Source organism: Sinohyriopsis cumingii, chromosome 5 (genome assembly GCF_028554795.1).
Source record: "Sinohyriopsis cumingii isolate HCF-2022 chromosome 5, ASM2855479v2, whole genome shotgun sequence".
NCBI classification, from domain to species: domain Eukaryota; kingdom Metazoa; phylum Mollusca; class Bivalvia; order Unionida; family Unionidae; genus Sinohyriopsis; species Sinohyriopsis cumingii.
In genome coordinates this window covers 14,161,240-14,223,313 of record NC_142965.1, presented here as the reverse complement: position 1 = coordinate 14,223,313, position 62,074 = coordinate 14,161,240, and the positions used below count along the sequence as shown (strand labels likewise).

The 62,074-nt window shown below is 36.2% G+C and overlaps 2 protein-coding genes across 2 annotated transcripts in view; both read right to left on the bottom strand.

Annotated features, from left to right (window-relative positions):
- Positions 1–10,317, bottom strand: part of LOC149798666 (uncharacterized) — a 29,777-nt gene extending 19,460 nt beyond the window's left edge. The window contains exon 1 of the mRNA XM_089956960.1: positions 10,196–10,317. The gene's annotated coding sequence lies outside the window, so the exon portion shown is untranslated. The remainder of the gene's footprint in view (positions 1–10,195) is intronic.
- Positions 10,318–25,376: 15,059 nt separating this feature from the next.
- LOC149798665 (uncharacterized) lies at positions 25,377–43,157 on the bottom strand. Its single transcript, XM_089957509.1, has 3 exons — positions 43,110–43,157; positions 33,573–33,655; positions 25,377–30,354 (listed from the first exon to the last, which is right to left on the bottom strand). Exon 3 carries the CDS (start codon positions 30,345–30,347, stop codon positions 27,849–27,851), a length of 2,499 nt encoding a protein of 832 aa, XP_089813635.1. The 5' UTR covers positions 30,348–30,354; positions 33,573–33,655; positions 43,110–43,157; the 3' UTR covers positions 25,377–27,848.
- Between the last annotated feature and the right edge of the window lie 18,917 nt (positions 43,158–62,074).

The following is a 62,074-nucleotide window of genomic DNA, read 5'->3' as shown; positions in this document are numbered from 1 at the left end:
ACCGTACGCGAGCACACACACACACACACACACATATACACACAGAGGGAAGAGGAAAAAACAAACCCCAAATATACTATCAACACAGAAGGGAGATAATACAAACCCCAAATAAACTATCCACACAAACGTACGCGAACGCATACAAACCCCAAATATACTATTCACACAACGTCGCTAACGCATACAAACCCCAAATATGCTATCCACACTCGGGAGGAAGAAGAAAAAATCAACCAAATATACGATCTACACAACGTACGCGAACAAACACACACACACACACATACACACACACAGAGGGAAGAGTCAAAAACAAACCCCAAATATACTATCAACACAGAAGGGAGATAATACAAACCCCAAATAAACTATCCACACAAACGTACGCGAACGCATACAAACCCCAAATATACTATTCACACAACGTCGCTAACGCATACAAACCCCAAATATGCTATCCACACTCGGGAGGAAGAAGAAAAAAACAACCAAATATACGATCTACACAACGTACGCGAACAAACACACACACACACACATACACACACACAGAGGGAAGAGGCAAAAACAAACCCCAAATATACTATCAACACAGAAGGGAGATAATACAAACCCCAAATAAACTATCCACACAAACGTACGCGAACGCATACAAACCCGAAATATACTATCAACACAGAGTGAAGAAGAAAAAGTTTTTTGAAAGCACCTAAGCCCTCACCTGCAATGACCAACTCTGCCAAACACCTACACCCCACTCCCCACTCCCAACACTACAAAACCCATTTAACCCGTTATTTTATGGCATCAGTGTGTGATTTAGGAAACATCAAGACACAAAATGATGGATGAATAGACTGACTATTGTTTACCGACTTGCATGCCTAAAGAGCGTACGTGAAGGAAAACATCCTTCCATTTCAATTCTAACTAAAACATGATCCAGAGGGATAGAGAGAGGTGAAAGAGCACAATTTCATAAAGTGTGAGTAAAAACAAAACACGCCATCCTTATTATACAATGTCAAGACCACGAGACACCTACGTTTTCTTTCTGGTCTATTCTCTTTTAGAAGGTAGTATGAAATTTCACATCAGGGCCAACGCATCGGCTCACATTGTCAATTTTTCCATTTCCATGTCTTTACTGGCACAAGTTCTTCATCATCTTCAATTTCTTCTTCTTCTGAATCCCTCTTCTCTTTTTCGTCTTGTTTTTGTTTCTTCTCTTTTCTCGTAGGGCACTGAATTCCAGTGTCCTTTCTCCTGACAACGATATTAGGTATCTTGACTTTTGTCTCTCTTTCTTAGACGAAGCAGGTATTCTGGAGACAAATACCCATTTACCTTTGCAGATATAGCAAACTTCATTAGCACTTACACACTTTCGTATGACTCTCATCAAATCAACGATCAAAAGAGTAAGTTTTGTTGCCACTTTCGCATGTGAATTATGCTTTCGTATGACTTTTAGCAAATATTTGACCAGCAGGTCGATCTGTGCTGACTCTTCCATCTTCTTGATCGTTTGAGAGCGGAATGAATACTCTGACGCTAAGACACTCTCCTTATATACAGGGACCTGCTGCGTATGAAACCTAGTCAAATGTAATTTTGCAATAAGATGAAACGATTTCATTGAGGAAGTAAAAAGCAATGATGTACCGTATCGCCTCACACAAAACCTGAAGTGTTAGTTCAAATCCGTGTCAGCGATTTCGAAGACGACATAACTGAGCTTTAATCAATGCTCGCCAATTATGCCACAAAACCACGAGTCCTGATTCACGCCAAAAGAAATTTCGTTCGGTCCATAAAAAATAGTATCATATCTGAGAAACGCAAAAAGGAACTTCCAGAAAACTGAGAAAGACGGCTTACACCTACAACGTAAATGTATGAGTTCAAGTAGTGCGTAAAACTTAGTCAAATTAAATTTTTATATTCAAGACGAAACGATCTCTTTTCAAACAAGAAAGCAGACACCAAGCGACAATGGCGATCCGTGTCACACAACACTTTTCAAAATGTATATGATCAGAGGTTTGTTCTAGCGATCTGCACGGTTAAACTAAATGTTGATGTATTTTGCAATAAGACGGACACAGTTTCCATGGGATCGCACATGGTACGAATGTTCGTGCATTAGTTTAATTTTTAAAAATATTTTTTTTATATAAATCGCCTATAGGATAGACCTAGTAAAGCATGGCCATTCTCGTCACTGTCTGAATAGCTACTCAAGTCAATTCGAAGGGAACGCGGTAAGAAAATAAGTATAGCCAATGAAATGGCTTACAACGGGTGATGCATTGTTTTGTTCTAGGACTGTGTGGCATAATAATCCCTATGTTCTTGCGTTGTTACCATTACAGTGCAGACAGACTGAAATGTGAACTTACAAGCCCTCTTTGTGTGTGTTGTACCATTTCCTCTTACCACATCAAAATACTGAGCGTCACAGTATTGGTTCGCGTTTTCAAACTGACCATTTTTTTTATATCTCACTTAAACATTTCGACATAAACACTCACACTCACATCGGTAGAGTCAGAACAGACGTGTTACAGTATTGAGGGGCATGTTATCTTTTCGTTTTCAAACTAATAAATTTGGGGCTTGTATGAAGTAAAGAACCGAAAGTACAGTGAAACTCAAGGATGATGACCCAATCTGTCTGTCTATTGATGCGTGTATTTACTTAAGAAGAAATATGACCTCTAAAACACAAAGAGATACGGCAAGCATGATTAGATCAAACACAACGATGTTTTCCTTCACGCCCGTGTAATTTAGAGTTTCAATCGTCTTTGAAGACAAACTTGGTCTCCTTTTGTAGGGCTTGAAATAATAAAAGAAACTAAAAAATCTTAAGCACTTTGCTATAGATAATTTCATCAACAGACTAAACAACATAAATACCGTTACAACAATAGAAAGCCTTAAATCTTCTATCAAAAAGAAATGCATGAAAAAAATTAAAGATTAACGATAACTAACCAATGAAACCGAATTTAACAAAGGCAATGACATGTGAAGAAATGCCTCTCACTTTGGAAAGGTAGGCGAATGTACTCTGTCATGCACCATCAACTTGAAAAAAATTATAAACAGAGAGAAACCTGAATTCAAAATTCAGTTGTTTCTTTTTCTTCAAAATTGTTTCGTTTCTTTTTTCTTTTTTTGGAACAAATCTAAGCACTAATATAGAGTGGAAAAGGGAATATGCACATACAAGCTTTGATATTTCTGAAAAAATGAGGGGATATTCCTAACGTTCATAACCACCTATATATGCTTGGACTTGTCTGTGACTTATCCACAAAACAAGATGTACATATTTCTGGTCAAGCTGCAAGTGTGTGCGTGTTTTTGAAAATGGTAAAAATGGGATATACAATTTTCTCGTGACACTTATAAAGTGAAGAGTCTGTGCAAGTGTCAAAAGCCAAAGTCATATAAGTTTTGTATTTTGTACGGCTTGTAAAGATTTCCACTTTAGAAAATGTGAAGTATCACAAGTTATTATCACAAACAGAAGTGGAACATAGGGGCTTGCAAGAAAGAAAATAACCCAGACAGTTGGTGTCATCAAGAGTGCTAGAGACGGTACCCGAATTTGCTTGCTTTCTTACTTGAATTAAAGTGATTTTCGCTCTAATGGAGCATGTATCACTGGTTTAATAACGCACCGCGTGATTTTTAATTACTCCTGGGGAAGGAAAGAGAGCCTCATCCCCCCAGGCTTTTATGTACTCACAGACTACTTTTAAATTTAGCCAATCAGGTGTAGGACTAACTAGTCCTTAACAACCTGACTGAAAGGCTTTAAACATGAGTGGGAATTGTCTCACCACACACTCATTTTTCTGTCCGAGCGTGGTAAAGGAGGAAAAAGGTGCTCAGCAAGACAGCCATGGATGTTAAGTACTCACCAAAACGCTAGCCCTTACTTATTTCAAATCAAGTCGTGTCACCAAAAAAGACGACGTGTACGACATCAAAGGCATTGTCAAACGCAGAATGCCTCAGTGCTAACTGGATAGGTCTGCATTTCTTGCTCCCGCTGCTGTTGCGTATATTTCTTCCCTCCACACCGAGTTCTGGGCCTAATTCTTTAAATTTCGTTGTACCCGAACTTACATTATCCATATTATCACCAACAAAAAAAAAAACAAAAAACGCACAGACCTAAAAGAAACACTCACTCACTTTTTACAGAACATTACTATTTTTAAAATTTTGATAAGCGACGGAAACGAACAACTTAGAGTCACACTTTCTAACCAAGATAAAGAAATCATGTGCTGATAGACTCACTTCTGTATTTTTTCTTCTAACTGACTAACATATCATAGGCAATGGAATGTTATTTCTTTTCGAGAGTATGGGGTAGCCCTGAAATTTTTTTGGGAACTTGAATTTATGGCGATCGCTTCAAGTGTGTGTGTGTGTGTATGTGTGTGTTTGTGTGTGTGTGTGCGTATGTCTGCGCGCGTACGTTGTGTGTGTGTGTTTGTGTGTGTGTGTGTGTATTGGTCTCTGTTTGTCCCTATAAAAACTCACTTTATCCCTATCAGATACACTCTACCTACCTACCTGCAGTAGCGTGTATTCAGGTCAGCCACTTGCAACACTGTTGCCATTCATCCCCTAGTGTTCAGTACAGTGACGTCACTGACGCTGGAAATTTTGAGACTATAAATATCGACTTGGGGATTTCCACATTTTGTAGCTATATATATATACTAGAATTCATAAACAGGAACGTCACTCAAGCTGAGGCTATAAAAAGATAGTGGGATTTTCCAAAGGAAAAACCCACAAGTTGGAGCTATAAATAGATAGTGGGATTTCATAGGAATTTCAGCTGATTATAGATACATAGGTATTTATTCACGATCGTCACAGAAGTTGATATTGTAAGTAGTTACTAATTTTATCCATTTTAGTCTAAACCATTGTAACTTAATTTTCGGGGATATGTTTATTTTCCTTTAAATTCTGGGACAATTTCGTCATTTTAGCGTTACTTTTAGTCATATCCATTTTGTCGTTGAGCATTTCCTTGATTATAGCTATTTATAGCATCATTACAATTATGGAAATTTTTGAACACCCCAGCAAGATTTCAGGTCTTGGTAATGCTTTATATATAAATCTCACGCTTGTACTAGTGTATGTATGTTTCTGTCTCTGTTGTGTTTGACCCTCTACCATCATTGTCCCTAGACAATCCCACCATGTTCAATTCCCCTTGACGCTATACAGACCCACCATGTTCAATTTCCATATGTTAAATTCCCCTAGTCCCTAGATAGACCCACACTCTATTCCCATGTTCAATTTCCCTTGACGCTATAAAGTCCCACCCTGTTTAAATTCCTTTGACGCTAAACCGTCCCACGATTTTTCTCCATGTTAATTTCCCTTGTCGCTAATCTCACCCACGATTTTTCTCCATGTTAAATTTCCCTTGACGCTAATCTGTCCCAGGGGTCTCTGTAATGCTAATTCCCATTGACGCTAATGTATCCCACCTTACTACTCATGTCGCACGTGTGTATCGTTCGCTACAGTCTTCGTGATAAATTAATCGATGACCCATGGATACATGAAACAGGAACAATTGACCTTGATTCACATGAAGGTCCTGGAATTCATTGGACCGCTTATTACATCAATCCAGGCAGCGTCACCTATTTTGATTCTTTTGTACTGCGAGAAGTCATTACATATATATCCATCAAACTTTCTCAATCGCTCTGGATATCAACGCAACCAACACAAACCGCGACAGATCCACCCGTCTGTGGACTAGACGCCATATAGGTACATGCCATTTTCACTAACGCCACCAAACCTTTTGCTGTGTTACGTGAATAGGCGGGATGCAATCTTTGTAACGCCACGAGTTAGCGAGCCACCAATTAAACTTGCTGTAATTATAACATTAAATCCAATAATTACCACAGGTATTTATGGACGATCCAAATATATCAAAATTTGCCAGAAAAGATTATTGAGCCGCGTTGATAAACTTCACAGGAATAAATAAAGATGAATTTGTTATTTTTCAAGAACAATTCGACCAAATAAAAACCAGCAAAGTTTAAGTGATTGAATTCAAACGAGTTAGGTAAAATTCGATACTGTAGATTATCCCGAGCGTTCTTCAGCACCGAAAAAAGAGACATAATTTATATCACCGGCGATCACCGGAGATATAATAAAAAGAGAGAATGAACATGAACAAGAACCCAGTAGTTACAGTGCGTGACTCATAACGAGACCGTGTACTTCGAACAGGTATCGTTATATTTCACTACAAGCGTCACGTAGGAATCCTCACGAAGAATAATCGCGAAGTTGATTATTTAACTGCAAGAACACACCAGCGTCATTGTTAATGTATATGTGATAAGAGTGAATATATATGTTATAAGTATCTTACTAGTTTACCTGAGCGCAATGTTATTTTTCGAGTGCCATTACATGGTAAGACAAAATTCATCGCTATTCTCTAGCGGCCCACCCACCCACTCCCTTTGCTTTGCTCGGATAGACACCCTTTGACTCCAGTGGAGGATCAATACAAATGAAAAAAGAAACTCTGGATATCATAGTCATGGGAAGTTGTTTCTTTGATGCTTAGATGTCGTTTCAAACTTACTACCGGATAACAAAAGTCTAGCAAAAGCAGACTATATTCAATGTATTGATCTATTTTGTATACATAATCACGAAAGCATTTAGTGTAAAAGTATTTGTAGAATTCTAGCATTCTCGCAATGATCAACCCTCAGCATAATCGACTTGAGAATATAAATAAAGCAGAAGCTACATTAAGCACCGAAATTAATCTACGCCAACAAATACTTCAGCGATATAAACGCGACAGTAGGATAATCGATATCGCGCGAGGTATACCATCTGCGGTAACAGTGGGCCTTGATGCAATAACATACTAGCGTCATTGTTAATGTATGTGATAGGGACAATATATATATATATATATATATATATATATATATATATATATATATATATATATATATATATATATATATATATATATTCACGATTCTGTATTTTTAAGCAAGTAACAGAAAAGACCTAAACCGACAAGTGAAAATTGTAAAATGAAATTACGGTATTGCTATATAAATCCCAAATAACCCAAGAATTTCTATCACACGTACCAATGCTTAATGTCCTGAGTAAACTTTTGTGGTATTCCAAATGAATCTAACCGTGGAAGTCTTGATGTACCTTTGGTGGCCTGATTCGTAATTATGTGCCGAGAATCTTTTAATGAATCACATTAACTCAATCCAAGTATGTATCCTTCTCTGAAGTTCACTATAAATTAATGTCTCTTATTCCCAAGAAAGCTATTTTTGAGCTGTTTTTATTTCGAGAGAATAATTTCTAGATAAACACGTTTACATAGTCCTCTACTTGACCTCAGGTCACTATTAGCATTTTCCCAAAAAATGTATTACATAATGGATAATTTCATTCTGGGATTTGTATACTGGCAACGTATTGCCTGCATGCAGTTTGGAGGATTCACATGACATCAGAGTTTCCGTCATTTTTCCCGACCACAATTTGCGCTACACAATGGAACATTTCCTCGTATACAAAAGTGGCATAAATCACACGAAACAGGACCACCACCCATTCTCGCACTGTCGGCATGTGTCCAACAATGTCCATTGCTACACTGCTAGCCACAAAGCTTGGTTTTCCCCATTTGGAGCCTTTTTGCGTTGATTCTTTCCAGCCATATGTATTAATATTATATTTCGTCTAATAAATTTGTATGTGTACCAGCATTGGGGTGGATAGGCCGATTCAGCGTTTTATTTCCAATATTTTCTTGGCAATGTTCTTGCACAACGGGACGAATCCTATTGAAAAGAATGTATTTTCTGGTCACGGTTTAGCGTTTTTATAACCAGTATGTGTAACAGCCAATAACAATATACCGGGAAATAAATAGATTTCAGTAGGAGCCGTCCATTTGTCAATTGGATGGTCAAATATCATTTTTCGAGGACCTAACCGCCCTGACTCCCCTGATGCTAGGTAAAAAGACAGATAAGGAAATACAGAAATTTTATGAATCTATATCAAAGGATGTATGGATTGAGCTACCTACATGTATGGGTATTTATTTTGTGATGCGAACATTCTACATGCCATCTGATGTGAATCAGTCTTTTGCATAAAAGGAAGGAATTAGATCACAATGGGAAAATATTCTTGGTATATAAAGATGTGAAATGAGACCTAGTATGATCAATGAATGCTAATGATATTTGCATATAATAAACAACCCATGAGTTTATTCACTTCTTCTTAATAACGTCATATCATATATTCCTATTTAGATTTAAAAAAATGTAAAGTAATGGCATAAAAACCCGATGAAGTTGGAGATCAACATAATGGGCTCCTTTTACTTCTTGACAGAGACAGAGGAACTACACGCCCACTGACAGCTGGAATGAGGTAAAACTAGTCAGTAACACTCAGACAGACTTTTGGGCAAATATATTGTACACATACACATGCACAATCATAAGTACTTCTAACATATGTAGGTGCAAGTTGCATGGTAAATTAAACTATATTATCTAAAAAAGTGGTCTCTTATTGATTCACAACAATGGTCCCACTTAAGCTGTCACTCACGTCATTTCCTTTACTGTAGTTTTGTAGATTATGATATTTGTTTTTCTTATCAGTAACGAAAGCAGAAAGTGCAAGAAGATTAGTATAAACCAGTACATACATACATATATATATATATATATATATATATAGTATTATATTTCCTTTCATAGCAGGTATAGTAGTACAGAAACTGGCTAACAAGATGACGCATGCAGATATATTTGCTAGAAGTAAAAGTGGGTATTTGAAAGAAATGAAAGAGGATGCCAAATACATACATGCATACATACATACATACATACATACATACATACATGCATACATAGCTCTCTTGCCTACAAACTTTATTTTATTTTCATTTTATCTATTCAAAGAATCATCAACATGCAGTTGCATTGCGTGGTCACAATTTAAACTATACACTTGCTTTTAAATATTGCATGTGTCAAAACCGCACATCTATGGTCAGTTGTATTCTGCGTCTCTACGATTACTATCAGATATGAAAGATTACATTGCGTTAACATCAAAGCCGTGAACATTTTACATGGGTAATTTCATGCCTCGTGCGTAGCACATACAAACACAAACACCTACAAACATATATTTGTGCCATATATAAATAAATAGTTTACTGCCTTGCACCATAATGCATGTCTTTATATGCTTTCATATACGTGTTTTAAGTGACGCCATCAATATATTGAATCCTACTTAACTTCGTTTGTAAATATATACATATTAGTATACGTCACAAAGGTTTTTCTTAATTGAAATGTCCTTGCAATTAGTTTATATGCAGAATAAATTTAGGTTCATTCTTGCAAGCTATGAAGCTACTTCGAGGTCTATGCTGAGCGAGGGTCTGGTAAAGGTATGCATAATTGAGTTTTATTTATTGGTATTGATGATTTTTTATATGTTTCCTTTTACCATTCATACATTAAGTTATATTTATAATATATGTTCATAAGTGATGAAAGTAATATAACTGTACTTCACTTACAGAGGTGGTAGAATATATTGACGTAAAATCTGCCCCTTCTACGCACATAAAGAATTAGTATTATTGTGTTACGATTTACAAGATTATCATCCGACATAAAAAAACAATATTACCTGTAAAACCATTTTTGTGGCTGGTAGCAAACCATGAATAAAGATGTAGAGTATTTGCACTTATGGCAACTAAATTTCCATCACGAACGCTGATTAAATTGTTAGTCGAAGGGCGGCTTTACCAGACTTTTCTGTAAGCCCTTGCTTTAGAGTGTTGCGAACGTTTGCATAGACGTTTAACAAGGCGTCTTAAGACCAATATGCCACAAAGTCGCGAGAGAAGTATAATTAAACGATACTAATGTTCTAAATCCAAAATGAACATGACAATAATTATATGAGCTGTTTAAATTTTAAAACATGAACATATGATATTCAGGTGATATTCTTCACCCGTTCAAGATAAAACTACTTGGAAAGCATGAAATAAAGTAATGTCATAAAGTACCTTATTTGTGTTTTGTTCCTGTCTGTATCGATGGATCGTCAAAATATATTAAACTCGTCGTCGAATTAAATTGTCCCTTTCCGCAGACTCGAAACAAAACGTAGCTTCTTGTATGAATCTACTAAAAAGAGTAATAGGGTTTCCTTAGTTATAACAATGCGACCGCTGTGAGGTAATATCCATTAGGTGGGTATTGAAACAGGAAGCAACCTGTTAGGACTGAAAAGGTGTTACTTTAAAAGCTATGTTGGTCCGTTACCATACAATAAAGCATTGTTACTATCATTCCTTGTTGATACAATCGTATGCAAATGACGACATATTCCTAAAAGACACACAATTATTCAGACGAAATTAATCTAGTATGGACAGGATAGATATACAAATATTTATTTAAGGCTTGTTCGTACTAGCAGAAATGAATTTTGTACATCGATAGAAACATATGGATTGTAAACGATTCGAGTGAATGCCTCCAAAACATTATATATTTCAAGATCGTGTGTATTGTACAATAGAAAAAACTTTGTTAAACTGCCAAAGCCTGACACGTTGATGTCAGCTTTTCTAATATAGTATTCCATAAAAATTACATGATTATATTCATTAGCCTAAATCTACGCCTGTGATATTACGTACACACTGTATTTCACACAATTAGACAAATAATAAGTTACAAAAAACGCAAACGTAACTTGTGGAACATTTGGTCACATTCCCATATGTATTCTTTGAAGAGTTTGCACATTATGAAATTTCTCAGAAGAATGGTATTGTTACATATCTGTCTGTAAAATAAATATGGGACACATAGACTATGATAGAAAAAAGAACATGTCATTCTCGATTGCTTTGCATAGTAAATCAACACGCTTTATAACATGCATCCACCGTTCCTACCCTAAGAATAATAGAATGACCGCAAAAGCGTTACAAATTGTTTAGTGCTGAGACTACATACAACGTTTCGGTCCGCAAAGGTTCGAAAATCTCACTATACTTTGCATTCTTTAACATTTAACCTTTGATTCAAATATAAAGGCCACAAGGGTGGGAATATTGATTAATATAAGTAATGCACAAGGTTTTCATTTCATACGAAATAAATAAGTGCTGTATTTAGTGATGTTCAATTCACCCGGGGGGTGGGGATGAAAGCGATAAGACATGGAAGAGTGAAGGGTACAATTAGAACTAAAGTGTCGTGATATCATTTTTTTTCAGCACCCTCTTCATGCTTTTCATGTTGGGAAAGAAAGTAACTGCATTGCTGTTCACTAGGTTTATCTACAAAGCAATTACTTGAGTATGATATTGGGATATCCATGCTTAATAAAAATACACAGCACGCAATTAAACAGGATACACTAATTGAACAGTAATATCAGATGGAATATGCATTACTGAAAATTACTACAATCTGCATAGACAACATGACTTATGAATTTTATAATATTTAGTATAAAAAGAATCAACCCAGTCAATATGAACACCTCAGAAAATAATCTTGAAAACATTTACTCCCGATGAATATGTATTTTAATCAAATGTTGTCAGTCGTTATATTTTATCTGCTAACTTGCTAAATTAAAGGAAGAAAAGATAAGAAAAAGAAGAAGAGGAGAAGAAGTCATGGATGCTGTTCATGACAAGGATGTTGATTGACGATAAGAGTTGGTAATTGTTTCAAATGTCTTATTTTGCTTGAAATAGCATACACAAAGGTGGTGTTCTATGTACAAATTAATATATTAAAATCGTGATCTTCTGGCATAGGTAACTTAATAATAGAAGAGATGTCCAATGTATATGAGATATAAGGTACTTTACTACTCGCATTTTTTTATTCGAACAATGTTCATAAACTTGTGAATTATTACCAATTTTAAGGTGATTTAAAACGCTCTTTACTTGATCCAAATATTTGGCTATTATTACGTTATTACATAACAGCAACTTATATATTGTTCCATCTACTTTGTAGTCATAAACGTTTTGTCTGTACTGGAGAGCGTTCTGTAACAAGTGTAGAAAATATAGTCGAAAAGCATCTGATAAATACCAAAATTATATAAGTGGGTGGATATGGGTATGGGTGTGAACCATTGTTAGTTCAAAGACGTTTTGTTTCCTCATCTGTTACCCATCATGTGTGTTAGTTAAAAGACGTTTTATTTCCTCATCTGTTACCCATCATGTGTGTTAGTTAAAAGACGTTTTATTTCCTCATCTGTTACCCATCATGTGTGTTAGTTCAAAGACGTTTTGTTTCCTCATCTGTTACCCATCATGTGTGTTAGTTCAAAGACGTTTTATTTCCTCATCTGTTACCCATCATGTGTGCTAGTTTAAAGACGTTTTATTTCCTCATCTGTTACCCATCATGTGTGTTAGTTTAAAGACGTTTTATTTCCTCATCTGTTATCCATCATGTGTGTTAGTTAAAAGACGTTTAATTTCCTCATCTGTTACCCAACATGTGTGTTAGTTTAAAGACGTTTTATTTCCTCATCTGTTACCCATCATGTGTGTTAGTTTAAAGACGTTTTATTTCCTCATCTGTTACCCATCATGTGTGTTAGTTCAAAGACGTTTTATTTCCTCATCTGTTAACCATCATGTGTGTTAGTTCAAAGACGTTTTATTTCCTCATCAGTTACCCATCATGTGCTTTAGGCGTTCTACTGATACGTATAAATATAAACATTTGGATCCCTATTGTGGTTCCAAAAATTTATTTTTGACCCAAATTCAAGTGTTTGACAGATGGTATTACATTATGCCCAAAAGCTACTATTGGAACCATTTCATCGTCTTGAATATTAAGTATGCTATCTTACACATCCAATAGAAAACGCCTTATATTAAGGTATATGAAAACAATCTTACATAGGCACTATATGCTTTATAAAGTGTTTGCCAGGATTGTATGATTCATCTTTCTGCAGGCTAGCTTGTCAACACCCTTAATTTGTCAACACCGTTAATATGTCAACTATCTTAATCTGTCAATAACGGAGCTCAAGTCAAGCAGATATTCGCATCTGAGACTTTTCTTTCCTTTCTTTCTTTCGGGCTTCTAGTTGTTTTTTTTATTATATATAAATCTAATCCGGCGGTGTTTTTTGTCTGTTAGTGTCCTAAATTTCTCGTGATATTTTGTACAATCACTCAGACTTGACATGATGACTAAATATCATTCGCTATGCTCACAATATCCTGAGCAAATAATGTGTGGCTATTAATACGAATGATATCGTTAGTACTCATGTCCTGTTTGCCTTGTTCAAAAGAACCTATTTGCAGGATACTAAAAGAAAAAGATTCAGTAAGAAAAAAGCATTAAACTTTAAGCAGATAGCTGTTTCAACATATCAGGTATAAAATAGTCGTTGCAGTGTTGAAAACTTACTTATATTTCGTGTTATAAACTTTACTATATATGGCTGTGGACAACATATTGAATAATTGATTACATTGACCACATTATATATGACCCAACCGAAACCGGAAAACATTGTAACATGCCGTGGATCTATTTTACAAATGAAAACCTTTTCACAGCCATATACTGCTGTCATTTATAGAAGTTATGTGAGCAGTTTTGCTTTTATTAGAAGACTACCACCACCCTTAAAGAAGGAGAAATAAGAAGAAGGCAGTGAGACGATGAGAAAAATAAATATAAAACTAAATAAAATAAATAAGACTGTAGGTGTTTCTTACAGGAATATGGCTTGTACATACAATGCTTCAAATTGTGTATTTCATAAAATTAATGACTGCCTTTACAGGAAAACGAAGATGATTTTATTTTCTTTCACATGTTTTGTGCACGGAGTGGTATTGTGACCATTACTGGAGGAGGGGTCCTGGAGAAACATGACAGATGGGTGGTGCATCACAGTCCTCGGAGCCAGCGATTATTCAACAAAATATTCTAATAAATGTTACTTTTGGTTGTAAGGAAATTTTTTTTTGTTCTATTTTGCTCTGCATTCAACATATTTGTGTGGACTTGGGTAGATTGCAATATATTTCCGTAACAAACACTACACCCGAATTAGGATTTTTGTTTGATTTCGATTTGCAATCGACGCTGGTGAATGCTTGGTTTGTCCATCGATTTACGATATGATAATGACTGGGATGAGAGCTAAAATTACTACTTAAATAATTTTACTACACTATTTAATGAAGAGGTTTCTTGTTGTTGTTACTGTTTTCTTGAAAGTGTCTTCATTTTGTACTTAGAGCATAATATATATATGCTACGTATATAAATTTTGTGCATTATCTTTAGTCTTACATGACAGACTATTAATTAGATAAACAGGTTATGTAACAACAGACCAAAAAACCTACAATTGAAGTTTTAAACAGGAATGCTCTATGCTTGTATAATGCGAAGGAAGTCGAACCGGATGGAAAGAGTCCATATTGTGAGAGTTAATCTCTTTGTGTTTCAATGTCCATCACCGTACCTGAATTTTTTCCCGGCCCTAATGTCTTGAGCTTAGTTTTGGCACCCTATCTGTTAAAGAATTTAATTGATGTTCACATAATGTAGCTTTGGGATCAATTCCAAGAAAACTGAGGTCAAGGATGCCTTGCACTTTGATTCGCCAAAATTGATTCGGTTATCAGTTGATGCATAAATTAGGTCAAGTCTCACGAATTGTTTTACTAATTCAAAGTATTTCGTGGATTTAACCCTGTTTGCTGTAACAATATCCAGATAAAGTTATTTTATGTAAAATGTTTAACTCATTTATGGACATGTTTCTGCGTCAGTGTCCATTTCTTCATTTGTTGTTCTTCAATGCGTTCGATCTTGAAATCAAAGGCCCTTGCATGTCATTACCTATATTCCACATCCTTCAGGAGCAATGTGGTGCACAAGCGTCAAAGACGGCTCTTGTAGTGATACGGGAAATTCTATGTTAAAAAAGTGCATCTGCTCAACATGCGGGGGAGGGATACTTGGGGCTTAAAAGAACCGCTTGCGGGGTCAAATGGGAATTCCTGTGTTATATGTTTCGACAAAAGTTATTATGCGGGAGCCTCTTTAAGGTCCAGAATGTGCATAAGGTCAAATGGTAACAGTGGTACAAGTGGCTGAGTCAACTAGGGTGACAGCAACATTGTTCAAGTTGGGAAATCATATGCTAAATTTATCCAAAGGGCTAACATGCGGGAGTCTCTATAGGTCCAAAAGGGTTTGTGTGGTCGAATGGGAAGGATAACATGAATAGGACAAACAACGCATACATAAACACAGACAAAGCACTTATGACAACATTAGAATTGATCATTACTAGAGATCTGAGGGCTCTTATCCTTCTCACACTTCTTCTCACAGCGGGCACGGACAGCAAAACTCTCCTCACACAGCCTTGCCTCTCCAATAAAGATCCTTCTCTTCCAAATAGCTGTGTCCATTTTCTTGGTGATGTCCCACTGTTATGTATATTTAATTTGTATTATTTATTGGGTTTTCTTAAATGATTGTATCTTATGTGCATCTGTATTTTGTGCCTGACTTTGTCCAAAATCAAGGTTAATGTGTACCTGACCAGTAACATATAATTTGTAAATATTCTAATAGACAATACATTTACTATTTCTCTAAGATGATAGATTAGATAATCAGATCATTATTAACGGATGTAATCAAGTTTATTTGAATATGTGCCTAGGACGTGGTGTTTGACTTGGAAGTTCCTAAATCTGTTGGCTACATCTTCCTCTTCATCGTCTACATCTATACTCAGTGTGACTAATGACAACATAGATCGTCAAAGTTGTGAAGTGTCAGGTAAAACCGAATTTGTCAAAAGCGTGGTTGAGCACAAAGACCATTCAATTAATCGTCCACGCGAGCGCATCGTGTGGTGTTACAGATAGTGGCAATCGGTTTAAACTCTACTTCAAGAAAGTCAAGCAAAATCCATTGTGTGTCTCGACGGAATAGGTTCTGACTCAAGCAAAACACGTCTGGTCACTTTCGTTGATATGTTAGGAGAATGAGAAGTAAATACACTTTGGTTTACACACAAACGGCATGATCGGAATGACATTATCATTTACATCACGCAGCATTCCTTTCACAAAGTAAAGTACATTGTACCATCAGTCTCAACGCCCATCACGTGGTCTGGTTTAAAAGTACAAGATATGAATCTTACGTGCAAATTTTAGCCAAACAGTTAGGAGCTCCTTGGCTGAAAACACTTCATGCCTCTTTATCTGTTGATTTAAAACCTGCCACACCCGATTATCTGAGATTTCTTACCCATCTGTTTCACCACTGGTGCCAAGAAGGAGAGTCCGTCATTTACACGTCCCCACCAGCACGTGAAAACCTTTAAATATTTCTGACACTTATTTTATGTCCCACATTCGTCAACATGACTTCCTTTGAATTTTATCTTCCAATCAAACTAGTCCGTTCGCTGTAGGGCAACAGCCTCGAACAAATGCTTACGTCCATGCCTATGTGTTTGGTAACAGTCTCAAAGAAGCCTTTTAATAGCACGTCAAAAACGTCAAGGCATTACCCACATCCATCATTAAACCAAATGCTTTTCTGACAAACGTAAAGTGGCCTTGTCACAACAGTCAGATTCGAGAATCGTTACTCAAACCAAAACAACAAATAGTTTTGAAACCTGGTGGCAAAAGCTCTCATGGCGATGTAATAACTGGTTCCTCTTAAAATGGGATCCTAATGCCCACGTGACGACCCAGGAAAATATTTTCACCCAAGAGACGTTCGAAGAATAAGAGCGGTCGTTTCACGGCTAGTGCAAACCCCAGGAAAAAAGTATCAAGAAACTACATATCAGAAAAAGGCACTGTTGCTCAAAAGCGACCGTACTCCATCAACTATCGCCCCTCATTGACGGTGTCCACAGCCACTTACGATTTCGTCATTTAATCAGATGACTACTGAAACCAACATAACACGCGTATTCCCTAATTTGATATAAAAAATGGAAACTTATTTCAAAAGAAACTTCTCCGGCGATGACCTCTTCTTCTTTAGCTCAGCTGCTACCATCAAAAAAGTGCACTCACACAAGAACAAAGAACAAGAGAAAATGAATGTGCTACAAAGTTTAATGTATGTATCTCCACCAGAACTGAGACTATTTAGTCCGTTGAAAACATCTCAAAACCGAGTGATGCCTGTCGTAAAGTTTCTCTGAGGTAAAACAGAGACCTGTACCACACGATAAACTTCCGGTTTTGAGCTCCTGAAAGTAAAAGATGTCACCCCCCCAAGAAGTGCACAGCCATCAATTACCAGAAAAAGAGAACAAAGGGACTGGCTCCTTATTTAGGCAAATATTGGGATATGTTGTCCAAAATACATATGCGAAACGACTCATTCAAACTCCGTCGACCCCAAGTACGATCTTACATGCTTCCTTGTTGACACAGGAGAAGAAATAAAAGCTTGGTTCACAAAGGTAATGTAGACCCCTTCGTTGGCAGAAGGAAAACAAGAAAGAAGGAAAGCCATAAGTAAATAACAAACCAAGATTAAAGTCACCCATTTACAACCACTGACCTCAGCTACTTCTGCTGTGGCATGTCAGACACGTCAAGCAGTCTACAAACCCCACGAAACAAAGAGTAGCATCGGTGAACAGTGGGTGATTTAGTAAAGACAGTCCTTACTGGGAGCTTTTAATGTAGCATTTACTATAAACTGCCCATTATACGGGTTACGGAGGAGTTTAAATATTCTATCGTGCTAAAATCAAACTTAAAAGTGTACGTTTACTCGAGGTGTGAAGATGGTTACAAGAACAAGCGATGTACACGTTACACAAACCCACTCGACAAAACGTTCCCAAACGAAAGTGGAGGGCATCGACCATCAATAGCGAGCTGATTTAGGAGATTTCTCATTTGGCCACGTGCAATATAGTTCACAAAATATTTGGTTTGTGCCATCGACTTCTTTCCCAAAATAGATTTTGTCATTAATTTGACTTCTGAAAGGAGCTCCGAGTTGCTACGAGCTTTGAAATTGGTTTTGACGCAACGTGATCGTCACCTTTTCCGATGTGAAACGGACAAAGAAACCAAATGTTTCAACCAAGCTTTCCAAAAAGAACTGAAAAAGAAAGATCTCAATGTTTTTCAACAACAATTATCCGAAAACGAGAGTTAATGTCGTGGAACATTTTCGACTAACTTCAATCAAGAACGCATATGGAAATATTTTACGCATCACCACACTCTCATGTACAACGACGTATTATCAATTATGGTCAAATATTACAGTCAGTCTTATCATCATAGCATCGTAGGTGACCCTGGACAATGAAGTGATCGCATTTGATCAAACAACGCAGCGACCATTTCATCTCAGAGTTGATCTCTTCGAGATCTACAAAAGCAATCCATGTTGTTGTGGTGTGGAGAACGTGTGCCTACATTGCAAATCGCCTTTATCTGCCAAATCGTTGTGGTGCATTGTGTCATCTGAACAGCCATCGCCATTATGAGTTTGATAAAAGTACACAAACAATTGTGGACCATTTTACTCTACATTTACAACAACTGTATTATTCCCTACCCTTCACTGAAATATTCTACCGGTAGTAACAACGGTAGCCTTGCAAGCATGCCACCTAACAACAGGAACAATTTCCTTATTTTGGAACAGTTAGAAACTCACTCTCCTTTGGCATAAAGTGTCTTCTCGATACACAGAACCATCGGGTAGTGAATAACAAATCGTATTTGTATTTAACTTTACCCAGTGGCTGTTCTATGGATATGTTTCTCAACAACACCTTATTTTATTTCAAGGCCAAATTATATCAGGTCATACTATTGGATCACGAAACTCACTCGGAAGTCGCTTGGGTAGCAACCATTCATCCCAAGAAAATCATGAACATCCACAAAAATGAAGATTTGCGTTGACGAACTCCTGAACAAACAATATTCAAGAAATGCAGGGCAAACATGATCCGATGATTTTTGAATTCACAAGACCATTAAACTACAATACCACAAGAATTCCATAAGGATATTATTTTAATTCGCAACATTTGGCGGATCCAATTGCCACTATGTTCGACGAACATGTTACCAATGCCCGAACAAACATAACAAAGTGTAAAATCGAGTACAGTGCACTTTCTCACCATCTTGAAATGCATTTTAAGGATAACAAAACCTGACCATTACTAGTCTTTTAGTGTGGTTGCATTACTGCTAAGATTCAAGAGAGACGTCTGCAGGAACGAGAGATTCTTCAAGTATTTTAAATAGCCTATTTAACTGAATGAATGAATTTGCTGCTTGTGTACTCCAATGTGGTGGAGTACAACGTAGTGAGAAGTACTGTTCAGCCGTTACTGAGAGTAATTCCTTTCAAAGTGGATCATGTCATCTATGATTTAAATAGAGTATGACACACGTGAATTTGTACATCCTCACTATTTACCTGTCATAAAGTCGTATTTCGACAGCAGCAACATTGTTATAAATGGAGGTCCGGCACAAAATATTCGATTCTCGAAAGTAAAACCCAAGGTGAAATACATTTTTGAAAACAATTCTCTAAAGAATTTTAAATTATACATCCTTAATAGCAAGACGTGAATCGAGATGGTTTAGGAGATATGCTCAAATATGCTTTTCGTAGGGAGTCCCCAATCTCAAAACGGATGATGATTCCTGGATTGCACGCTTTGAACGATGCCGCTTTAAGGAAAAGAAATTCACAAAAACGACAAAACGACATCATTGACAAACAATGAAGCCTTCGTAAGAGCAGGCAAGAATGTATTGCTTCAAAATGGAAAAGATCTGTGTGTGTGTGTGTGTGTGTGTGTGTGTGTGTGCTTGCGGAAAATGTTTCTCCGTCCACCTTTCTTGCTTTTTAAAACTCAAATTAGTGATGGTGGATCCGATGACACAATACGCCATAACGATTTGGCAGAAAAAAGATGATTTGCATTTTAGGCACACCACAGCCTCATGGGTTGCTTTTGTAGATATTGAAGAGAGGAACTTTGAAACGAAGCAGTCGCTGCTGTGTTAAACGGCATGATGGTCACTTCTTATTGTAGTCAATGAGTTGTGAAGCTCACTTTCACTTTTTCGACAAGCGTTTGATTACTTTACGTGATCTTCGATCGAGACTGTTTTTCATATTGCAGACATCATTTTTTTTGAGGGGGTGTGTGTGGTGAAATCGAAGTAGGGCTAGGAGCATCTGCGTAACCGCGACTGTTTTGGTCGCTTGACTTGGTTGACGTTTCGTCATCACCTTGAAATCTCTCAGAGTCGGCTAACTGTTTCGTCTAACGCTTTCTGTGAAAGAGTTGAAGATGTTGGAAGATGTAGCCGACAAATCGATGAGATCCATCAGCGATTGTAACTCTTGTTCATACTCTGATATCTCGGTGAGATTAGGGTTCCCAGATAAATTTTGGCGTCCGTTGTTGCTACAAACAAGATAATTCTGTCCGTTGTTTGTAGATCACTAAAGTAAGCTTTAATCTTTCCATAAGATTTCAAGCTACATGTATGAGACCTTCCCAGAAACGGGGTCCTCTCTGTCTTTTCTGGATGCTTCCTAAAAGATATCCAGTAATCGATCCTAACAAAGGAGAAGTCACTCTCAGCAAGAGCCCTGTCAGTACCATTTTGGTTTTATTTTGACTATATTCGTTTTTACCATTTGGCGGAGAAAGTTCCGATGTTTTCCTAAGCGTTCTTTCCGGTGTTTGGACAAAGGTACCGTTCCTTTCAAAACGTTCAAGCAACATTCACACACAGTATCGATGATTTCTTTAGGGCCATGTGAATGAGTTGTTTTCGCAATGGTGGACTGTATTTCGTCAGTACTTACAAACCATCCTAATCTTTCGTTAAACGAGTCCCATATTTGGCGTGCGAGTAGTCGTGTGCATTTCTTAGGCGTGACATCTTTTCCTTTCAGGAGGAAAAATACTGAAGTGTATTTGCTGACTTACGTCTTTTTTATACTGATATTTGTCACCACTGGTGGTCTGAACGTTGTATAATCTCCATGATGGGGACCACTCGACGTAGACCTTTTTGCAACGGACTAAATCGTGAGAGTTCTCGTTTGGATAAATCCAGTAAACGTCTTAATATCTCGGTCCTGTCGTTGACTTTGGTCCTGTTTGATGGCACTTTCTGCTAAAGAACAAGAAAAGACCGTCAACAGAGAGGTTCCTTTAGAAATGGGTTTCCATTTTCTCATTAAATTATAAATGGTGTTTGTTAAGTCACGTTCGGCTGGCAACTAAGTCGAAGAGGATGGATACAAGGTCACCGGGGGACTTGGTTTGGAGTAATGCGGTTGAGTACGAACAGCAGTGCCTCTATTTCTGGTAGAAGCTATTTTATTGGGACGTATCTTCTTCTTGAGACAGGGGCCCCGAGTGGCCGAGTGGTCTAAAGCGCTCTCCGTTACGGATCACTGCTATCTCACCTCTGTCTGCGTGGGTTCGAATCTTGGATTCGGCTAATGTGGGTATGTGAGAAAGCTTGCCATGTATAGCCTATCGTGTGTTGAAAATGAGGTTAAACCCTACAACAACAAAAACAATCTTCTTGAGACTTTTTCATTGGTTGTGACCGCCTCTCTTCTTCTTGGAATGTCTTTTGGAGAAGCCTTTTTCTGGGTGGTTGCTTTGGGATTGGGATCTCATGTCAAAAAGGGAACGAACGATGACAACCCCTGAAGACTCGCTGTCCAAAGTTTCAAACTGATTCTGTTTTAAATTAAGTATCGATTGTCTGATCTGCCAGTTGTGGTAAGGCCACTTTATGTTTGTCAAAACTGAGTTTAGTTTGATCAGGGATGTGGATGATGCCTGAAGTAATTGAGGTGCTGTGAGCGTAAACCATAGTAGGGCTTCTTTGAGACTGGCTTCTGACACATGTATACTTATGTTTGGATTTCTTCGCGAATGAACTCCTTATTTCCTCCTTTATTCAAGTGATTTGTATATCTGAAATTATATATGCAAATGAGGGTGGTAAGATTAATACCTACCCCCTTTTTCTTGAATACAAAAAATAGACAAGATGTTTACAAGAATTTGAATTCGAGACCTAACCTTGTTTACAAGTTAGTGGGATTTTCAGTAGGAAATCTATTACGTATTAGGTTAAGTGATGTTTGCATATGTGGATGTATGATAAACAGATGTTTTAGTCCTGTTTAATATCCGTCTTGGGAATCTGTAATCAGAGCTTATAGTTGTGTTCAGATATTTAGTTTGAGAGGAATTAATTATTTAAATTATGCACTGTAATTATAAAGTGGTCATTGATATTTTGGACTAAAACTCTTTGGCATTATGGAGGACTATTTCAAAAACATCCCGTATTCTATCATATCAGGAAAATTCGACATAGGACATTTGGGATTATTTGGCATTTTATTTGCCATACTGTAAGTGTCGCTTGGGTGTTCACATTGCTTTCAAGGCAAATCAATTATTTTGTTGAATTATACTTAAATTGTTGGTTTAACTTCTTTTGTGATGCATAGTTGAATACCATAGGGTCGTAACACTAATAATTTCTTTATGCCTTTATAAATAGGTCAAAAACATGTTTACTTGTAATTGTATATCTATTACTTTAGTTTTTTCCACTTTCGCACTAAATTCATATTTAACATTTGTACTGACCTTTAAATCTTGATTATTACTGAACAACCGTGCCAAATTGACAGAGTTATTACAATGTTGAATTTGCGTGCTGAGCAGTTCAATTTGAGCAATTCGTTTTTCTTCGTTTGATGTTAACAATATAAAGTTTATAAACGTACTACTTTTATATTTGCTGTTTGATCTCGTGTTCAAAACCCATTATGCCATACAAGATATTTAAAATCTTTTTTTTGGCCAATAAATATATTAGCAGGATACAAGACATTCAAAATTATTTAGATTTGTTCCAAACATCTATCTGATACCCAAACCGAATGTTATTGATAATAATCGATACTTTATTATGAATAACGTTGTCATACCGAATGTCACAACGTCGGCCTTTAAAAAAAGGGGTTTACTTTGTCATACCGAATGTCACAAAGTCAGCTTTTAAAAAATGGGTGTTCTTTCTTTAATATTTTTTGTTTTGTGTTTGCTTTTCCAGAGTAATTTTTGAATTGTTGAGTTACCATTTTGTGCTTTTCATTTTTTTTTCGGCACAGTATTATGTTTAACTGGCTTCCCAGCTGAAAAAAAAATCAGATGCGCTTTCTATATTTATTCTACTATTCTTTCAAGTTCTTTTATTCAGTATTGTTATTGTCATGTTTCAATACTTGCCACTGGTGGTTGCTATTATTATTTATTATATGCTCATTACTCTCAATTAACTCTCAATTGTCAGATTCGTGCTGTATTTTTCCATAACTACTGCTTCACACTGCACTACATGTGTGCTTATAAACAGTACCGTCTGCTAGGAGCAAAGTTTGGTTGTTAAAAACAAAAACAATGTACGCTCAAATAGAAGATGTCAGAGTTTTCGATTTATGCAGATTATTCTGTGGATGAACTAAGCAAGCTGTTTGGTCAAATTAAAAGAAGAGATGATACATTGTAATGAGTGCATTCGGTCATAAAATAAACTTTCTATCAACCAAACGACTGAGTTTTATATCCGCTATGTCTCCAACAAGCTTGATATGTACGGTACTGAAAATTTCATTCTGATCATTGGAACATTTAATTAGGAGAAATATACATAACTATTCGCAAATCGAGTGGTTAAGTCTATGAGCCCTGCACTCATTGTGCAAGGCAAATATCATAGAAAGACATATTAAGGCTAAATACTATGCCATCTCTCTCAGAAACGTTCCATTGTACAAGTCAGTCAGAACACTAAATTCGAAACAATTGCACCTTAAGACTGCAGGACAAAATCAAGAGCACCAGAGTCAATAAAATAAAAACTACCAAGAAACATAATCTCCATTTTTCGAAATAGGCTGCCACACAGCAACTGCTCAGAAATGTTTTTCGTTTTACATGTTTGAGAAAATCTTTGGATTTATATTAGCGACACAAGTCATACACGTCATGAAAATAGCAAGGGTCCTTCCAACAAAGTTATACATGAGACAGGGCATACACATTTGTTATCTTTATCTTTTAATAACAATGGAAATAAATATGCTTTCTTTTTTGCAACTTGAATTTCCACAAAATGTGCTTTCTTAGTAATTACCGATAGGCAGTTTTACCTGGGTTCTAACTATCGATCAATTCCGCTAATTTGTACCGAAATTTCAACTACATTTCCAACAGAAATCATATTCTCTTCACAGCACTCAAAAAGTAAATGAATGTGTTACTCCAGAGCAAACAATATTAGATCCTGAGTTTTAGAGATCTTCAATTAAAAAAATTTTTATCTTGCCCACATTATTATTTCAAAGAATTATTGACAGAACAGAAACACATGTGCAGCTGCATCAAGACCAGTGCCTCCAATCGCATATTCATTGTAAGGAATTGACCCAACAAATAGATCCAGTGGATCACAACTAGAAAAGCAGAATTAAGTTAGATCGCTAGGAAAAAAATTCATCCATTCCAGACATACTGGAAACATCTGTTTCAATCCTCGTTTATTCACAATATGAATACTGTTACTGCCCATTGTTGTATCTATAATTGTGTATTTACCTTGAAATCCAACATACATTAAATTACATATTTCTTGCAGTGTGTTCATGTATTATTCAGAATTAGGTAGAAAAGCACAATGAGTATATAATTAAAAGGTTACTGCATTTATATGGGAAACTATGAGCACATTTTTCTGAGTAATACCACTAACGTCGTGCAGAAAAGTCCTACATATTTTGTGATATAAAATGCAGTAACCAGTAAATGTTAAAGGTTTCAACGACCATAGTACTAATGCCTGCGATGCTGCTCCGCTGTCATTTTTTTTTCTTAAATTAGTATCGATGTTTAAATATTTATTTGCGATGTTTTCTATTTGTTGCAGAACTGATAGCCGTATATTTCACTTTAATATAGAAATTATTATCTCTGATTCAGACGGAAGTTTTTTGTTCTGTTTCAAGCATGGAGAGAGTAAAGATTGTATTAACATAGTTAGAAAGGAAACAAGGAAAAAGCATACAAGACAATAAAAGCATTTATATGCATTCACATGATAATTTCCGTGTTTACAAACGACGGAAGATATGCAGATTACATTCAATAATAATAACATTTAAATAATTCTCTTTTTTATTCTCTGAAATGAGCAACAAGAGGAAAAATACATACAAATGAAAGGTACAAATCATGTTTGATATTTACCCTTACCACAGAAAACTATCTAAAATTTTCTTGTGCTGTCTTTAGAGTTTCTTGAGGACCTTATAATTATTCTGTAATAATTATTCTGTATCTCTTCAACGACCCGACAAAGCCTAAACTGAGTTTACCAAAGATACAGTCTGATATAAAACTGATTCTACGAATTCAGACAACGAAATCATTCATCCGTCTTTAATGTTTGAGAGAAAACGGAATAAACAATTCAACCTTACAGTACAATTTCTAACTGACCATCCTCATCGTTTGTTATTGTTAACTTAAGCTGGTTTGTTATTATCATCTCAAGATATTTTCAATTCATTAAATATTCGTTTTATGTTTTTTATTCAATTGAACTGTTTCTAATTATCACACCACGTGCAATACGTTCCTCCCGGAGTTTTTGTGTCCTTTGACATACTAAATGTTGATCACTATTTCAAATTTTAGAAAACACTCATTAGTTTTCTCTGAGGTTACATCTAACAGTTTTCAATCAACTCTTAAACAAACGAAAAGCACGTGGTTGTAACGTTTAATTGAAATTTTCTGCCTTACATTAAGGTACACCTGTGCCAGCCACTGGCGTCACTGTTATTAGCGTTGTATCATTAAGATAATAAGGGCATTTATATTTTTTAATGATCGATAATGTGTTTGGGATACGATTTCATAACATTATATGTTTTCATTATGGATTAGTCTGAGTCATCAGTAGTGAGTGAATAATAACATCATTTATTGTAAGATCTCTGGCTTCTTTAAATTTTTGAAAACTATTCAATCATACATCACATATCACAAATTAGTATAATGCAATTAATTTTATTGTGTGATACAAAGGAACACTATAACAGTATACTATTATGTCTGGATATGGTTTTATCTTGTACACATCTGAAAAAAATTCCTTAACTTTGTTGTAAAGCCGAAACATCTTATGGAAAACAACGGTAATCTAGCTAACAATAAACGGTAATCTAGCTAATAATAACGACGTGAAATAAAAACCAAAACAAAACAGAGAACAATGCATATGAAAAATAAACAAGATTTTATCTATATGTTTATATAATGGAAAGTGGAGGTAATGTCTCCAGTTATATATATATATGGAAATTCAGTATATACATCTTCCACTTACTATTCATCCTTAAACTACTAAGTTTAATTGTCAGTGTATAACATTTAATTATATAAGCATCTCACAATCATCAATACTAGCATTATGTTGTCATAACACAATCTGTTTTTATGTTTGTGTTTTTATATACTTCATATGTTGTAAACTTTACAACCTGAGTGTAATAAAGTCTTGTTTTGTCATGTTCCCAATAACTTTGGATAAAATAAGTTTGTGATTGGAGAGCATGCATGAACTATATGACTACTTTTCTATAGTGGTGGAACAATATTTGGCGTTTACTATTAGCTGGGCACTTTACATTAATAGATAGTTACTCCATGCACAATGTATCCCTTTCTTTTTATCACCTGGACTGTTCATCCAAGTACTGTATAAATGTTACAAATGTGCAGACAAATATAAACATACAGCTGATTGTTTAGATTCGGGCTATGACTCAGAGGTATTAAAATTGGAGTTTTTTTGCCGTTACAGGTATTCATTCACTGCTTCCGGAAATGTTCGACCATTTTGTCCACTTAAATCCTCTCTAAATAAGGGTAATGTGAACATGCGTGATGATGAACACAAAGTCAAGATTGCAAAATCAGCCTCAGTCCATGGCGCATATGCATTTTAATTTATTTATTTGCAATTCGGATGCATGGTGCAAACGTTTTCGCGCACGCTGAGTCAAACACATCTATCATGTTTCAATTGAACACTTTTATGGTACATAAAGAGTGGAAAGCAAATAAGATAGAAGAGAGAGAAATTTTAAAAGAAATATAAACTTTCTTGCCTTTTTACATAATAGACCAATTCTATGTCTATTTACGCCATCCCTACTTTCATTTTCACAGAAAACACTAAAAGGTGAAAATAATCCGACAAAACGACCGTACTCAACCCTTGTTTCCATTTTTTCAGTTTTCTCTATAAAAACGTATGTACTATAAGCTCGCATATTTAAAAACAATGGCACAGCAAGACAAATGCCAATTTTCGAAGATGAAAGATAACATGTTTGCAGATATCTGAAGTTATATACATATTTAATACAATACATTATATACTATATACTATTTACAGAATGAAATCGTTTTTGTTACATTCGTATGATCACCTAAAACGATGTCGGATCAGTTTTCTAATCTCGGTCTTATGAATACTGGGTTTCAGCCATACATTTGCTATTATATTCCAAAATTGTTGATTCTAATTGTTTCAGAAAAATCTCTTTTAAAACAGCCTTATTTGAACCAGAGAATGTGATTTCTAGTGCTCGAGGTAGGGATCCGATTAAAACGATAAAAATCACATGCATAATCTCAGTGATCTGGGATGAATCATTTGATGAATTCGATGTAATTCTAAGTACCTCTAGCATAATCATCATAATGAGTCCAACGCGCAAAAAGGCTTTAAATACAGTGATGAAAACAGGTCTATGCTTCTGCACCACATAGAGTAAAAGCCCTCGCGGTATACCAGGTACTTTGTCCTTATAACGAATCAAGCGATCATTGACCTGTGAAGCAGAAATTCTAATTGCTTTCAGTTGTTTTTCAGATAATTTAATCGAACACCCATTAACTTGAATCTTCTGGATAGTTACACTTTGTCTATTGGGTACGACAAGTGTATCATCAACAACTCTAAGCTGATTTTGCTCAGCTTCTAGAATAATTGCCAACTCTACAATATCCGATAAAAGATCTAAATAGACATCACCTATTCCTCGTAGCTGCTTCAAGAGATAATAAAACAAGGCGGTACCAAAGAATAAATATCCGAAAGCTGTGGTCGGATAGACGAGAACTGCAGTGAAAAGGAAAACAATTATTTTTGCCAAAAAGATGAAGCCAGTACAGAATATCATCGTCATGCTATACAAAAAGTAAAATATAATAGGAATGAGAAGAAAACTACCAACAGGAATTGCGCAACAAGAAGCAAACGTTTTGCCGGTAGGATCAAATCTTCCTCTGTACCTCTTAATCCAAAGGTTTGCAACCCCCTTGAAAGCTGTGAAAATAAACCATGGCAAAGGAATTCCGTAGTACAGAAAAACAAGTGACAGTTCTGCGAAGAAAGACAGAAATAGGACTGGTACAATGATAAGACAAAGAAAGTAATAAAGAATCGTTGGCAGTCTATTTCTTAAGTAGGTCAGCCATCCTTTGCATCTGGCAAAGGACATGTGGCACATGTGCAACCAGAACATAGGATTCAGGGTACAGAAAAATCGGGCAATCATTAATGATCTTAATCTACCGTAGCCACATTCCTCTTCTGTCTGCATGTTGGAAAAATATTTTATGGAATTATACCCTAAGGTAAAGGGATATTTATCTGCCCATACGGTGTCTAAAGATCCATCTTCAAGCACATATTCCAGATTTTCGGGCAGTACGACAAGAACAATACCCAATACGTAGAACAGACTTATCAAAACATAAGGTCCACCAAGAAATGGCGCAAATAATTCACGGCTTCTTTCAAACCCACCTAGCATGGTCACAAAATTCATTGGCGCATCATGTTTAATCAGCTCCAGAGTTGTTTCTCTCATTGTGCAACCATAGACAATCAATTTGATGTATACTAATATTGGACAAAGAATTATAAAAAGAGTTCTTTTGAGTCGTGAAGCAAGTCTAGGGTGTCGCTTTTCTTGAAAACAAAACTCACATATAATGGAACTTAAAGTTATTGGGCTGTACTTCTCAAGATACACGAAATCAGAGGTCACATTGTCTTGCAACTTAACCTTCTCATTAATCGTCATTTCATCTAATGACATATATCCATTATGAAGTTGTTTTAATCCGTCGTTACGTTCAATCTTTTTCCCAGTCGTGTTGGAGATGAAGTCAAGTAGAAGAATAGGAAAGTAGCAGAAAATGACAAATCCTAAAAGGTATGGCCCAGAAGTAGTGTCCTTTATCATACTGACCTGTTGATCTAAGCAATTTACGCGTATTTTTTCATTGATGAAGTCATAGTGAGAGTTACAACAGTTATATCGCACAAAATCCACAGGGTATCCAAAGTGAATCCCGAGTCTATATAGGAAGGTGTCTTTGACCCCTGGAATTTCGGAGGCAAAGCACCAACTGTGATTCCTATTGTCAACATAATGGTTGTTGTATTTAAAGTTCACAGAATGAAAATAAGTATTTGTCATGTTGCTAAAAGCATAAGCTATTTCCAGGTTAGATTTTCTCTTTCCAATTGTGATAGAGCAGTTCGGAGGTTGAACATCGAATCCAACCCAACTATCCGGAAGAGCTTTTGCGCTCAGCAGTCCAAATGAGAGGACTGCGTAATCAACATTCCACCCTAAGAAAGGCACTTTCCTGCCTTCTCCACTAAATGTCCATATCCATCGCAAAGGTTCTATGGCTTCCTCATTACAATTTACCACCGAATCATTGGGAAACATCAGCGTGAAGTGGGCCACGTCTGGATTCAATTCGTGAAATAAGACTGTTAGATATGCTACAGATTTGTGAATAATAGTTATATTGCAATCTGTCTCCTCTTCTGAAGGTTGATGGTCATAGTTCGCCGACCCTTCCTTTCCACCACACACCGTGCATGACACACACACTGGATATATTAAGCACAATAACCAAACTGGATTGCGTCGATTCATAGCTGACCTGTGGTAGATAAAAGATATAGAAACGAGTAAAGTATAATATATATATATATATATATATATATATATATATATATATATATATATATATATATATATATATATATATATATATGCTACTTTGTAATTGATTCAGGCACTGATTGATGTCACTCGATCGTGCATGAAAAAGTCAAGCGCCCAGTCGGTGGACACAATATGTCAGTCTGTATACGTATAGCCGAAGTCGCCCTCGCTTCTCTTCGGTTTCGCCCATATTGCAATATTAGTGCGCTCTAACGGTAACTCCTGTCTTCTCCATAGTCTCCAAGCTGACAAGTTTCAATTTTCTGTTTCTCATATTTTACTCCATAGGAGTTTTTCAACAGAAAAAGCAAACTTCAGAACAATAAAATCAAATAACGCAAGAAAGACTAATTTATAAAATACAAATCAAGGCTTAAAATATGTTTTCGTTTCTCATTTAATAAAAAATATATTTTAATAAGAGAAAATTCCACGCGAAGCAAAACCAGCTCGTTGCACAGACTAGTGGTTCTCATTGTAGTAGGATTAAACAGCAAGCCAGCACAACACTTGCAATATGGTACCGATTAAACAACAAGGTTCCTCAAATTTAGATGTAAGGAATTGTCCAAAATATTAAGATAAGCCTTCCAGATAAAAATGAGGCACTAAACGAAAAATAATCAAAGATAAATGTAAACGGTAAAAGTGTTAAAATGGAAAGAAACATAACAACGTTAACATAACATATTAAGATTAAAGAATGTTGCATCCTTAAAACTTGCCTTCCCGCTCCATACCGTTCCTACTTTGTGATTAATCTTAATTTTACTTAGTTGTTTGCGTAACAATCTAGATGTAAAATAAACGTTATCTACGCAGCGCAAGATGACATATTCATGCATTATTCGGTTAGTGTAATGACTCTCAGTAGGGCAGCGCAAGTAATTATTGAAAAGATTTCACGTTAATATGGTGTAATTACGTCGCTGGTCTTCAGCTAAATAACAATAACAGCTAATCTTATTACAAAAATTCAGGAGAATAAAAATATATTATATTATATTATATTATATTATATTATATTATATTATATTATATTATATTCTTCTACGTTTCTAAATATTTATTCTATTTAAGGTATACATTTTGCCGAGCCAAGTGCAATAAACTGCAAATGATTTTCTTTGTGGGTTTGTTTTTTGGTAGAATTTTGTTTTTGGTTTAGGTTTAGATTTGTTTTGGTTTTATGATTGTTGCGTCTCTGAGAAATGCATATACATGAATTGTTCTGAACGTTAATTATTCTGGTGTTGCTGCAGTGATTATCGATAAGAAAAGCACTATTTGCAAAGACATGTAACTGATTAATGTCCTCAAAGTGCATGCGATACCGGGATCTAACTTCTTTATATACTCCTTCTCGGGCCCCTTGTGGTCTAAAGCCCAACGCCGTTACCCTTCATTACCATTTCTCCTTTGTCCGCGTGAGTTCGAATCTCCTGCTCGGCGATTGTGTGCATGCTAACATGCTTGCCAGTAGTTTTCCGTGGGTTGTTGGTTCTTGATTTTTTTCTAGGTTCGTCCTCCTCCAGTAATACTGGCCACCTTGGATAGCTTTCAATGTGCAGAAAATGGCGTTAAATCCCCAACAACAGCAAGAACAACAACATTTATTCACTCCTTACTAACTGTACCTAACAGCAGCCGTCAGCATTATGAATCTGTTGTATTTAATGTCAATCCCTATGTGTAAACCGCGATGTCATCGCGAATCTACAGTTAGAAAATAAGCTGGGACTTGCTAGCATCAAATTGCGTCCTATGGTTGAAGTAGTAACTATTTTATATTCAAGCATGCGCTTTTGTCGATCTACGCAAGCAAATATGATCTTGTAGGTAGATAACATCATAAAAATTATTTCTGCCATGAAATTGCTCTGTAAAGTTTAGAGTTCATTGTTAGTGCGCTGTAATCGAGATAGTTTCCAGATTACAGCTATATGGCTTCAAACTGAGTCTGAGAATGTCATACAGCTCCATCTATATTCTTATTACGATTTTAATATTCATTTACGATACCATTAAGAAGACAAAGAAACATCTATGCAGACTTGTTTCAGCTGTCTCAGTATATGACTTCCTTCAGCACCAAGCAAGTCAAACTGTGCCGTTCTAGATTATAATATAGAAAATGGTTACGTACAGCAGCCATTAGAATTATATTTGTGTTGCTATAAACACAGTATTCCATATAGTACAAGTTACGGATTTAAGATATACCTTATCCTTGTAAAATTGTGGTTGCAAAGTGCATATTTGTGACGCATACTAGTTAAGAATTTGAGAACTATACATGACACCTGAGAAAACAGTACGTTTTTAACGAATTCTACTCTTTTTTGTTATTTGAAAATTTTTAAAAAAATTCAGTTTGCATTGCACTAAATCTGACCATGGACACGTATAAGTGGAAGCAAATATTCCTTCCTGATCGATCTCAGTTTTTCTTTAACCCTTATTCATAACCATTAAAAGATGCACACGCAGTTTGCATCAAAGATTCGCAAATTGTGACTGCTTCTACTTAAAAATAAAAGAAAGAAAAGTTGTCATGAATGATGCACCACAGAGCTTATTAGACATGCTGGTGTACGTTCAAACTATAGAATTGGTTATGATTTTGCGGATTTGCGGTGGAAGAGCATTTGTGCAAATTCATATAGAAATCGCAGCACAATCGACCGAAATTGCTGCTTGCGTTCTACAAAGAGAAATGGGTCACTCATTTGCAATATAAACCTTTCATACATTTGTAACGAATGCCAATAGAGATTACTTGCTTCTCGTAAAAATTGACATTGTGTAGATATTTTACAGAGAATTTGAAGAAGAAAACGTTCTTTAAATTCTCCTTTTGGAAATGATATTTTTCTGATTATTCCATCTCGCAGAATCTACCACCACTGCCGTGGTCCATAAGATAAATTTATTTGCAGAAAAGAAAAGAAAAACATATAGACATACTTCATTTTTATACCATAACACTAGAAACCATTAGTTATGTTCTGTGTATCTGGATAATTGCTTATATCCAACGCCTACTGTGTTGTTGAACGATATGTAAATAGTGTACACAGATTTAATACATTTTACATTATATTTGCATTTATGTCCGGCACGAAGATAAATTTGCTCGTGAATTTGACTTACCTCCTTGGGTTTGGACAAGATTTCTGTTATATAGGTTCCAAAACAGAAGCGCTGATACAATATGTTGTTTTTATGAATCCATCCTGAAAATATTTTTTGAAATCTTGTAACAAATGTTTACACCTCTATTCGATACTGGCTTTAAATTTTGCCATTGTTGAAATGAATTGATTATATCATTTAAAAATTATGTTTTATTTCCTTTTATTTCAGTTTCGTTTCCTTGTCTTTTTAATTTCCTTAAAATATTGACAGAAAATAATTGTCTACTTCCATTGTTGTCTTATTGCTTTAGACACTATTTAATTGTTATAAATTTTCCAATCCGCCATTGCAACAAAGCATTACTTAATCAAGAAATATGCTCATCTGGCTTGTACGAATACTTTTCCTTTTTGTCGCCATAAAATGTCGTAGAATTGTTTTCCTGTTTGCTCTGTTAATATACTGTATGTAAGTATCATTTATTTTCAAGTCATTTTTAAACGAAAGCTTGATAGGATGAGAAATAACACTTCTTGTCTTACGCCAGTGTTCCAATAACATAAGTTTAACTCCAATTTATACTTTGATAAAGTTTGATAAATTTGCAGCCAATCATCTTGCTAAGAAATATGTATTGCATTATCCAATTATCCCCTCATAATTTCACGTCACTGTAATGAATGGTATTATAAAAAACTGTAAAACTGTAATGACAACCATATTTTTTAGATATTGTTGTATCAGCTTAAGTTAATGATCATCACTCTGATAAAAGGAAAAAACTACTGTTTTTTATCAAAGCTGTAACTGATTTTGGACAAGCCACTAGATATAATGTTTAATTACCCACAATCTGCTTAAAATCAGATCTCCACTGTCCTACGTGAAGATCTGACAGGGGTCATGTTCTGGTGACTTGTATTATTACTATAAGCTCTAATTTTATCAGCCAATCAGATGAAGCCTTATATATTTGCGTTTGGGAGATTGTGCAGTAGATCTGAAGAGCATCAGTGTATGCCTATTGAGTAGATTCACTTTCAAATTTCTGGAAGCTGCATTTCCATTGGCTAACTCAAAGGTCACCAGAACATGACCCTTAAGTGGTCGCTGCAGGCCTTCACCCAGAGCAGCGGAGATCTGATTTTAATTAGAGTGCATTACCCACAACATATAATTAAATAAAAATAAAAAATAAAAACCTAATAACAATCAATGCAAATTAAACATACATAACTTATACAACTTGCAAATAGAAAACGTTTAAAAATGTGGGATCTTTGCATTAATCAGGTTCATTTATAATTATAATTTTTTTACACTATCCACTCTAAATGGCAACACTATGACAAGTCAATATTTTATTGTGCTGTGCAAAGATAAATGACCGTACATCTTATGTTTTGTCTTGATATTCCTTTTCTCCTCTTTCTGTTGATAATTTCTGCGTATCCTCAGTGCCTGGCTATATGGAATGTTCCCATCGTCGGAGCAAATTCTGCGTATCCTCGGTGCCTGGCTACATAGTCAGGCACTGAGGATACGCAGAATTTGCTCCGACGACGAAACATTCCTTAAAAGGTCCGAAGAGCTATCTAAAGATTTAATTTACCGAAGCTATGGCAAAGACCTGATTACGGAAGCAACCCAAAGGACTAAACAAACAAATCGCGATGACCTACTCAAATATGGAAAGAAGGAAAAAACTGATAGGATACCATTTATCCTCATCTACCATCCAGACAACCCAGACATAGATAAAATCATCGGGAGACACTGGCCCATCGTGGAATCGTCGGACGCAATAAAGTTAATCCTCCCTAATAAACATGTAGTCGCCTACCTGAGACCAAAAATCCTCAAGGACGTCTTAGTCAGGGCGAAGCTAACGCCAATCACTAATCAAGACCACCATAGTCAATCTCACCCCTGTGGCGACAAAAGGTGCAAAACCTGTCAACATATGATAGAGACTAGCACATTTCTAACACAGTGACTAGAGCAAAAAATTAAACATACTTGGTCCAAACAAAACGTGCAAAACAGAAATGTCATTTATCTCATCACATGTAAGATCTGTAGCCTTCAGTATGTCGGAGAAACTTAAAAGCTACACAAAAGGATCAACCTTCATAGATCTGATTGGGTGACAAAGAAGCTGTAAAGAAGCCCGGTCGCAGAACACTTCTCCTCCCCTGGCCACACTTTCAGTGATATAACACTTATTACAATTGCTCACAACCCTAACTGGAGTCCCCAAACTAGGAATGCAAAGAAATCTTACTGGATACGCCGCCTTAGAGCATTTAAACCAAGTGGTTTAAACCAAAAAGACAAGAAAAAGACAACCATGCACAAATAACATTATCTTTTTGCAGCCGACACATTTTCTTTTAAATAATTCTCTAAATTTGCTTAATAGCCTATTACTACTAAAACAATGAAATATCCGGGATATAATCTGCGTCTACATAAATTTACATAAAATAACAGATGTCGTTATGGCTCATCAATTTCTAGGTCAATACAAATATTTCCAGTTTCAGCAACAAGCTGAAATAAACTAGTTGAAACATAATCAAGTTAAAAGGCTGCATTCCTGTAGAAACAACCATGTTAAGGTTCGCAAACATCACCGTTCTTCTGTTTTATTTGTTTGTCTTGTCCATGTATTGTATTGACTTTGAAAAAGACATTAAAGAGTCGAAAGCGTCCATGCTAGCTAGATACTAGTTTTGTACTGTTCGTTGTCAGTTTATTGTATATATATATATATATATATATATATATATATATATATATATATATATATATATATATATCGTCTTTTTCTGTTTATATTGATTATTGTAGCTGTATACTTCATGCTATAAGAAATGATTAAAGGAACTTCGTCAACAGGATTATCTTTACCATCAGCTGTAGCAGCATCTCAATAGTAGGTGGAATGATAACAATATACTTTTTTGCTAATTTCATGTATTGTTATTGCTTATGTTTTAATTACATAGATGGCGATTTATTAATGCCTTTCGCTAAAAATAACTTCTTTTTGTACTATAATTCTAACAATCACAATATTGAATTTGTGTTTAACACATAAACCCCTAGCGACGACTTTACGGGGCAGGAGGTAGTAGCCTACTGCCGAGCTCTGTAGTGTCATGGTCATGCATGATACACTAAAGTGGGTGGTATTATAGAAAGGTAGACAGATGTAGCTCTACAATGATACCAAATAATCTGGAATATCTAGTTGCACTACAAAATACAGATAGAAAAACCTCATTTTGTGGACCCGACTTTTTTTAACCAAAATTCGCCCGTGGTCGGAATCCGATTTTGTGTCCGGATTTTAGACTTTTTGGTCTCAGATCTAAGGCAAACCGGTATGAACTGCAAACAGACAGATGAGCCTTTGCAAAAAGTAAGATAAGACGGGCATTTGGAATAAAGAGTGGTCTCCATACAAAAATAATGGCTCCGTTTAGCAAAAAGAAAAGGAAAAGTCCAACTTTTACCCTTCTGCTCATGCGCGAGTCAAATAGCCAACAAAAAGCGATGTTTCTAACACAACTAGGCAGTATGTTATTGAAAGATGACCGGGGATTTGGTGTTTTCGAGTCTATTCAGAAATAGCTTTCAAAATGTGTTTCCTACCCGATTTTCAGGCAAAAATGACAAATAGCTCCAGGGTTTAATGTGTTAAACAGTCCATTTTGATGACGTCACAAAATTTGAATATTCCTTGCGTATTTAATCACTTGTACATCGACATTGCACATAAATTACAAATTTAGCAATTCCTTGACAATTTGTAAAAAGAAATAAAAATCCTTGTTAACACTCTCTTGGAAACTATCGACATGTGGTCAAAACGACGTTTCGTACAACTCAACCGCCCAAGAAAGGAAGTGATGCTTCTAACTTTCTCACAGAACTTAATAGTTTTCCCAAAATCAAATTCAAAGGAGCTACTAACATTCTTTTGGTTCCATATATATCTTTGTACATTCAGTTGATTTGACAATTTTACAAAACATATAGAAAATATCAGCCTGCAAACATCAAAATAATAACTATGTTAAGGTCAATTATATACAAATTAGAAGGCAATTATTTGAATGAATCTGTCTGGCATATATGATCATGTTATTGGATTTTACTGCTATGATATGGGACAAATTCTGTTTTAGACTCACGTAGATTTGAACGATTTCAATTTCGTGCTGGAAGAATTGAAACAAGACCAAAACGAAATACATCATCTGTTAATATTACAATGAAACCGGTTAAATCTCATTATATGAAATGAGAAAAGTTCATAAATATAAATAATTTGCGTAAATTATGTATTGTCTACCCGTATCATTTGTAAGCCTCTATTTCTCAGAAACGTACAAGATTGATTTACAATTTAAGCCAGCGTTTCATTCCTGATTCCTCCAAACTCATAACGTCTCGGTCGCCAGAACTTTCAAATGGATTTATAGACATACATCTCAAATGTTTAATACAATGCATCAAATGAGACCAAAGATCTACATGAATTACGTAAACATTTGTCGTACTTGTTTTACTGTTATCGTCATGTTTGTTTTGTACTTATTATCTTTAGGTCTCGTCATGCGATGGTATGAATTTCCAAATATACCTATACATCAGTCTTCTCCTATTCCCCATTTATACTTAGTTGTTACGTCCAAGGTGTTTTCATTAGTTATATTGTTTTCTACTTATGATATCTAGGAGATGGGCATTTGCAGATAGTGCAGTGCCTTTTACCGTCATTTATGTATTCCTTTCCAATTGAGAGGGTAGGCCTGTAGTGGCACGTGCAATCGAAACACATTTTTGTAAAAATCAGCAGCATATAAATGATACAAGAAGACTACATATACAAAATCATCGTATGGTGAATGACAGTTCTTTTTCTTACGTTGCATCTACCAGGGGTTAGGTGTATCAGGGACTGATTAAGATAAGATAAATGCGTAATGCTGACCACGAATAGAGAAAATCTAGTTTTTACCTAGACGAAGGCTTTCGACTTTCACCGGGTTTTTGTCAAAGGAAATTACAATACAGATAGAAAGAATAAAGCACAAAATGGGTTGATTTTTATAAAACTTTGCATGAGTATGTGTAATAGATGTGTTGTCTGAAACGTTAGATTTTTGGCCTAAATGGTTTGAACCCCGGTGATAACATGAGAACCTACATCGTACAGTCGCCATTTTATCATTGGAATTTACTATAACCTCAAAGAAATATAGAAAAATTTAACGGAGAGGGTTAACATATTGTCAGCCTTCGTTTCCATGAGTCATACGCCATAACACTCCATGTCAGGCGAATGAGTAAAGAAGAAATACAGCTGTTATTCTTACGATGGGCATGTTCGGCAGTGAGGAAGAAAAATAAAATATTTATTCTCCTGTTTCACAATTGAAAAACTAAAGATTACAGCAGCTGTATAAGCTTGCAGTGAAACAAGTACGCATGTTGCTAGAGTTAGTATAAACTAAGTGACTACAGTCAGGTCACATTCCCAGCAAAACAGTTTGTGTGTGTGTGTTTGTGTGTGTGTGTGTTTGTGTGTGTGTTTCGGATTTTAACTTAGCTTTAACAGTTTGAGTCATATCGGTATGATGTCTGCAGTGTCGCATTTGATAATGATGTCAAGCACCGGTGCATCATGTCACACCCAGTCACATTATTCTGGCACCAGGCCGACCAGTCCTAACATTAACCTCTTAAAGCTGAGCGCCAAGCGAGCCAGCTGCTAGTGCCATTTGTGTAAGTCTTTGCTATGACTCGGCCGGGGTTCGAAAACGCGACCTCCCGCATCCCAGGTGGGCGCTCTGACCACTTAGGCCACCAGAGCGGTGCCAGCAAAACAGTAACCCTAAAAAGTCATAAAATTCAAGAACTAGGAAAAGACATAAATAGATATTTCAAGTTACTTACTTGCATATATATATATATATATATATATATATATATATATATATATATATATATATATATATATATATATATATATATATATATATGTATGTATATATATATATATATATATATATATACAGAGAGAGAGAGAGGTTATGTATATATATGTGTATGTATGTATGTATATTTGTATGAATATATGTATGTGTGTGTATATATATGTGTATGTGTGTATATGTATATATGTGTGCGTGTATACATGTGTATGTATGTATGTATATATATATATATATATATATATATATATATATATATATATATATATATATATATATATATATATAGCGTACTGTAAGTCCATTAATGTCAAGCTATGTTCCTTTTTTTTAACGAAAAATTAACTGAATGAAATCTCTTCTGAAGAGGAAATAAAGAAAGTCAGTCAGTCTTACATACATACATGCATGCATGCATGCATTCACACATACATACAAAAATACATACATACATACACACATACATACATACATACAAGCATGCATGCATACCCACATACATACATACATACATACATACATACATACATACATACATAAGTACATACATACATACATACAGACACACACACATACATACATACACACACACACATACATACAGACATACACACACAGACACACACATACATACCTATCTACCTACCTACATACACACATGCATGCATACATACATACATACATACATACATACATACATACATACATACACTGAATGGCTATGTTTGTGGCGCATGCGGAAAATACAGTTGCAGCTATGCAAGGACAACTGAAGCAGACAATGGTGAAATCTTGACAAAAGTTATTTTTAGAACAAGGAAGAATTTAGATAATATGTCGTAACACTTAAGTGTATCCTTCAAGTCGTACATCTGTGTGAACGTCTTGCTGTCATAAAATACATTTTCATTCCACAAAGGGAAAAGGCAACGTGATATTATACGGCGGTATATGGGGTGTGTGAAAGATTGGCACCAATTCAATTTAGCTTAAATGAATTTTTCTATATGTATCTGATTACTTCTACCTTATGGAAAATCAAAATTAAGAAACCTATGTTTTTCACCAAAAAATGGATCAGAATGAGGTTCGTGCTAAAGATATCTTATTCAAGTCTCTAGTTGCAATTCCACTCGCAATATCGCATAGATAAATTAGCAAGACATAGCAGAGTGTACAACAAACTCTCTGTTGTCATGCAGGGTCAACAAAGGGTGGGTTGGGGGCAACCAAGGATATATCCCCGCGGCCCGGAGCCGTAAGGAGGCCTCGGGCCAAACAACACTTTTTAATATTATAAAAGTACAATTTTGTTTAAATAAGAACTATAAGAGGCCCGGATGTTTCTTTCCCCAGGGCCCGTGATTGTTCTCTACGGCCCTGTTGTCATGGTAATTGAGATGATGTATGCTGAAAACTGTTCAATTGCACAAGAGAACAAGTAGTATGAAAAAGGCGTTTTGGATTTCAGTAGGTTAGATAGGCCCTTAAATATCCCGTGAATTTACTGCTGTTTCCACGAACGTCACACCCGAGTGCATGCGGTAATGGGCATTAAAGAGTAATTCAAACGCTAGCCTGAGAGTTTTACGTAGCAAATTGGCTAGCCGAAAACTATGTATATGTTATTAACATTTGGAAATACAATTATTAATTTTTGGAAATACGGTTACTAACTTTTAAGAAATAAAATTCACTGCACCTCTTTGTCGCGTAAATGACTACAACAAAAACTCCAAAACTCTTCCACCGAAGGTGCTGACACTTCCACCTGCAATCAGCCGTGTCCTTGTGGATAATCTTTACTTGCATTAACGCTGTTTGCTCAGCAAGAATCTGCCAACGCGTTGATTGTACATTTCGGGCGCGTAAAAGTTTATACCAAGCAAAATCTGCTGGCGAACGGTTTCTCGATTTTCACTGTGTATGAATCAGTTACCTGTTTTGGATCACTAATGCCCATTTAAACATCTGTGAACGGAGTCGTTGGTACTTCTCCATTTCTGCCAACACAGTCTCGAACTCCACCATGTTAATTTTATCCATCAACAGCCATCGAGTAGACTTTGTTAATTGTACTGAAACTATTTTGTGCTGCCGCAAGAACTTCAGAATAAACATTTATTCGTGACTGTAATCGTATTGAAATTATTTTGCCACAATCGTGATACGGACTGGTTACTATCGATACACTTCCGGCAACAAATGTGCACCTATGATAGTCGCCGGTGTTGTACTTGTCACCTCACCATGGCCAACAATGACTGCAGTGGTAGAATCATACCCTTTTAATAGTTAATTAAATCCTGTATTTTGATACTCTTGGTGATAGATAATACATTGGTCAAATTTATGTTTAAATTCTTAACATTGATCATCCATTGTGATAGATCCTCAAAGCAAATTCCATACTTAGATTATTGTTTGATTATTCGCTAAAGTTGAATGTTCTGATTAGTTCCAGTTAGGAATGATATCATTTTTCGTATCATTTGTTTCACTCGGTGCGCATCATTGTATTAAATACCATTGTTTGACTTTATGCGCATGATCATGGTGTCAAATTCATTCATCGTTGAACTACATTATAAATAAAGATCCCATTCTCTAAATTACGCTCAGCTTCTTCGCCAAAACCAATCACAACCGAGATTTATCTTGTTACCATCATGTTCGTTTTATTATCAACTGTCGTTTTTAAGTTGTAATTTTCTTCGACTTTCAAAATAAATAAAACAATCTATATTTCAATATATGAACATACATTTCAGAATCAGAAAGACTAATGTTGCTGCAGGTAACATAATTCTTAATTTGTTCATAAAACTCGTTAGCATTAACATGTCTTTTAATATTACAAAAATTTTCATAGCCATACCTTGATATATATGTGACAATTTTATTTGTTTTATTTCTTATTTCTTTACGTATTCACCCCTTTCTATAAGTTTTGTTATTTCTATCCATGTGACAAAATTTGACAATGAAAGTCTTGTTTTCGAATTACCGCTGGCATGTAGTATGGCAGCTGCAACTGAACTGATTCCTCGCTGTTGCTCGCACACGATGGGAATTAATGTTTAAATTTTCGAAGGTTAGATATTCGTCTTTTTCAGTTCTAAACTTGCCAGCGCTAAATGGATGGAGACGGATTCATTTTGGGGGGTTGCGAAAAAGAACGTTTATCCGTTCAAACTATGGTATTATGGGTATATTATACTAATATCTGTGTATGGAGAAACGTAGGGAAGACCACCACATACAAAAGAGCCAAAATTAACACGATAAGGATCCAAGTCAAAGTTATGTGCGTTACAGTAGAAAATTATAAAGATGATGAACACAAATAAGACTGAAAATGGCGACATAAAATTCAGCAGTGTTCATTGTCCACTACTATATATGCTAAAACTCTTTGATTAATGTTCACTAACAATTAAAGAACGTGATTATCAGATAAATATTACATCTCTGAAATATGGCATTAAGATAATAATAATGAAATAAATATTAACTGGTAAAATAAAGGCTAAAACTTTCCAACCTTAATCTCCTGATGTTCCCTCCAAACGGTTACCATTCATTGTACAGACACAATTAAGATATATACAATTAACCTTTTTAATATTTTTTTAACTCGAGGTATAATCTTAAAGTGAAACTCTGTTGAACGTAAAACGAACTTTGCACAAAAAATGTAATGCAATGCAGTCGACAGGACGTGAATACATTCAGTTTCAGTTACTTATAATTGTTCATTTAAATTTCATATTAGTCATATAATTGTTCTGAATTTAGATTATGAAAAGGTACTTGCAATATATATATATATATATATATATATATATATATATATATATATATATATATAGAGAGAGAGAGAGAGAGAGAGAGAGAGAGAGAGAGAGAGAGAGACAGACAGACAGACAGATATTTCTATTGAGGGATAGATAGATGGACGGACGGATAGATATATAGATAGATAGATAAATGTGTGTGTGTGTGTGTGTGTGTGTGTGTGTGTGTGTGTGTGTGTGTTGTACATTTGATTTGCATTGTTTGATTGACTTTTGTCTAAAACTGAGAGTTGGAGTTTATGCCCACCTGACTAATGTATTTTCGCTCAATAGCATAGCTAAAGCTTGTCTATGAAAATAAATTATTTGTTGAATTTTACCTAATATTTATATTTATCATTTTGACCTATGCACCTATTGCATTATCAGTACTGAACATAAAGCTGCAAAGCTTATATTATACACTGATGTATAAATGAGCAAATCAATAAATGACTATCGAAGAGAGCGAGGGTGGGGGTGTATTATGTATATCTATATTGTTTCTTTAACTTTTGACACATGCCTTTAAACTGAAATGAGATATAAATATGTTGTTTACAAGTTTTATGCTCAGTCTTGATAATGAACGTCTTTACGAATTTGGGATCATTTCTCGTTGAATGATTGAGTCGGGTGGGTCCAGTTACGACGTGGAGATTTATTGTGCATTATCGTAGGAGATTTTGCGACATAGATCAAGTATGAAAGCCGTAGGGTATATATAAGGACGAGAGACAGTGGACAATTAATTCATTCCTACTTCCCATGTTCTTGTTTTGAAATCACTCTGCAGATGTATTTAAGATATAATTTGAGAAGATCTTTATTATTATTATTAGTATGCATCTGATTTACAAAGTGCTCATTGACTTTGGACAAAACTATTTTTCTGGGAACATTGAAATTCATTCAAAGGAGTTTTGGACAATGCCATTGTGACACATCAAAACTGTTGACATTTCAGTTTATTCAAGGATATCGGTACATTAGCGCATTCGGAACCTGGAAATCATTCGGAACTCAATTCTTTTGGATTCGTAATAATTTGGTTTTGGATTGCTTTGGATTTAATTGATAATTCTTTAAGTTCATCTTAAATGTTCATTTTATAATTTAGAGAATTAAATTATTTGTTAGCTTTTACACAAATATTTCTTTTTTTTCTATCTGTTACTTAGTCTAAAACCATAGAGTCGTAAAGAGAGAGTGAGACAGAATAATCTAATTTGGAATAATGCACATATTGCCTCAGGTATTTTACAGTTCTTGGATCTTTATATTTAAATAATTAGATTAGTTTATACATGGTTTTATGTTTTACAAGGCTTCTGCCAATAATAAGGATAAGTATCATTAATTTTAGTGATGGATAAAAACTGATTAAGACAAAAGATTATCAACTTTCAACATCATTATTGTTACAATATCCACATTTCCTTTCATGATTTTCATTTTCTACATGCATGTATGTGTCGGCGTGTGTGTGTTGCTGTGTATGTGTGTTTGTCCCACACGGATTTAATATTTTGTTGGTTTAATATAGTGCTCATGTATCAAACATACGTAATATTTTGGAAACAGTGTATTGGACTGTTTAAATGCAACAGTAATTCAGTGCACAGATTTGACAATATAACTTATTAGCACATGTTCATATCTATTTGTATGTACCATAGTCAATATATACTATCGTTTATCGTTGTCTTGTTATATATCGGTGTAAACAGATGATTATCCTGATGAAGTCTTCAAAATTCTCTTTCTTTGGTGATTTGAAGACATTAAAAACATATGTAATATGCGCGCGCGCACACGTGTGTGTGTGTGTGTGTTTAAATAAATGAGTCTGCTAAAACTGTGAGCCACACCACACAGAGATTAATATTCCATAATTATACCAACATTCCAGTGAAGCGAAAACTCATGCCTGGGCCACATTACATCAGTGTGTATGACATTGGTTTTCACTTGTCCATTTTAGAAACACATTTTATAAACATTGGCTTTGCATGTATATTGTACTGTGCATGTATATTGTACTACACATGTATATTGCTCTGTGCATGTATCTTGTACTATGCATGTGTATTGTACTATGCATATATATTGTACTGTGCATGTATATTGTACTGTGCATGTATATTGTACTATGCATGTATATTGTACTGTGCATGTATATTGTACTATGCATGTATATTGTGCTGTGCATGTATATTGTACTGTGCTGTGCATGTATATTGTACTGTGCTGTGCATGTATATTGTACTGTGCATGTATACTGTACTGTGCATGTATATTGTACTGTGCTGTGCATGTATATTGTACTGTGCATGTCTATTGTACTGTGCATGTATATTGTACTGTGCATGTACATTGTACTGTGCATGTATATTGTACTAGGCATGTACATTGTACTGTGCGTGTATATTGTACTGTGCATGTATATTGTACTGTGCATGTATATTGTACTATGCATATATATTGTACTGTGCATGTATATTGTACTGTGCATGTATATTGTAATGTGCATGTGAGTGCATTTCATAATACCGCTTCTGTAATGTATAATTATATAAGCTTTGTTGAAGGTTTAGTAAAAGTTAAACTGGCATATCACCATAGAAAATGAACTTATTCGTTATCATCGCACGTCATACAAAGCCACAGCATGTTTTCTTGTCACTTGCACCACGTGCGTTAGTGTTACTATTTTAATGCAGACTTTAAAATTCATGAAAAATATTTGTAAACATTGATATTATGGTCTGTTAAATTTGTATATGTTACACATTGAACGTTAGCTAGATGACCGACATTATGATTGAATGTCCACCAAGCACTTATAGAGGTCGATAAACACACGTTGCCTCACAGTTTACATGCAATAATGTTCCTAGGCGGTTCATTTGTATCGGTACTGCATAGGAATTGAGTAACATAAGGCGATAACTTAATGTGACAATGGATAATTCAATGACTGTGATGGGTCTGCACATCCACATCTGGTTAGGTCCGTTGCCGGAGGATATGACAGCTATTTCGGCGCGGAGTGTAGGCTGGTCTTCAACAGATGTTGTAAACCACTCCCTCGTATCTGAGCCATCTGTCTGCCCTCCTGGCTTCGACCTTGCACGTCATCTGTGGACCACAATGAACCGCTTTCGCTCAGGACAGGGTCGTTGTGCAGTCAACCTTGTCCGATGGGGCCAGGCCACTAACTCTTCCTGTTGTAGTGGAGCTCTTCAGACAATGTCACACATTGTGAACAACTGTCCACTGATAAAATTTTCCGGTGGACTGCAGGCTCTGCACGTTGCTAATGATGACGTTGTTAAATGGCTGAGCACGTATTGCACATGATAATAATAATGGGTCTGCACAAATGTTATCTTTAGACCTATATCATAGCTAAGGTTGAGAAGTACTGGGAGGCTTAATTGTATCATAAGTTTGTATTAATCATAAATCTTGCAATTTATTGTTGTTATTCTGTTTAGACATTATTGTTATTTTGATTTATATATTTCTTTACTTTCTATTGCAGAGACATGTGTGACATTCAGGTGTTACGAATCTAGGGTCTTAAAATATGTGACAGAAAGAAGTGTTGTTGTTGTTGTTGTTGTTCTAGGGTTTAACGCCATTTTTCAGCACAATATAGGCTATACATGGCGGCAAGTATAAATGGTGGAGGAAGAACCCTGGAAAACCCAGGGAAGGACCACCGACCCACGAGAAGCTAATGGCAGGCTTTCCCACGTACCCACGCTAGCCGAGCCTTGGACTCGAACTCGCGCAGACAGAGGTGATCCGGAACGGTGAGCGCTTTAGACCACTCGGCCACTCGGGGCCCCAACAGAAAGAAGTGAAACCGAAAATTTAAGTACAATCAAGAAGTTAGTCATTTCTTTACAATACTAAATGAAAATACAAGAGATAACTACAGGGTTTCTTTTAAATTAAATCCAAAATAATTCTAAATGTTCCATCACAAGTCCAAACTATAGAAGTTTCCGAATGAATTCCAATAATCTTTAATGTTCTGATGTACCACAATGGTACAGTCCATAATGTCTTTGAATGAGTTCAAAATAACTCAAAATAATAAGTTAGTCTAATAGTCACTGAGCACTTAATAATTCCAGTGAATATTTTAGATAAATAATTCCTCTCAAATTATATCTAAACACAACTGCATAACACTGACTATAGATTACCACAGACTGATTTTGAACAGGAATGAACTATTCGTCCCTATTTCTACATAAGTTCTCTTGAATTATAACGTAATAGAATGTGAAGATTTCCACGGAAAAGAAAAACAACTAGTATAAATATAACCAAGACGGACCTTTCACAGTTGCTAGATAAATATGTTGTTTTCATGTTACAATCATGCACAAAACTTAGTTATCTAAATATGTGGTTCAATGCACAAAACTTAGTTATCTAAATATGTGGTTCACAACTCAAAACCAAGGAAAAACTTAAACACAACATATAACTTAAATATACATAACACCAAGGCAGATGCATTCGTATAGATTTGTTATTTAATGGACATATATCTATGCTAGTGAATCTATACCGTGATAATGATGATAATGCTGCAATTATTAAAATTCCTCACAATGATATTACGAGGTTTAATAATACTTCTGCTATTATTTGCGATGACTGTAACCTCGCTCACTTCACTGAGCTTAACATACACTATAAAAAAACCGCACTATGGTCTGAACAGTAGTTCGGGTCATCACGAGCGATCTTAATTTACTAGATGCCTGGAAAGCAATTAGCACTGACAAATGAGTAATTGGTGACTAACCATACCCGGTGAAGCAGAGTGGAGACATCGTACTAATTGATTTGCTGATGTCTGGTGTGGGTGTTTTGTTGGCGGTTTTGAGGATGGGGTATGGGCATTTGAAAAGTTCGGAATATTTGGGGTTTTTTTTTCGTTGAAACTGTCGATAAATTTAATGCCGATTGATAGGCAAAATAACATTCAATAAAATGATATGCAGCTACATAGTCAGCGCGCCTGACACCTGCAGATATGTGTACGTGAAGAAGCATCAGTAAATGATGGTGGCATAAAACTGTCGGACAAGGAAAACAATTCTGCTTATGTTGCAAAGAGTATAATGTTATTATTCGGGCACTCTGAGAGTACTGCTAGACTGATATCAAGGCTGATTTGATTATTCTTTGCGGATGTAATTCTTTGTCATGTCCTACAATATAGATTTGGTTTCGTTGTTTCAAAGATAGTATTGAATCCATGATAGATGACCCTCAGTCTGGAAGACCGTTTTCTGCGACTGGTATGCTCTTGGAAAGGGCAAATGGTAAAGATGCCGAATAAAAGGTAAAAAATGCTTTTATTTTCATCGGAATTTATACTTCCGCTCTTTTATTATGTTGAAAATCAGCTGACCTTTAAGGAATAAGGGTTCCACATTTGTCAACGGCTATTGATAAGCATAGTCAATTTGAAATCACCAGACAATCACCCACCATATATTAAAAGGGTAAACAGAAAGGTTTATATGAGATTGTCACAGGTGACGAAACAAGGTTTTATTCTTTCGAACCTGACTGCAGAGAAATAAAAGTTTGGATCAGAATCAACGAGCACAGACTTCAAATCGCTCGACCTAGTCAGACTGTCTGACTAGTTCTATGTGCATTTTTTTTTACTATGTAAAAGGTCTGACTCCTCCATTGTCACTGGATGTTGATATAGCTCCAAAGCGTTGCCAAAGGTTTTAGAACAGTACCGAACCACCCGTCCACGAGCCGGCTCACGAGGTATCCATCTACTCCATGGCAAAGCAGTGATTCGACGTATAAATAAGCCGTCCAAGCAGAATTTCTAATTAAACACAACATCAGAACATTGCCACTTCCTTCATACATCACTGATTTATAGCCAACTGATGTTTGGCTAAATTCTTTTATCAAAGATTCGATACGAGGAAGACAAATTGAAAACCGCCATGAGGTTGGAAGTACTCTTTCCGAGATATGAACAACATAACAAAAAGTGACATAATTCCTAAATAAAACAAATTTGCATAGGGAATTAACAAATATTTATTTACAGCGGGTATTTGAACGTTGAGGATACAGCAACCAAAGACGACGTTCAAAGTAAGCAATCTGCTTGATTGTCCAATCAGAAGACGTTTATAGCTTGATTTATCGCTTGATTTTACGTAGATAAAATCTTTGATTTGCCTCGATTCTTTAATCGTTTTCAGGTCTCCCGAATATTCCACCCCATAAACAAAACGGAATAAATCGGGTTGTGTTGCAATATTTTGAAGAGGTAAAACTGACATGGTTAAAAAGGACATTCTTCTTTAGGAAAATGAGATTAGATATAATTCGCTTTCACTCAATTAGTGATATTTCAAAAGTATTGAATTTGGCTTCTTTTTCCTCATTGAAAATTTGACTTTACAAAGTTATTGAAATTTGAGAAAAGCGTATATATATATATATATATATATATATATATATATATATATATATATATCACCATAAAAAACCGTCTAATGTTCAATAAAATTAGCATTAGGATATTTATAATTTACTTAAAACAGATAATTAACAATCTTCATGATGCGCATGTATCTTATGAATTCTTTCTGAAATACGGCAAGAGCAACAACCCAATAAATTATATAGTCTCGCCCTTAAACCTTATATCTGTTTCTCGCATCCCTCGCAATACTATAGCTTTTGAATCTCGCCAAAGAAGATCGAATTATACTCAAGTGCCGATAATTTATGCCCCATTGCCACCCACCCATCGCCAAAAGTTACTATTACAACCACCACCAATCTGATTGAAATCGGATTTCCAATGTCCTACGTGAAATTTATGGATCATGTTCTGGTGACCTATGTTATCACCGTAATCTATCGTTAAATTTAGAAGCCAATCAGATGGACTCATATCTTCGCGTTTGGGAAACTGGGCAGTATGGCTGAAGCGCATTAATTTGTGCCGAAGGAATTGATTCCCTTTCAGATTTCTGAAAGCTGCATTTCCATTTCCTAATTCAGAGGTCACCATAACATGACCCTAAGTGGTTGCTGTCCGGTAGTATAGTGGATATCAGATTTTGAAGAAATTGCACCACAAACTGGAAACCTCTTTTCCCCATGTTTTGCTGCACAATTACTGTTCAGAAAATTCAGAAATATGAAAAAGTAATTTAGTGAAATCTCTCTCTCTCTCTCTCTCCTATGTTGCTCATTGTATATTATCTACACTTAGTTCCTCATCTGAATGACTTTGTTTGTTTTTTTCGTTCGCTGTGTCTTTTTCCAGTTCTCAGATAAGTATTTGTAAGTTTCATTTGGAATTTTTAATTAATTTAATATGCATTTGCCATAGACTTAGGACAATTCTCTGATGACAATACCAACTTTACTTTATAATATTCGATGACTAAAATACGCTATAAATGTAATCGGCATTATACCTCTGTCTTACCTTAGCGATCGACACACATTTGCGAATAAATTAGTTTCAATTTATTTCCTCGAAACTGAATTTGCTATCAGGAAATCCACCCCCTCTCCCAAAATGTTCCCTGAAGTAATTACGCATTTTAATCTGTTCAGAATGATTTCATCCTTCGTGATAAGTATATAAAGACAGCCAAGTTCGATATTTAATTTAATACACGATTTATTTGTGGTAGAACTATTGTTTTTCTGTAACCGGCGGTATTTTTATTTCCTTTCTTATATGATCTCTGTCAAGTCACGTGCTTGTAATATATCTGCAATAAAATACAGGCGACTGCGTAATATATGCAGCTTGGGTAATATCCAGGACATTTTAAAAACATCCCAGATTATAATGGAATGGTAAGCAATGATGATTTATATACAGGATAGTGTGATGCCTGTATATGGCACTTTAGTTCCTTTTATGGAACATTGAGCAGCGGATTTCAGATGTTTTAGAATAGATATACAAAATACAGGCATAGTTCTAGGAATGCGTAGACACTATGAACATAAATAAATATGGCATACATATTGACGACTATGTCAACTCAAACTATTACATGAAATTTATTCCAAAGCATAAACAATTATAATTGAATGTTGCAGATCTTTCAGCACAGATATTGCATATAAAATGATGCAATATATCAAAGGATTAAAACAGTGCAAACCAACTAAATAAAACTCATATTCTATTTAAATTAAAAAAATGATAAACCACGTTTTAATATAAAGGAGCTGTTGTATAAAAATGAAAAACAGTAACTCTTATTTTTTTTCTAGATGAATACATATCAAGCAGATAAATGTAATTCCTGCTGTACATGAAAAATAACTTCTTAAGTATGAGTGACAGGATTATCATCTACATGCCTCTGTGGTTAGCCTATATGATTCGCGACCGAAAGGGCGCGAGTTTGATTTCTACCAGTGTATCAATGTGTCTCTAGGCAAGAAACTTGACTCAAATACATTCGGCACGAAACATAAACGACTTCTTGAGTTCAAAGTCCGCAACACAAAAAAAAACCTAAACCAAAATATTGTTTTCCTAAAGAATCGTCCATACACTTCCACTCAGATAAATGCATAGCCGTTCCTTTACTCCCCCATTCTCTCTCTCTCATTTCTGTTCCTAACCTTCCATCTTTATACTTGTGCAAGCTATGCCTAGTCTGAAATTAATGTTAAAAATGTTATATCTCGCCTCTAATAGTCACTATAAATCAAATATAAACTGAACACGTCTTTACTTGCAAATAACTTAACACATAATCTGTACAACATGGAATGAAATGGGTCTGATTCGTTTCTTTTAATTTAAAATCGTTTTTATTCTTTACACTTTGCTGGATTTTCACTGCACAAATTTCGGCCATGCTTTCTTTCCTTAATAAATCAAGGTGAAGGAAGAACGAAGCCTGGAAAGATTTTATTTCGACGGTAAAAATGGTCATTTTGGATTCATGGATCTGCAAGATTGATTTATTACACTGCTATCAGTTATACAGAGTACGTTTATTTTAATTTTTTTACAAAAAGGCAATCTGCACGTTGATGTTTCACAATTTCGAGGTACTTATTTTTATGGACCGATCTCCTTTTCAGTGCCGATTCCGGAAAACGTTAATTACCGAACACAGATCTGGATCTAAAATAAAATTCAAAATGTAGTAGCTAACCAAAATTACATTTCAATGTTTCTGATAATATTATTCTAACGAAGAAGGCAAGCTTTAATGAGAAACCGTACTCGATGCATTTTTTCGCTTGAGTGGTACCATTTGAACGTGTTTTATGCACAAGAGAATGACATGACATTACATTATCAGTATCTTTATCAGTAGTTTAGGTTAGTTTACTTTTTTGTGGAGTAAATTATATATATGATATAAACAAAATATCGGAATAGTGGGCAATTTGCTTATATAAATGTATCCCCTCCGCCCCTGCAGCCAGCCTCAACCCACGGTGAAGATGACTTCATAGATAAATAAAAGAGCGTAAAAAAACGATAGTGCCAGTACATTGATTGGTGATCGTGCACATCTTCCAATAATATAACTCTGGTCTACATCCAAAATGCTTCTGAAATAAATGTACTAATTCTGGGTCACTGAAAACGAAAATGATGATTAGTATTGTTGATTAGCTCTAGTTTTAAAGATATGATATTGGGTCAGTATATACGACCTTTGACTCGGGAATGGTGAGTGATGAGTGAGTTATAAAGGGAATGGATCTCAACTTAAACCAGAAATGACTAAAATACATCTTTGACTGGACTTATGAATAAATCTATGACTGGGTTTGGACAGTACTTGCTTTGAAGGCAAAACAATGAATGATGCAATTGGAAGCTGGTATTGCGCCCCACATGATATGAATTGCATCATGCTATTCCTAGAAGTCTCGGATGATGCAATCATAACTAAGCTTACATCACTCTGCTGAACAAATTGCCCTATATCAGCTCTAGAATTCATAGTGCTGTGCTCTCTTATTTGTCAGTGTTTGATTTTGCAAAGGAACACATTTCTGTTCAGTGAGCAGGGATACCTCGTACTTGTGTGATCAATGCAGATAACTTCTGCTATGTTTGTGTTGAAGTGACTTTTGCATCACAAAAGTGCAGTATAACCACTATGGTTAAGAAAGTCTATCAACTTTAATTTGGCTGCAGAATTGGAGATTAGGACAAGCGGTGGGCCAAACACATATACTGCAACACTTGTACAGTGCCAATGATTTGGAGAGAGCCAACAGATCATATCAGCAATTGTTACTTATGGATGGTGCCTCCAGTTAGGAAAGGTGTATCAAAGAAGAACATGTGGTCTGTGCTTTATCCAAACATTCCATCAACTATTCGCCCAGTACCCCACGGTGAAGGACTGCCGGTTCCTGATGCACCAGAATCATTCTCACTCGAATCACACGAGGAAGAGGCAGAGTATGAAACTTCTAGTCTTAAATCATCAATGTCACATGACCCATATTTTCTCCCATCCTCCTCCTCTGATCCACACTTCATAACACAAGGTGAACTGAATAATCTTGTCAGGGACTTGGAACTATCTAAGAGTAAGGCAGAACTGTTGGGTTCCAGACTACAACAGTGGAATATCCTGGCAGATGATGTTACGGTTTTGATTTTCCTTGACCGTCAAAAGGATCGTGTCCCATTCTTCTTCATGGAAGGTGATCATGTAGCCTGTAACAACATCGATGGTCTGATGGTAGTTCTCAACATCGTTCATAATCGAGACGAGTGGAGACTGTTCAATTATTCATGGAAGACGAGTCTTTAATCTGTTTTGCTGCATAATTCCAATGTTATGCCATCAGTACCTGTTGGTCATGCAGTCCATATGTAGGAAAACTATGAAAACAACTTTTGAGGTGCATAAACTATGGCCAACATCAGTGGCAGCTTTGTGGCGATTTGAAGATTTTTGCTTTATCTGCAGACTGGATACACAATGTACTGCTGTTTTTTTTTTACTAATGGGGTAGTCGTGCAAGAGATTCCCACTACATCATGGGAGCCTGGGAGGAAAAGTTTTCAGCATCCATCAGTTGTTGAATCAAGGAAGATTGTGTTACCGCTCTTGCATGTCAAGCTGAGTCTGACGAACAATTTTGTGAAGGCCATGAACAAAACACAAGCAGCGTTCAAGTACCTCCGTGGATACTTTCCAAGGTTAACTGAAGCTAAGATAAAGGAATGTGTCATTGTTGGTCCTCAGATTCGTGAACTTCTTGATGCATTTGACCGTACACTACGTAGCAAGGACAAGACGGGATGGAAAGACTTCGAGTTAGTGGCAACAAAGTTTCTAGGACACAACAAGGCAGACAACTACAGAGAGTTGGTGGAAAACCTCCTCAAGGCATACAAAAGCCTTGGTTGTAACATGTCAATAAAGACAAATTTGTTTTTGCACACTCATCCAGATTTTTTTTCCTCCTAACTGCGGAGCTGTGAGCGACGAACACGGCGAGCGATTTCACTAGGACATTGCAAAAATGGAGAAATGCTTTCTGGGAAAATGGAGCCCATCAATGTTTGCAGACTATTGATGGACAGTGGTAAGATATGCTCCATTTAATGAATACAAGAGACAAGAGACAAGCCAAGAAGCGCCTAGATGACACTGAATAAGGACTTTTTTATAATAACGTTTATTTATTTGACCCTTTTGCTGTTTTTAAAGTGTTACATAAGCAGGACAGGTGAAATAGTATCATGTAAAGCAACCATAAACACATGAAAAGACTATGGTTTAAAATTTAGGATTAAAACTCTACAATCTACACAATACATAGACGTAAAATGTAAAAACTTAAATATCTTGGAAACAGTAGCGAATCAGTTGCTTGAATTGTCATATTTGAATTCAGCACATCAAAATCCATAATAAAAAGCACATTTTATCTCTGAAGCAGACGATTTCAAAACAATTGTGGACCAGTGAGAAACCAGTAAGAGAAACCCATTGAGTATTTTCATTCACTAACTTATGTCATCCATTTTATCCAGATCTAAGTAAAAAAAAAAAAGAGCATTATCTCTTATAAAAATCTATGGAGATCAAATATTCGCTTATATATGTCTCAGTAGTATTATAATAGTAGTTTTACATCATCAGGACTTTTGCATATGCGTGCGTCTGTGATTGTATACCACGTTAGTCCCACGGGACAGATTACTACCAGTAGCCTCAGTGAGATGCCACTACTGTGTTTATTGATCTGCAACTCACTGGTTAAACAAGAATGCTGCTCAGCCTTCAGTTCTGTCTGGATTTCATCTATCAAGTCTTTTGTTAATGTTTTTCCTCCTTTTGGCCATCTTTGTTCCATAGCATACTCTACGATATTGACTATAGCGCTTCTGGATTCTGCTGAAACCATTGCAAGAATTAAAAGGTTATGTAACAACATAAGTTAAGCATTGTTTTTTGTTTCTGATATTTTATCTATCCAGGGATGATATTTTGTAATTCCATATCATCAAATCCAATGATCAATGACTTAATATTATCAATTATAGGCCGGGAAAATGATCAGCGCACAACACAGAGTTTGGTAATATATCGCCTTGTTGGGGCTTTTAAGGCGTCGCCTACGCAGATATATCAATGACGTTTAGATCTTTGCGGTTTATTTCTTTGCGTTGGTGCCAAGTTGTTGTCAGTTTTTGGATAAAGCAGTCATGATTTTATATTATTTTTGATACAATATGAAAACTCGTACCGCGAATCCACCTCGGATTCATACAGGTAATGTTTGAAACGAATCGCTTGGACTTGCGACAGATGTGGAGCAAAGAACTTTACGTTCTTGGCAACCTACTGGTCTTATCTTTAAAATGTAGGTTACAATTTTGCTGCTGCATTAACGAAACTGGCTGGGGAACTGTTGAGCAAATATCCAAGCGGAAAGCATATCCTTGGATACAATTGCTACGGGCCTAGAACACGGACTTTTTTACATCTGCGCGAAAGCTGACCAGCACTCGGAGAAAACCTGTAATCCGCGTCAATTCTGTATACTACACGCATGATTTTGCTAATAAAGTAACAAATAATATCCGTGCACATTAGTGCACAACGCGGATCACGTCCATGACTTGGATATGATTATCCTACGCTCGGAGAAAGAATCGCCAGATGGATAATCTAAGGAGAAATGTAGCACTAGAACTAGACTGGACTCTCTAGCGCGCCACTCACTGGCAGTAGTGCGCAATAATCTAAGAAACAAACATGGACACGAAACTGACCACCATATAGTACAGTCTCCGCGGTTAAAGAAGACTGAAGCAGCCATTGAAAAGTTCGAGAGCGCGGTAAAAGTCACCCACGGGTTCGCTCAAGCATGGATCACAAAGCAAATATTGTGGCATATTAATTTACCTGCCCCAACGAAGATTTCTCACGGGTGGTTGGATATGAAAATGCCCAACAAAGATAACCAGTCTGATCTTTTTTCCAAAAATATGCATTAACCGTCCACGGTGTTATCAATTTGTACAAAAATAAGCCAAGCCGCTAACATTTGAAAATTCAGTGAGTGTCGCAGACTCATTCAAACGTAATTATTCACGCGAACAGCTAACATGGCCGCTTCTTTTGAAGATCTATCGTGGCAAAGAATGTTTCGGAACCGTTGCTGCGTTGCTGATAAAACGTAATGGGTTGGTTCATCGTTGATATCTCAGCATATATCGCGATCACGCTTTTATGGAATGATTTAACCGTAAACTTACGGAACGATCATTCGGGTAACAGTGAGCTCAAGAATTATTCGTTCAAAATGTTAACATTTTGGAGCTGTTTTGCGAGTATATAACATGTCATCGCTCAGTCATAGTTTTGAATTAAGAAATCACACGTGCGATTGGGTTGAGACTGTCGCAAGAGGCAGGCTTTCGTCCATTTACCCGTGGGTTGTTTGCATGAGCATATCGGTTACTTAATATCGATATGCCGTTCGATAATCAGTTAACAGTTCCAACTCAATGTTGGTTTTCGGACACAGTTTTGCAGTATGTTACAGCTGAAACGTTCTCGATACATTCGCGAGCAGCAGCACATCCGTATGCAGATACAAATTGTAACAGTCACCGTTATTTCCACAACGAAACGCGGACTAGTCATTGTTCGAGCGCGCGTTAACGGTGGCTGAAATGCCTTCACGGGACAGTGACGAGTGGAAGACAACAATTGGTGGCAAATGAGTTTCAGTCAACATGTCCAAGTCACTCATATACTGGTAGGCTAACCTGGAACTTTCAGTTCTATCGCCATTGGGGGAAGCACCACGGTATTGGGGAGTAAACGCAAATCGATTGTGGCCTCCCGCCCTAAGGTTAATAACGAGCTGTCCAGGTTAAAGTTTATGAACTGCAGCGATCAGTGAAATCCAGCTGACACAGCCAAAACTTTATATTTTTCAATGTTTTTTGGAGCGTTCGATGTCATTGCGGCTAGTTGCAAAATGATATGACAATCATATCCGCGAATGTCATGAAGGCCATGAAGCACAACCTGATTTCGTGTTTTGCTTGAATTTATTTGCAGTTATTGTACATGGCATGTGTGCGGACTGTCTGTACATGCCAGTGAAATGACAGTGGTCGGGTCTTTCAGTCACGCTCTTTGAAACTTCCATCTTTCCTAAAGGGATCATTACAGGTTCAGCTATGAGTAGTCATTGAAACATTACGAATGGTATCATTAATCATAATCATGTCTGTGGGCAATGAGAGCTTTTGTCGAATTGAATTTTGCTGTAAATAAAAGCGAATGAATAAACACCTTAGCCTAGTCTATGCCACGGTACAACGTTGGTGGCTTAGTCGATCCATCACTTCGGACAACACTATAGCAAAACCAACATGGGACTTATTTAACAAATTATAGTGTAACTGAGTAATTGACTGAACCTCTAACTCGATGTTTTCCATGAAAACGTTCAGACATTCAAAGTCCGCGTAAATGATATATGGTACTTTCATCTATCATGAAAGGCTGTGTATTTGGATAGGTCACTTGCTGAAACAGGAGTTCTGTTCTCTGTCTGAGCCAGGTGTTGATTTAGACGCAGTGGAACCCTATACATATATATATATATATATATATATATATATATATATATATATATATATATACGGTGAGTGTCTTAGAGTTAGAGTATTCATTCAGTACACAAACGGTCGAGATTGAAGAGCTAACACAGATCAAGCTGCTGCTCAAGTCTTTCAGATGCGTCATACGAACACCTTTCTCCAGTTCTCCTGACAAGATGTGGACTGACGTTGAGTCGTCTCCCTTAATTTCGGGGATGCTGTTCAGCCTTGACTGCCACTTGTATGTGAGAACTTGAAACGGTGCTATGCAGCATCACATCATGTAAAGCAGCTGGATATGACAAAATCCTGCCTGAGTTCTTGAAGCATCTTGGCCCGAAGGCAAAGGAATGGCTCGCCGCTTTTTACACCGGGTTTGTTAGGGAAAAGTGCATGCTGACTTTGTGGCGCCAGGCAATGATTACCGTGATCACAAAGCCTGGCTAAGATCACACAATGCGGAGAGATATCGGCCGATTTACTTGCTTTTAGTCTGTTTTAAGATAATGGAGCGCCTGATTTTCCAAAATATTGGTCCAGACTGTTGAGCAGGCATGCTTCAGGCATGGCCGTAGCACTTGCGATCAAGTCCTTGCCCTGACTATGTTGTTAAAAACGGATTTCAGAGGAACCTTAAAACTGGAGTTGTTTTCATTGATATAACAGCGGCATATGAAACTGTCTGACATGCAGGGCTGTTGTTGAACATTTGCCGCGCTGGATAGTTGAGACTATCGAACTGTTCCTTCGCGACAGGCGGTTCAGATTACAATCTGGGAGAGCTGTAGTTCTTGGAGGCGTCAGACTAACGGACTCCCACAAGGGTCTGTTCTTTCGCCAAGTTTGTTCAATGTCTATATCAATGATTTACCTGTATTGCAGTCTCGCAGTTCATGTATCATGTATGCAAATGACATTGCTCTCGGGACCCAAGGTAGCTCATTTACTGAGCTTGATAAGGTACTGAACAAGGACCTGGAGGATATGACAGACTTTTTCAAGAAAGGGCGTCTATCGCCAAGCGCAACAAAGACAGTCTGCAGCGTCTTCCACGTTAAAAATGCAAATGCGAACCGTGAGCTTTGCATCCTCCTCAATTGGCAGCAAATAAAACACGACCCGACACCAATATGCCCTGGTGTGACTCTGGACAGATCACTGACATTCTACAACCACCTAAGGAAGACTGCAGAAAAACTTAGCACTCGAAGCAATCTACTTCTACTCCACAAATTGGCTGGCTCAGCCTGGTTAGCTAGGATCAGACACCCAAGACATCAGCATTGACCCTCTGTTATTCGACAGCTTACTATTGCGCTCCTGTCTGGGCTCGATCGTCCCACACCAAGTTAATTGATGTCCAGCTCAACACAACAATGCTCATAATCTCTGAAACACTACGTCCCACTCCTTTACCATGGCTGTCGGTACTCAGGAACATTCCTTCTCCGCATCTGCGTCGCCAGGAAGCAACCACAAAAGTGTTGGCTAAGGCCTATGCCTGTGAGAAACTTCCACTGTTCATGGACATCACCTCATATCCAGCTGTCCGCTTGACTTCGAGACGCCCAGTCTAGTTAGTTCGTTGCCAGAGGATATGACAGATATTTCGGCATGGAGTGTCGAGTGGTTTCAACAGATGTTGTAAACCACTCCCTCATAGCTGAGACATCTGTCTACCCTCCTGGCTTCAACCTTCCACGTCATTTGTGGACCATGCTGTACCGCTTTCGGACACAACAGGTCGTTGTGTAGTCAAACGTGTCCGATGGGGCCAAGCCACTGACTCTTCCTGTTGCTGTGGAGCTCTACAGACCATGTCACACATTGTGAACAACTGCCCACTGACAAAGTTCCCCAGTGGACTGTAGGTTCTGCACCTTGCTGATAATGGCGCAGTTAAATGGCTGAGCATGCACTGCACACGATAATACAAATAATGAAGATAATAGATAGGGCTATTTGGAAGTGAATGATTTTTGTGGAAACGCAAGGCTGTGTGAAGGGCGTCTTGATGAACGGACTCGCTAAAAAACGAAGTCTGAGAAAGAGAAGATCAGTGAGATGCTCTTATCTTAACTCGGGTTAACAAACCCCTCTCAATTTGCCTCGAAAATACATACTCATAGCCAAATATGTTTTGTCTTTGTGTTGTATATTTGTTTGTTTGTTTGTTGGCTTATGTCTATGTTTGTCCACATCAACCCTTTCGACCCAATAAACATTTCACATTGGACTTACTATACCTACCTAAAGTAGCGCGTAGTGAGCTCAACTCGAACACTGTTGCTAAGTTCCTACCGGATTGAATTATGCCACTTGAAACACTGTTTCCATTTTCCGCAGTGTCCAGTACCATAACATCACCCATGTTAATTTTTTTATTAACTTCCAAGTGACGTTATGACCCAATATTCCGTTTTACCTTTTTGTGTGGAGTTTCCCATTGGACCTATAATACAGTACATCATTACTTTCAGCCTTTGATCAAATATAATTCAAATATTTTGTCTTTATTGTATTAATTGAATGATAACTAGTTTTAGCGGTATCACCTGGTCAGATATAAATTTTGGTTGATTATAATCAATATCCAAAAAATAAAATATTAAAATTTTTAGCGGTGGGTTTTCTTAGGATTTTCGTTTGGCCAATTATTAATAAAACGGAACAAATAAATACAGGCGCGGATCCAGTAATTTCGAAACGTTGGCATTGTTGTTTTCTACGAAAATGTTAAAAACACAATATTTTTGCTAAACATTCTCGTGCTTATTCAATAATTTCTATCAAGTTTGGAATAAGAATTAACTTACGTATTCAGATGATTTCAGCATATTGATCACTGTCCTTTATTGTTTATTCTATCTTACTGCATTTGGAAATCCTTAATTTATGTCAACGTAGATATGTAGGCACACTTTGATCATTTTTAAATTAAATATTAATTGCTGATTTAAAATTTTCGAAAATCGCCATTTAAACGTTTCGGTAATTAAATCATAGAAAGATACATTCATTAATAAAGTAGTTGGTACTGAATGTATACGTGACCTTTATGAACTGCACTTTAGGTGGATACCATAAAATCATACACAAATGCACTGAACATAAAGAAACATACAATGACTTATTTTGGACCGTGAGCCAGAGTACGTAATGGACCTAGTACGAAGTGCATAAATGGCTGATTTGGGTAGACGAGTTGGTTATGGGTAGAGAACGTTAGCGGGCCGACTCGGCTATACGCCGAGTAGTTCCAGAATCTCCACAAGTAACGCTTTACGCTTTAACGAGACCCGAGTACATTTTCGTTCGTACATATAAAGCATTAAGTACACACCAGTCCGTGACAACTACTGCTTTCGTTGTTTTGGTTTATCTGCTTAAAGTCAGGCTTAATTTGCATCTTAGCATGCTTTTGGTCCTACGCTGTTGCTTCATCTTCAATTTAAAATGATTGCTATAATTTAATTAAACTAGACCCTTTTATTTTTCATT

Bases quoted from the DNA above. Each gene is read 5' to 3' on its own strand.
- LOC149798665 (XM_089957509.1), bottom strand. From the start codon at position 30,347: ATGAATCGACGCAATCCAGTTTGGTTATTGTGCTTAATATATCCAGTG.